This window comes from Gadus macrocephalus, chromosome 1, assembly GCF_031168955.1.
Source record: "Gadus macrocephalus chromosome 1, ASM3116895v1".
NCBI classification, from domain to species: Eukaryota; Metazoa; Chordata; class Actinopteri; order Gadiformes; family Gadidae; genus Gadus; species Gadus macrocephalus.
Window position 1 is genome coordinate 4,697,324 of NC_082382.1, and position 70,027 is coordinate 4,767,350.

Here is a 70,027-nt window from a genome sequence, read left to right on the forward strand (position 1 = left end):
TAGAAGGTGACGTGTCGCAATGGACTCTGGTGCAGTCCCACTATGCAAACCAACCACACGTTGTACACTTTTAGAGAACTGGGCAAATTGAAGAAATCTCCCACCCCCCCCAGCCACCCATCTCCCCCTTACTTTAGTCCTGTTCCTCACTAACTTACCACTGATTAAAAGAGATAATCATCCTCATTCAGCTTGGCCTGCAGCTGCCTCTCGTTGTCACCCCCAGCTGAGACGGGAGCCGGCGTGGAGGAGTTCCCCCAACATGTAGAGGAGCCTCCGTTGTTGTCTTAACCCGGTGGGGGTGGGGGGGATATCAGTAATGACTGGATGTGATTAGCAGGAATTATCCCAGTTATCACAGCTAAACAAGCACTGGGAGCTGAGCTCCGGCTGTGATCTCCCCAGGCCTGCGATCAATGCCTTTAATCAGATAGCTCGACCACAAGTGTGTGTGTGTGTGTGTGTGTGTGTGTGTGTGTGTGTGTGTGTGTGTGTGTGTGTGTGTGTGTGTGTGTGTGTGTGTGTGTGTGTGTGTGTGTGTGTGTGTGTCACTTAGTCCCTGAGAGCTTTTGACATTCTGATTTTCAGATATTTACTATGTATGTATTTTATTTTGGCCGTTTTCTTCCAAATTTGCTTTGGCCCTAAAATACTGTATATTTGTTATTGTAGATTCCAATCCATAGTTTCATCCAGACTAAAAGTCACTGACCGATATTAGGCAGTCAATTCAGCCCATCAGAGTCTGTCTGCAATTCAAACATTTGAGTTAGTTATTAATTGTTATGATCTGGCCCAAACGGCACCCTTTACATCTGTCCTCAAAGCCATCTGGGGCCACCGGCCGGCTGGGGGGGGCGAGTGACTCCATATAAAGGCTGCAAACTCCATGACCCAGCCTAGAATCTGACCCCACGACCCCTGCAACACACAGGGGTCAACCTGTCAGAGAGCCCAGAGCGGAAGTCACCACAGGGACGTGGTATCATGGTGGCCTGAGGAGGGGGGGGGGGGGGGGGGGGGGAGGGGAGAGGGTCTTAGTGGGGGATGGAGAGTGATCCTTAGGAAGGGGCATAAAAATGCCACAGACACTCTGGCAGTGGGGATGAGAAACGACCGGATGTTTGCTCTGTCCGCGTGCTGCACTCACTTCAACATGCTGGGGATTCCTCTCTGTGATCGCATATATACACCTCATGCATTTGTAATCGACGGTATTAAGGTCTGTGTTTAGAACAGGCCCGGTAACACGCATAGACAATCACATATGACCACACACACACACACACACACACAATTGCTCACTCCCTCTCCCCCGATAAGGAGATGGAGGCACTCAACATAAACACCATATTTTCTTCTGCATTATATTAGTTAACTTGACTGATTAAGCTGATGTTAGGGAGACGGATCCAAAAGCAAAAGAAGGATGAAGAGAACTGAGGTGTTATAAAAAAAGGATGCTCTGGGGTTTCATGTGTGTGTGTGGGAGGTGGGGGGGGGGGGGGGTTGGGGGGGGGATGTGTGTAAGCTACCTCATTGTAAGACAATAGAGGACAAGATGTTTAGTGTGGTGTCACCCACGTGCTTCTGCACTGCTATTGTCTGCTCCCTTTCCCTAGGCGAGAGACAGAGAGAGGGAAAGATAGCAAGAGAGAGAGGGGAAGAGAGAGAGAGAGAGAGAGAGAGAGAGAGAGAGAGAGAGAGAGAGAGAGAGAGAGAGAGAGAGAGAGAGGAGAGAGAGAGAGAGAGAGGTAGGGGGGGAAGCGGGTGGGATGTGTGTGTATTTGTGTGTGTGTGTGCGTGTGTGTGTGTGTGTGTGTGTGTGTGTGTGTGTGTGTGTGTGTGTGTGTGTGTGTGTGAATGTGTATGTGTATGCACGAGCACTCCTTTCATTCTGTGTGTAGGAGTGTGTGCGCGTGTGTGTGTGTGTGGGGGAGAGAGGGTGCACGGTGGCGTGCGGTCGGTGTGGGAGGAGGGGCGGCGGTTGCACAGACGGCTCGTGGTAATTTGATGTTTGTCCCCGGGGATGTTTGATGGATTAATGTTAAGCAGCCTCCTCCTCCACAGCACCACCTGATTCTAAAGGGGCTCCAGCCCCGTCTATATAAGAGGACAGAGTGCTGAGCTCAGCTAGTCTGAAGCCCGTTTCCATCACTCTGCCTCTCTCGCTCTCTCTCTCTTTCTCTGCCACTTTCTTTATTTCTTTCTGCTGGCTGCCTCTCCATCTTGCCTGTCCTCTCCTTCTTTTGTGTTCACTCTCTTTTTCACTCTCTCCTTCTTTCTGACTCTGTTGTTCCTTTGCCTCATTGACAGAGGAGATTGGTAAAAGAAGAAAAAAACATTGTTTATAACCTCGGCATCCATTTTTTGGTTGCACGTTTTTTCTGGGTGAAAGTGCTGGCCTTTTTGAAACAACCAGTAAAGCGTGCAAGTCAGGTTTTTGTTTTCCTATTTTTGTCCCATGCAGCGTCGGTCCTAACCGGTCATCAGCCATGCCGCGCTCTTTCTTGGTGAAACAGTTGAAAGTCCACGATGCCTCCTTTTCAAACTACTACGCTCAGGAGTCGGAGGGATCTTACACGGTGACATACGCCATCCGGGAGTCCGCTGCCAACTTGGCGGTCCGTTTGAGTGAAAATGGTGAGTCAACATCGCTTCCAGTGTGTATATGAGTTGGTGTGTGTTTGTGTGTGGCCGGCTCTGCCTCCATTGTTCTGCTACGGTGTGTGCTGTTATGGTGCGCTCCGGTGTTCGGCTGTCTTTGGAACACCACTGATGGGATGGGATTTTAGGTGCAGAAAATCCACATTTGAATGTTGAAGTGGGTCAGGATGCAGGATCAGAAATAACGGGGAAAAGGACAACTCCAACAGAAGGGTTGCATTGTTGTTGTGGGACTCAATCCTCCTTTGTGACCCCGGACCCCTTTAAACCCTGTGTGTAAACCCCACCCCCCCTCTCTCCTCACCCTTCCCCCCTCCCACCCTCACTACCATCACTTATGCACACACACACACACACACACACACACACACACACACACACACACACACACACACACACACACACACACACACCTACACACACACACATACACACACACACACACACACACACACAAACACGTTTGCTGAACCCTCTGCCTGGTGTACTTTTGCTTCCTAAGTCCACCGGGGGGCTGGATAGTATTCAGGTCACAGCCTCCCAATCAGCTTAGCAGCAGAGATCATTTGGCCGCAGACCCACACAGGCTCCAATGCCATTGTGTACATGCACAGAGATATATACACAGGATATATACACAAGGACACATGGTGCTGGAGCTGATGTGGGTTGGAGGGGATGGACGTTGGAGAGGTGATGGGGAGAGTGAGAGCAGCAGAGAGAACAGGATGAAGAAGGGGGAGAGGAGAGCAGATCGCCACTAGAGACCTGTTTGTCCTTAGACGGGGAAGTTGCCCTTGAGTCTCTGTTATCATCACCCATTCGCCCCCACCTTCCATCTATCTCTCTCTCTCTCTCTCTCTCTCTCTCTCTCTCTCTCTCTCTCTCTCTCTCTCTCTCTCTCTCTCTCCTCTCTCTCTCTCTCTCTACCGTCTCATCCTACAGGATGTGAGACAGCCAGGAGGGCTAGGATTGCAGCAACACAATACACATGTGGCGACAGGAGCAGGTGATGGAGCAGGGGCAATTCTTTGGTCTCTTTCTTTTTGAGTGATGAGGATATGGCGAGAGACAGAGAGAGAGAGCACCAGGGAGAGAGAGAATGGGTATTGACTGGAAGTCTAGAGTGCTGCAGGTAATTCAATAAAACGCAACATGAGCAACGCATTCATAGACCGTACACACTCTCAGCTGTAAACCACGTCCACAGGCCTGGGGTGGGGCTGTGGGTGTGTGTGTGTGCGTGTGTCTCTAGGGGGTGCAATCTAGGGAACAATCTAGCTTCATAAGACGGTCCTACTCAGCTGCTGCAGATTCTGCAGTTGGGCAGACACACCCACAAACACGCAAGCGCGCACACACACACACACACACACACACACACACACACACACACCCACACATATGCGCACGACTCTCACAGAGCTTGAGCTTGGGTTGGATCATTTGTCCCCAGATTTAGGATGCCAGCTGTCTGGCTCCCTTTGTGTGTTTGTGTGTGTGTGTGTGTGGGGGGGGGGGGAAGGCAACAATATACTATTTGAGATCAAGATCACACTCCCACCCAATCCCCTCCCTCTCTTTCCATCACCAAATCACATCCCACCTGTCACTCTGCCCCATTACCATACTCATGCTCATTGAATGAAACACACAATCTGATGCTATACATGGAGGAGGATCAGATTAAAGCCATTTAGTCTTTTAATGCGGTATTTCACTACTAGGTTATCGGTGTTTGGGCTGCGCTGCCCTGCATCATGGATGAGGTGCACTGTTCTGTTAGATGAGAGAGAGGAACGACTGTGCTTTTTGTTGTGGCTGTTGGAGCGCTCTGCACACGCCATTAATATTTAATCTGCAAAAGCACGCCCCACCTGCCACTTACAAATGGTTTCCTGTATACTGTTTCATATTGATCCAACCCGAGTGTATATCAAGATCACTTATCAACCTTGAGTTTCGATCAGCAGAACTTATACATAGAAGAACCCGAACAACAACCTTCCATCACAACAAACTGCATCACAGTCCCAGGGTGACGGTGCAGTTGAACTCTATCGCTAACATGTCCCTGTGTGTGGCCAGAGAGCTCCTGTCCACGCTGTTATATGACATGGCTCTTCCTTCCCTCCACAGGCTACATCCATGACTACATCATCCCGTCGGTGTGCCCGGGCCCCAAGGAGGGTACCTCCAGGCAGAGGTCGGCCGGCCTGGCCTCTGGGCCGCCCTACTCCCCTGGGGGGGGGGGGGGGTCGTCGGAGGGGGCAGCGGCGGGGAGGACTTCTCGGACCACGACATGGAGGACCCCGACAGCCCCGTCTCCAGCGCCACCCCGGACTCCGACGGCGGCGGCAGCAGCAGCCTCTCGTTGGACGCCGAGGCGGCTGGTTGCCTAGGTGACGGCCTCCTGGTCTCTGACGGGCGCTCCCGCCGCCGCCAGGTCAAGCAGCGCTGTCTTCGCAAGGGAGGCCGCCCGTTGGACGAGGACGCCGAGGAGGAGGAGGAGGAGGAGGAGGCGGAGCCCCGCCCCGCCGGCCATGCCCACGTTAAGTGCGGCCGGTCCAAGGGTCGGCACGCGTGCGGCGAGTGCGGCAAGTCCTACGCCACCTCGTCCAACCTGAGCCGCCACAAGCAGACGCACCGCAGCCTGGACGGCCAGCAGGCCCGGCAGTGCCCCACCTGCCACAAGGCCTACGTCTCCATGCCCGCGCTGGCCATGCACATGCTGACCCACGACCTGCGCCACGAGTGCGGCGTGTGCGGCAAGGCCTTCAGCCGGCCCTGGCTGCTGCAGGGCCACATGCGCTCGCACACCGGCGAGAAGCCCTTCGCGTGCGCCCACTGTGGGAAGGCCTTCGCCGACCGCTCCAACCTGCGCGCCCACATGCAGACGCACTCCGCCTTCAAGCACTATGCCTGCAAGCGCTGCCACAAGAGCTTTGCGCTCAAGTCCTACCTGAACAAGCACTACGAGTCGGCCTGCTACAAGAGCGACGGCACGCCGGAGGAGTGCAGCTCCGAGGACTGACGTCAGAGCGCGCCCGCTTCACCCTTTCTGTAAAACTTTTTTTTTTAAAGAGCGAAATGACCTGAGCGAGGCGGCGAGGCCGGGAGAGGCCCTCAGACCCGCCGGTCGCTTGTTGCGCTTATCGATGCCCACATGCATGCTTTTTTCTAACTCTTCCTGCCTTCTGAGAGCAGCAATAATCTCGACATGATGGTATTGTTTCGAATTCAAATAGGTAATAAAATGTGAGTGTGAATTCATTACGAAGTATTGAACACACACATGAATATTTTTATATTGTTTGTATTAATTCAATTGCAATAATTTGCATTTCAGTATTATTTTGTATTCCACCTAGCTCTTAAATTATTTCAGACACTTCCTAATTTATGCCTAATTAATTTTGTATTTATTAAGTTATTTAAGTATTCATTGACGAATTTAGATGTTTATTTATTGTTTATGCATTTCTGAATTTCACATGTATTTATAAGAAACATAATTAGATTTTTTTTTGTTAAGAACAGAAGGGAAAAGCTAATATATTTCTGAAACAGAGTATTCCTTCAATTTGGTGATGATTATGATAAAGAACATTTAAATAATTACCGAAAAGTGTTTTTTGCCCTATGAATCTATGCACAAGATGAAATATTGTTTTATTGAAGCAGCTAGCTCTGAACTACCGTTCGAGTTAAAAGACAATTTATACTTGATTTAGAACTTATTCAAATTGTAATTCTTCATATTTATTAAACAAGATTGTTTTCTTCATTGTCTCTGTACCTATCTATAACCCACCCACCTAGCATTTCATTTTTCACAATATGTTACCGTCATAGACTATATCCTAAAGAAAGTTTTCTTTAGGATATAGACAAAATATCTTTAGACAAAATACATCTTTTATCAAAAGATTCTTTATGAAATAATAACTGGCTGGTTTATAACTGCACGTCATCTTGTGGCCGACAGGGGGAGCCAAACCTGAAACCACTTCTGAGCTCCAGAATAACCTCAGTCTAGTTATAAAACAATGGGATGCTAATTACCTGTGAATGCTGGAAATCAACAGTAGGCAATCGGATCCTGTATTGCTTCTTCCATCTACCTCAGCCTACCTGATAACTATCTTCAACCAATTTCACACGTAAACATAAACATGTCTGACCTAATATATTACTATCAGATCTTAATTTTTGCATGCAAAAACAATATTGACACTCTACTTTACACATTTTAACATAATGTAGAAAATGTAAGTTCAACTTCACTCAAATCCTTCACTCAATTCCCGCAGCAAAGACATATTGCCATTGTAGCTCTAAGCTTCCTGCATTAAGACATGGGCCCACCTTGGCTGGTCCCATAGTGCAGGACAGTATCTCGGCTCACACCTGTTCTGGGTGTGCAGGCGTCCTCTACTGGCACCCATTCTGGCCCCTCTGTAGAGCAGGCAGGATGTTCTTTGGGTCAGGTGTCATGAGAACCCGGGCCCCTGGTTCAACCTGGCCCCCAGCCACATCGGCCCTTAGGGGATAAGCAACTATGCAACTCTGTGGACGACTGGGGAGATGGGGAAATACTATTTTCAGACACAATGCAATGCAATTCATGGAAAACACATGTACTCACGCATGCATGAGTGACTGCGGCTAAGCCAACAAAGACAGGCACCGTGTATCCGTGTGTTGGAATACACAATGTTGTGTTATTCCTGGGACAATCAACTGAATTTGTAGCAATTACAAGTTAGATCATCCATGAAACGAGTCAAAACATGTGAATGATGTTCTCTATTAAAGATTACAAAATTCCAAAAGTAAGTTGGTAATTGACTTATGTTTGAAATGAAATTGTCAATTTTTTGTGGCTTCTGTTCAGAACAAGCAAGCATATGCAAGATACGGTGGGTCTCTGGTAACTAAATGCCCATAAAAAGGGTAAGTGATTATAACATTAACATAATGATTGATAGAAAAGGGAATGGATCCATGGAGGAATCAAAAATGTTATGAATCATTAGTAGTGACTGTGTGCCTGTGTGACACACAACATGGCCTTACCCCTAGACATTGAGACACTGACAAGAGCTCCAGTGTAACCCACTGAGGGGTTAACGTGAGGGGTTGGGATGTGATCCCAGGTGACGCAGAGAAGGAAGAGGGTGGAACGGGAGCTGTTGGAGCCCTGCAGCTGTGGAGGAAAATAAAAGTAAAAAAAAAACATTATTTGCAATTGGTGAAGATGTATCATCGCGTGCGAGTAGACTTCCTGTGGTGACGGCACTGGGGTTGCTGTGGATCCTTTGGGGGTTGGGAGGAGATGGGGGGTGGGGGGATCCCAAGGGAGGGGGGGCAGTCTTCAGGGAGGAAGATAACACAGCAGCTCATCCGCTAGGAGAACACCGTGCACCTGCTGCTCGCGTCCTCCTGGTCTAAAGTCGGCTCTGAGATGTTGACTTTGGCTCCGATGTCTCCCATTACAACTACACGTTGAACCCAAAATGGAGCCATGTGGGTCATTCTCACACTCTGGCCTGAAGGATCCCATTATGACGACTAATAAACCAGACCCCCGGATCCTTTGGCTTCAGCGGTCAAGCGTTTTTTTGGAGATAGGTCTGAGATACGCTTCCAACCAGAGGTGAGGAGGGGGGGAGAGTATGGGGCTGCAACCATTTGTTAAACTTTTGAACCGAGGGTGAACAGACAGACGGACGAGGCCACCTGTTCGCTCAGATCGTAGAGAGCCGGTGTAAGTTGATCAGTGTCTGCTGGTGTGTGGGGGGGGGGGGAGATCGGGCTTTATCTTGGGTCACGCAACAGGGTCAACTGAAAGATTATAGTCTTGCTACTGTAAGGGCTCTACCTTGCTTTGCTTCAAATTGTTGATATTCTCTGCTGGGAATAGCAATTCAGGCCTGCTGCATAAATATCGGTATATCTCGTAGATAAGCCTAAAACCAAAGGTCAATCATCATTTATTTTAATTTGAATATATATTCTTAACTGTAATCCCTCATATTGGGTAGGTCTAAATAATGGATTATGCATGGGTCTTAAATCATTGCAGGATTTCAAAAAACACACTGAGGTTAATTTGAACATGCCGATAGTAGTAGATTAGTTAGCACATGCCAAAGGTCTATACTGTGTTTGACTGAAAATATATACTTGTTGTGATGTGGCAGTATGCAATATAAAACACAATTTAGTTTTCCAGAACTATTCGGTACAACTCTGGAGGTGTAGGAGCCCAGATTCACAGGGTGGTAAGGCAACAAAACAGTGCTCATGATTCCTTAGCTTGTCAAACCCACCGGCCTGTGTCCCTTGTCTTCTGTGTCCCTTGTCTGCTGTGTCCCTCGTCACCTGTGTTCCTCATAACCTGTGTCCCTCATCACCTGTGTTCCTCATCACCTGTGTCCCTCGTCACCTGTGTCCCTCTCTGCTGTGTCCCAATCTGCTGTGTCCCTCGTCACCTGGGTCCCCCTAATCACCTGTGTCCCTCTCTGCTCTTCACGTTGTTTCTCATCTTGTGAACAAACACACACACACACACACACACATACGCTTACATGCACACACAAACACATACACACACGTGCAGGCCCACACGTACACACACACAGATGCACACAAAAACACATGCATGTAGATGCATGCACAAACGCGCAAACACACAAATACACATGCACGTACACCAATGCACACACAATCACACACAGGCACAGACCCACACACACACACACACACTCCATCAGTTGTTATCCCCTCCACAGGGTGTTTAATGGCATTCCTCCACTGTGACGTGTGCTGGGCGGAGGGCTAGTGGGCAGTGGCCGAGTGCAGAGGGGTTTACGGCTCCAGGCCGTGGGGTCTGCTGGGTGGAGGGGGGTGGGTGATGGAGGGTGGAGGAGGGTAGAGGAGGGTGGACGGAGGGTGGGTCCCAAGGGCAGCAGAGGGCCACAGTGTCGTGTTGCTGAGCGGCTGGGCGCGCTAAACACCCCACAGTGTCCTCCTCTTTATGAGCCCGTCCTGAGCCCAGGTCACTGTTGTTGGTACAGCTGAGTCAGCGGGGGGGGGGGGGGGGGGGCACTCCAGGCCTGTGACCCCCCCCTGTTGTGTTGTGTGTGTTCGAGTGTGTGTTGGGGTGTTTGTGAAAACTGGCACCTTTGGTGACTCTCTGCACTCACTTTCTCTCTGCCTCTCTCTCTCTCTCTCTCTCTCTCTCTCTCTCTCTCTCTGCTCTCTCTCTCTCTCTCTCTCTCTCTCTCTCTCTCTGCCTCTCTCTCTCTCTCTCTCTCTCTCTCTCTCTCTCTCTCTCTCTCTCTCTCTCTCTGCACTCACTTTCTCTCTGCCTCTCTCTCTCTCTCTCTCTCTCTCTCTCTCTCTCTCTCTCTCTCTCTCTCTCTCTCTCTCTCTCTCTCTCTCTCTCTCTCTCTCTCTCTCTCTCTCTCTCTTTTTTTTACTGGACCTTCTATCCACAACCCCAGTCAATCTGGAAGCCATTTGCTACGTTTCCACAGCAAAAGTGACTTTCTCCTCACCTCCTCTGGCAGCGTCTATGAGAGACACGGTGGGGAGCATCAGGTAGAGGTGAGCCCTGGTTGAACAGGAGAGAGAAAGAGAAAGGTTCCAACGTGATGCCTTCTCTTATCAGTGTCACCATAGACCTATTATTTCAAAGTGACCCAATTCAATTTGCTAATGTATCGTGACATTCCTTTTCAGTTTGTTAAGTGATGAAAAAATATTTAGCTCCTTTGAGTTGTGGTCGTCTCGGGCTAGGTATGACTCGGAAAGTGGCAAATGTTCAACATGTGGTTTATTTTAACAGAGACACAAGGTAAACTAGCTTGTGTTCTGGAGGTGGTTCATGAAGCAACTCCCGAATACCGGTAACACAACAGTTTATATTGGAAGTGGGCAGAATGGTAAACCTCGCCTACTTGTTCTTCTTTACCCAGGTAAATCTTTGATCTGTCTTGGCTTTGCCGGAAATGGCTAAGTGGCCATTTTTGTAGTCTTTAACTTACCAACAAAATCATAAAACCTTATAAGGTGTTGTCGATTACGAGAAGATACCATTCATAACTGTTGTTAGCTTGAAACATGTCATCAGAAATAGCATGGATTAAAATAATTTACAACATAAGTCCACATAGACACAACACATAGACACAACACTAAGAACTGCACACACACAAAACGTGAAAAACAAATACAAATACAAAAGGACCCACTCAGATTTGCTTCGATTTGACTGTTTTAGCTATTTATTGCGGCAGGTTGGCTATTATCGCAGAAGGTGAAGGTCAATCATTCTCTGACAACTTTTGGGGGCCGGGATATTCCCAGCATGTCCTCCACGACCCTCCCCTCCCCTCCCAGCTGAGGGGCTACTGGTGCTGCTATAAGAGGCTCCCAGAGATGCAGAGCCGCATACTGGACAGTCCCATGTGTCAACAGAACGATAGGAGGGGGGAGTTTTCTATACTTTTTTTCTACTCGGCCTGCATGCAGTTTTGCAACAACCGGATTACAAACGAAACACAACCCAACCAAAAATGGCTTTCACCATGTTGAGGCCGGTGTCGACGCACGCCTTCTCTTACCACGCTGATGTAAACGTGTTGTCGGACGATGAGGACGAGGACCGCAGCGAGAGCGACGGCAGCAGCTCGGACCGGAGCTACGGCTGCTGCTCGGAGGAGACGGAGGCGCACCGCCGCGTGGCGCGCGCTCTGGGCGGTGGCGTGGTGGTGAAGCAGCGCAACGCGGCCAATGCGCGGGAGCGCGACCGTACCCAGAATGTCAACGGAGCGTTTACCGCGTTGCGGACTCTCATCCCCACCGAGCCGGTGGACAGAAAGCTCTCCAAGATCGAGACTCTGCGCTTGGCGTCTAGTTACATCTCGCACCTGGCCAACGTGCTGCTGCTGGGGGACGGTGAGCCGTGTCTGAGCCAGGGAGGTGACGGTGGACGCAAACACCCCAGAGCCATCTGCACCTTCTGTCTGAGCAACCAGCGGAAAATGGTGAGCTATAAATGAAGAATAGAACAATTTTTTTGTGGATACATTTTAAACCTTCATTGTATTTGGTCTCGACAGATAAATAAATACATTTTACAATATTTTTTTCCATGCGTTCTTGTATGAGGCCAAATTGTACTGTTTGATTGTGTAAGTATAGTCTTATGTAAGTGTTACCCATAGAGAAACAAATTATTTCAATGTTATAAGAAGACATGTTGCTCTGTGGATTTGAATTTGCGTCTTCATCATTCTGTTCACATGACTTTCTATTGCACTGGGTTGTATTGCATATCCTCATAGGACAGCAAGTAGGCCTACTTGAATGGATTAAGGCTATATCTATGTCTAGTCTCTGCCTTTTTGTGAATTGAAGAATTTCTGAATGTAAACCTGTTTAATTCATTTTATAATAACATAGTGGTGTTCCTATAAAGACACAAGAGGACTGATGAGCCTGTTCTGCTTTGTCCTCAGGTCAAAGACAGAAGAGACTGTGTGAAGATGCACAGAGGCAACACACTACGACTGAGTCGGCGGTGAAGCCTGTTTTGGAAAACCCTTCTCCAGACCCTCCACCGTCACCCTGTCCTCTCGGACCACAGACCATCCATCCTGATGGAAGGCGCTTCGATCGTTGGCCTGAAATTAACACAACCGAAAAACTGGGATGATTTTGGCAATCAAAGAATATCTTTGCCGAGCCAAACAGACAGTGGGGGAAACCACAGATTTTAAGGGACATGAAAACCAAAACATAGACTATTCCCACATAGATTCTGTTGTGTTTTCTTCAACAGTGATCGGTGTGATCTATTTCAAAAACAGAACTGCTGGTTGTTGCTTTATTTTTTCATTTATTTTTATTTTTCCTTTCAAATAAATATATTTTGAATATAAAATATGTTGTCAAGTAGTTTGCTCGGTTACGGTTACTTTGTGGTCAGGCATGGTAAACTGAACTGGGCCCGGTACGACAACTGTTTTGAAATGGCCAACCATGTGTTGTTTGTGCACTACAGAGCTACATTATTAAATCGTAATCATTTTAAAGGATAAAGGTCAGGCTTTTCTTTACTCATGAAAACAGATTTTACATTGCGATTATAAATGACATAGAACAAGATTCCAAAAGATATACACTACCGTTCAAATGTTTGGGGGGACTTAGAAATGTCACACTGATTTTTTTCAATGAAGATACCATTACATTTATCAGAAATATAGCCTAGACATTATTTGGTAAATGATTATTCTAGCTGGAAACGACAGATTTTCAAGGGAATATCTACATAGGTTTACAGAGGCCCATTTCAGCAACCACCACTCCTGTGTTCTAATGGTACGTTGTTTAGCTCATCCTGTTAAAAGGCTAATTGATAATCAGAAAACCCTTTTGCCATTATGTTAGCACAACTGAAAACGTGTGAGTTTTCATGGAAAACATGAAATTGTCTGGGTGATCCCAAACTTTTGAATGGTAGTGTATATGTAGGCCTATACAAGGCCATAGAGCCGACACTAACATTATAATTCCTCCTAACTATGAATAGCGTCCATGGCCATTGTGTTGTATCTCTTGGTGGTGGTTTGGGTGGTGGGGAGGTTGTTCATTGTATTGTATCTCTAGGTGGTGGGGAGTTGGTTCATTGTGTTGTATCTCTATTTGGTGGTTTGGGTGGTGGGAAGGTTGCTCATTGTGTTGGTGGTTTGGTGAGGTTCATATGAAATTCCAATACAGATGTTCCTTTTCCTTTTGGCAATACCAAGGAATCTCCAACCAGGAACTAATGAATCTTTCTCACAGTGGGGTTTCTCTCTGAAATGGATGTACGGCTTCCCAACTACAGGAATCCTCTTCCAGGCAGTGAGACACAGAGGGGCCCAGTGAGTTAAGGATGAATCACTCAGACTCGGAATCGAACCGGCCAGTGGGTTTAAAAATGTATAAAAGGCAAACCAGGAAAGAAATGAAGCGAGCCGGGGCTGTTGTGGTGATTTGGTGAGGTTGCTGTGGATTGTGGTTTTTGCCCATGTGATCATGGTCAGAGAAAATGTATCACACTGCTGGATTTCTGCCCATGCGAGATCAACCTCACAACAGAAAAGGCAGAGTTTCCTTGTGTCGTAGCCGAAAACAGTGTTATAAGTGTCCCTTATACTGGCTGTGCAAACTTGACAAAATGCTGCAAAGCCACTGTCTCGCCTTGTCTGGTATACCCACAAGATGTACAGTGAATGGAGAGAGGTTGTGAATGAACCGTTTTTCTCTTTGGGTGTAGTAAGTGTTCTGGCTCTTTGACGTGACTCTGTCTCAACTCCTAAATCTCTCGGGTCGTGATCCTACATGTGTTACTAATCAGTCACAGCTAATATCACCTCACACCCTGTTTCCAGACAAACACAGCTGCTGATATGCCATAGATCACTCCAGCATAAAAGGAGGAAGGTAATGAGCATGTATGTAAAATAATATTATAAAACGTATAATAATGTATTTAACAATAATGATAATTATTATTACAATAATTACTATTATTTGTTTTAGTAGTAGTAGTTGTCATATAGTAGTAGTAGCAGTAGAAGCAACATTTTATATTGATCAAACTCTGTATTAATATAGTATCGTATATATTATATTGTTCAATGCATGTGCAGTGTACATATGCATGTATGTTGAAGTATGTTGATGTGAGCGGAAGGCGGATAACCTTTGAAAGCATTTAATTAAGGATTTATCACTTCCCTGGTTCAGGAATGTCCATATAGGTCCAACACAATCTGCCATGTTGGACACGTCACATGCTGAACTGTAACCGCAAACTACAGGGGCGTTTAAGTAAGGGTCAACATATTTCCTTTAAATCTCATTCCGAATTTTCTAAATCACCCATGAGGTAATGGTTAGAGATACCTCATCTGGGCGTATTTTCACAAGCAGCAGCATTCGTGCATCACGGATCCTTACGGCCTTATTTTTTAATTTCCCCACTTGTTGGTTCTACACTCCACTCTCTGGTATAAGCCGCCACATGCTAGCCTGTCCAGTGAGGCAGGAGGGGAGGGCCCCAATGGACCCGCAGAGGATGGCTCCCAGAGGCCCGTGAGGCAGGAAGATGTCATAGCAGGACAGGAAGGAAGAAAGGCTTGAATTGCCGACCCCATCAAGGCTGTCCCTCAGGGGCCCCAAGTAAGTACCATGTGGGAATCAACCAGGGACGGGTTGTTTCTTTATCTGACTTCAAGAACGACCAAAGCCCCGTCAAACCTGGCCTGATAAAAGAATGACGGCACAAGGGTTTATTAGGAACTGTAGTTTTCTTTGTATGTGTCCAGGTGGGCCAAAGAAATGCTTGGAACTCACTTCTCTGACTGCAGGGATTTCTAATAAAAGTTAGCCACATCTCAGCACAGGATATGACCTCAGAATCCATCTCTGGCATAAAGTGTTGTGTCAACGCCGTCAGCGGTGATCTGCCTGATCCCATCTGGTAGACATTAGGGAGAGGACACCATGGGGCAAATAGGAAGGAGAACCACTGTACAGCGATACCCCCGCCCTCAATCCCCACCACGCTCATACCCTTATGGAGCAGTATCTCAAGTGCATGACAAGTTCGACCCCCCCCCTCCAGACTTTCCGCCCCTTGTTCACCCCTATAGCTTCCTGGCCAACCTGCCTGTCAGGTCGGATAATGGCAGCCAGACACGCAGCGCGGCTTCTTTCATGGGACAGGTCTGGTGCTGCCAAGTCTCTCTTCCATCAGGGACGCCCACAGGGCTAGACAGTGTGTGTGCGTTTGTGTGCTTGGTGTGTGAGTTCCTGCGTGTGCGTGTGTATGTGTGTCTTTACTGTACTCTGCTGATCATGCTGTTGACACACTCTTCCCAAGGCAGTGGACACCCCTGGGACTATTGTTTGCCTCACAGCGTGCAAAGAGAGGAAACAGTGGAATGCCCTGAGACGTTAGCACAGACAATATCTGTCCACCGGGGCGGTCCCCCAAACGCTCTCCCTCCCTCAACCTGGCTCGGGCTCCCACACTATATACTTAGAATGGGTGTGGACCCTCAAAGCCGAGGTCAAAAGGACGACCTCTCAAGGACAAAATCGGCCAAAGGCTGAGGTCTGCATATGATAAAGTTGTGCAATGGGTTGGATTTGTGTCAATATTACAACATTTTAATATCTGTTATCGCTGACGGCTGAATGAAACACTAATCTATATGTTAATATGATAATTCCCACAATCAATACATTGATTTGAGAAGTAAATGTTAATGATGTATCACATTGCTCAACACGATGAAATGTAGTGGTGCATAACTGACTCCTATATAATGCAAGACCCAGACAACAGTGCTATGTAGTACTTGACCAGTTAAGACATCTTAATTGTATGTCAACGGTATTGTATGTCGTCCATCACATTGCCATCAGAATATCTACTAGAATGATCCCAATGTGATATTGTGACCGGTGTGTCCAAACCATCACATATTAATAACAATAAGAAACTGGATTATTCCTCCCTAAAATATGGGCTTTTCCTTTGACACTTTGTTTATTCGTTGATATAGCCCCTTGATTGATTCTTTGAGCAGAACTCTCAACTGTCTCAAATAAAAGACAAATAATCATGCCAGCAAATCCCTAACCGTAAATTGTTATGCATTAACACCCATCCCAGAATCTGAGGTTAGGGTCAAATAGGTGGAACTTATACCTTTTTTCCCTTAATCAGTATTAATAACATTGTGTATACAGGACAAATCATGTTAAATAACATTGAATGAATCTTTGTACAAAGTAGACATGACCTAAAGTACACCTTCCATTGGTTAAGGAAGGAAGACTTAAAAAACATTGAACGTGTTTTGACAATTGAAGCAATCATTTAGAGGATATCCTCAATCAAGTTCCCCAAACAGCGAGGGGGAGTCCTTACAGAAACTGTCTGCCCTGGTAGCCACTTTGTCCTGTCTACTTTATGTTTGTCAAAGTTAACTGTCGACTCCCAAAGAAACTCCATGACGTAATTTGAACAATGTCCGAAAGTGAACAATTATTGTTCCATCTTCATGACACTGGCTATTTTAAGAAGGCAACGCCTTTTGATTTAGTGCAACTTTTTCCGCGTGCGCAACCTCTCGGTGTAATTAAACCCATAACTATAAAGTGGAAACCCTATTCAATAATGTAACAAATTTCACATTCTATATTAATTTCCTTCTTTTCACATATAACAGGGTTAGGGTTAGACTGAGACAAATAGAAAGTTCTGGATTTCTGTGTTAACTGAGGGGCCCTATAATGTTCAGCTAACTATTGTCAATAATAATAAAAATAAAAAAATCTATATACGCGTGCAGCTGTGAACTCATGTATTGTTATTTATTGTATGATATGTACTTTTAGGGATTATGAAAGGACCTATCTTTTAGCGTTCAACACGAATGATGATCATTTAGGGGGGCACTCAATGACATGCAGAAGCATCATGAACCCGCCCACTTAACTGGTGTGAGAAATACAGACTTTCTACTCCTCATTCACATATAAGGTAATTTACGTATCCTACAGAGAAAATACTGACTCAGCAGTTGAAAAGACAGTTAAATTCCTTCCCCTTCCATTTTTATTCTTTGAATACAATGAATGTGTTGAATCTGCCCATCCTTAACATACCTTTGCCACCTGCCACTTGACCACGCCCACCTCACCTTTTGGGGGAGGGGTGGAGCCTATAAATTGTTTGTGCCCATATTGGCTCTTGCTTGGCACTCGCCACCAGCACGCTCATGCCTCCTGTGTGCGTCTTCAATTAACGTGAGTTCATCTATTAATTTAATTGTCTTTGGTTCATGACCATATACCTTTGTTTGCTTGGTTTATGACCAGATTCCTTTGTTGGCTTGGGTCATGACCAGATTCCTTTGTTTGCTAGACATGTGCATTTGCCTTTGTTAATTTGTTTAATTTATGTGTTTGATCATTGTCTAATTCTATTGTTATCTTTTTGTTATCCCCTTTATGCAGCACACAACGATGAGTGAAATTGATGCAAGATCAAGCATAAAATTAACCAGAAGAATATCAAAATAAACCAAATTGTGTTGCATCAAACCCTGCCTCCTCAATGCTGTTATTCATCACCCCTACCACTGTCTTCTGACCGAGACACTGCCTGCTCACCAAACCTCACTCCACCCGAACCACTATTTACATCAACCTACCTACAGTTCCTATAGCGGTAGTATTATTCAGGAGATTATCAGGGTACAATTGTCAGGATATGTTGTTTACACATATGGCCCATTAGGAGAATAGCCTGAGAATATCAGGACTGAAAGCAGCTAGTGTGTGAGCATTTCATTACATTATGAAATTAGTCAATATATGGGTTACAGGGTTAATTGTTCAATGCAAAGTGTAGTAGACCTATACTATGCATGCTAATAAATTGGCTTCAACTGTTCAAATGTCAGGGATTCAAAGTGCATTGACATTTAAAAAATGCAACTACTATTGGTTCGTTGAAAATAATAAACAGCTGAAAATTGTGTTTGCATTGACAGAAGCACCTTAGTGAAATAAACTAAGTGGAACAACAGCTAATGCAGCAACCAAGCTATAGTGAAATAACGCATGGGCTTGAGGGAGAGGGAGGGAGGGGCGAGAGGACAAGATTGCGATATAGGGCCTACATTGGCTGACGTGAGAGTTTAGGATGTTTTTTGTTTGTTTGTTTTACCAGAAGAATAGGCCTACGTCATTGAGATGAAACATCTCTTCAAGTGACCTTCCCAAGACAAGCAGCAGCCTATAGTCAGACATAGCCTACCTGCACACACAACATTGGAAATATCAGCTTACTAAAACAGTCGGCAGGGGGGATATCAATATCGCGAGACATTTCGGGAGGCTCAAGGAGGGGAGTAATTTTGCAACAAAGTGTAAAGACATTTCGGGAGGCTCAAGGAGAAGGGCTACATTTTAGCAACAAAGTGTAGTCCATAGAAATAATTCACCATAGGCCTACTCTGTTATTGACATGTTTTCGTTATGTGTTATAGGGACGCTGTCTCTTTATGAGTAATATTTAAAAATAAATAAATAGTCTATAGACATAACGTCTCAACTGGGAGAGTGTGTCGACGGCGGTGCCGTTATCCCGATCTTGCCGTTGTCTTGCAACGTCTGCGTCCGCGCGTGTGTGTCTGCAGTCTATCGAGGTATATCGCGTCGCCCTGCGGGCTTCAATCAGAGTTTAAATCCGTACTCACAGTTAGTCCCCCGTTCCATCCCTTGTCCGTTCCATTTGGAAGCATGTTTATTTCGCTTGTTTTATAACTTAATTAATTAATTAAGGGCGCCACCAGAGGGCGCCCCTAACACATTTGCCGCCCTACGATCGCGTACGTCAGGCCTATTCATCTAGCGGCCCGTGGGCCAAATGCGACCCCTCTTAATTTTTTTCTGGCCCGCAAGAGGTTGCATGCAAAAAATAAATAAAATAAAGGAGAAACATAGTTGCATGCAAATCTGGTTTCTGTGTGTAGCCGGTGATACTAGCCAGTATCAGTACCCCACAATCAGGAACTGGCATCACTTATTAGCTTTTCTTATATGAATGCCATCAGAACAAGGGCACGTTGCTCCATGACCTATGAGAAGCTGCATGAGTGTCTCAGGATGAGCCAAACTAGGCAAACAAGGCAGTGCAATCTTTCTCACTGACTCACTGGCTCAAAATGTCTCATATACTCTGTTTTATGATGATTCAAACAACATTGTTGAATTCTAAATACGTGTCCAAAATATGTGAGAACAATATCTTTTATAATGATACAATTAAAAGTGAAGACGGAAGGAATGCGTCTGACGAGTTTATTCCATGTAGTAGTACTATATATATTAAGTTAACACTAAGTACGATTTATTTGTAGCGATTCATTCACATAGTTTTACTCTGTGGCCCATGAACCCCCAGTGGTTTTCCTTTTCGGCCCACTTGTTAAGGAGGTTGAATAGCCCTGGCCTACTATGCCGATCGCCGGCCCTGCACACACACACGCACACGCACGCACACAAACAATCTGTTAAAACTTACAACTCTCTCACATGTAAGCAAACAAGTATATTAGATTAGTTCATCAGACAAATTATTTATTAAAAAAACATATGAAGGCTGCATCATTTTGAGTTTGGCTTAAGAAATAGTGTGAGTTTCATTGAGTTTGGGTATTTAATTATATTTGCTAAACGACATTAATTCTGATCTGAATGTGCTTATTCAACAATTTATTTATTATTCTTAGTTTTGCATTTTTGTAGTCTGCAACATGAGTAATCGTCTTTCACGCCTGCATTGATATTACCTCCAAATTTAAAATGTAAAAAACGTAACCAACTCCCAGAATAACGCTGATGCATGCCTCCATCGACCTGTCCAACCGACGGCGGGTCACAGGGGGCGCTGGTCGGATATCTGGACGGAGTGACAACATCGACCGCACGGCGCTTCACCGGCGAGAGGACCGCTTGTTGTTAGCTTGTTACAGCTCTCGACGAGATTGTCCATCATTCAATTGATACAGGGGGTATGTGTTTTTATTCACTGATTAACCTTCTTAAACGTCACCACTGATTCTTAAGTAAATATAATATCTGAAAGCGTTAATACCTAACTCGGCTAAGGAGCTAGCTGATATTAGCTTCAGTGTGCTAGCGGTTCAGCGCATTATGCTACCAGGTTATAGCATTATGCTACCTGGTTATAGCAATATGGTACCTGGTTATAGCATTATGCCCACTGGTTATAGCATTATGTTACCTGGTTATAGCATTATGGTACCTGGTCATAGCATTATGGTACATGCTTATAACATCGGATCGCTAGATCTTTTGCCGCAGTTACTTGTTTTTGCGAGCGTAAGCTGAGCTAGTTAGCTTGAATTGCTACAGACCGTCTTAGTGTGGACCGGGTCTTCAGAGGGCTGACGTTGGTGCATGAAGGGAAGATTGAAGTGGGTGAGCGATAGCTCTGCCCACTCGTCAAAGAAATTATACGTTAGTCGGTTTCGCTCACAATATAATGTTAACGACCCTTCTCTGTACTCGTGCGGTCAATCTTGCCATGATGCTGTACCTATAGTCTGATGGTACCTCGCCGCTCCGGTCCTTTGGACATGAGGCTGTACCTATAGTCTGAATATACCTTTACGCTCCGGTCCTTTGGACATGAGCCTTTACCTATAGTCTGATGGTAGGTATCTAACCGTTCCGGTCCTTTGGACATGAGTCTTTACCTATAGTCTGATGGTACCTAACCGTTCCGGTCCTTTGGGCATGAGGCTATACCTATATTCTGATGGTACCTCAACGTTCCGGTCCTTTGGACATGAGGCTGTACCTATAGTATCATGGTGCCTCACCGTTCAGGTGAGTGGACATGAGGCTGTACCTAAACTCTGATGGTACCTCACCGTTCAGGTCATCTGGACATGAGGCTATACCTACAGTCTGATGGTACCTCACCCTTCCACCTAACCTTACTAGCTGTAGCCTCGTACTACCATTCATTGCTAATCCGTCCAACTGATATTTTAATCGATCTGTTAATTTAACCATGGGAATTGATTGAACTATGGCAATCGATTGACCTGCGAGCAGGGACAACATACAGTACGATTTACCCGTTTGTCTCGGTGACCTATCGTGAAAGAACATCATTCTCATTGACCAATCCATGCCTTGCATATTGCCACATGTTGTGATATCATTGCATATCATGATGTAATATTTTTTCGGTAAAAGGCTATTGGTGAGTATGGTACCAATAACGTGCTAAATGCACCGTGAACAAGAACATGCAACAACACTGTTTAAGTGAGATTCCAGGGTTATGGATGTGACATTTCTGCTCAAATTGACTGCCGTAATTTCTCAGACTATTGGTTCAGAATAAATGAAACCATTCACATGTCACTTTATATGGACAGTGTAGGCGCCCCCTATAATTCTGAATTCGAACAACGGCATGGCAAATATTATGCGTTATGGTTGTGACATGAAATGGACTGGCTTTTCTGAAGACCGACAGAATGCAAACTCAATTTTTACAGCAGATGCGCAAAGACGGATGTCTACAAAGTACGGCAGTATTACTTAACACCATGGATGTGACATTCTCCCGTTATGGATGTGACATGTCTGAAATAGCTGACCATAGACTACAAGAAACCAGTGAAACATCACAATATCAAGTTGAATTGTCGTTCTATGAAAACATCAGCAGAGGGTGTCAATAATGATTCACTGCCCAGCATTACAGACTGAAACAGTGTCCAGTGAGCCTTTACTAGAAACTATGCAATATGCATTGATTACAATATGTTTGATTTACTGCATCCTTCATTATAGCTGCAGAAAAGACGAAATTTCTGAAATATAGTGATCAGATAAATTATCTTAAACAAAATGGACACCCAAGTGATGCATGTCAAAGTGGTTTTGCGTTCATGTTAACTTTGTTTGCATACTGAGGTTGACATAAGCTTGGAAATGCTCTGAAGTATCTCTCACAAATTGAAAACTAGTCCCTTCCAACAGGTGGCGTGGCTTTCTGGTAATTGATGAGGTTAATACAATTAAATGACTGCATGCTTGTCCTTTCTCCATGTTTGAAAAATGCAAATGACTTGGTATGGTTGTACAATTGTAAGGCTGATATCATGGCTGGTATTATTCTTATTGAGTGATACATCGCCAGATCATCTTATATATAGGCTTATATTTTGAACAGCAATTTTAGATGTGTATAGCTCTTCCAATTTCAACTGCAGTTTGACTGGACTGTACTAGCCTTGGTCATTAACTGTACTTTAATCCACCAGTTATTGGGTTTAATAAAGGCCAAACCAATTTAGAGGACTTTTAAACACCAAGAAAACATATCAACTTTAAATATATACCCGTCAAAATTACAATTTTTGGTCTGTTTAGGTTCAGTTGGCTTGGAATTTGAATTTCTTTACCTGCTAATCCTTTATTTATGTGTTCCCTTCTCCGTCAGCTGTCCCAAGGTGCCCACGGTCCCGCCCCCCCGCCCCACCCTTGGCATAGGCCTCCCTTTTCTACTCCTCTCAACACCCTTGAGGTTCAGAGCCCCTCTCCCCCTCGCCCTTGCCCCTACCTCCCCTCCGACCTCAAGACACTGAGGCCGCCAGACTGCAGCCAAGCTGTCTGACATGTCTGGACCGGTTCCGAGCCGGGCCCGCGTGTACACGGAGGTCAACACACACCGGCCCAGGGAGTATTGGGACTACGAGTCCCACGTGGTGGAATGGGGGTGAGTCCTAGTGCCCCCACCCCCCTTTAACTTGCACTTACTTAGTAGTATCTCAGTTAGAGCTGGTTGACTGGTAACCGGAAGGCTGCTAGTTTGATACCCTTCTCCTCGTAGTGTGTCGAGGTGTCCCTGAGCAAGACGCCTCACCCTGACTGCTCCTGACGAGCTGGCTGTCGCCCTGCGTGGTTGACTCCGCCGTCGGTGTGTGTGAATGTCTGAATGAATGGGTGAATGTTTTGGGAGATCAATGGGTGAAAGTGCTTTGTTCTGAGTGGCCACTGGTTAGAAAAGCGCTTTATAAATGAAGTCTATTTACCATTTAGTGCCATCTGCCAATCTTAAAGCATATGGTTGGTTTTTCCACTTAATGTTGCTTTGGATGCTTCAGGAATCAGGATGACTTTCAGCTGGTGAGGAAGCTGGGCCGGGGAAAGTACAGTGAGGTCTTTGAGGCGGTCAACATCACCAACAACGAGAAGGTGGTGGTGAAGATCCTCAAGGTATGGGGAATACTCTGGCAAACCAGTGCTTCTTGGATGCAACTTGTGTCCTTCGCAGCTAAAGGCTCTTATCGTTCTCCATAGCCGGTGAAGAAAAAGAAAATCAAGCGGGAGATCAAAATCCTGGAGAACCTTCGGGGAGGCCCCAACATCATCTCTCTCATTGATATCGTGAAAGATCCCGTGGTAAGTCATGTCCGTTGTCTTGTTTGCTCAGTGTTTTGGCATGATCCTGTCCATATATCCGGACTAACTAAAGCTGCATTTCAACAATATTGATGTCTAACAATCCTGTACTAGACGTAAGTATTGAGTAACACCACTGTACCAATAGCATAGCAAGCTCTCCACCAGTACATGCTCATCGGTGTCACTGTGGAAATATCTCTGTGTAAGTACAAAGCTATGTTTATTGGCTTTCAGTCCCATATCTACACAGGGTTCAATGGTAAAATGTCACGTTAGGGCGTCCTTTGGTTCGCTCAGCTTGGTTCCTTTTCATATTGCAATTTTCGCAACAGTCCCTGAATTTGTCAACAAACCCACATGTGTGCAAAGAACGTTCGATAATTTGTCAAAAAGATCTGGGGCGGGGTAAAGCGTTAAATAAAAGAAAGGGGCTAAGCGCCGGTGAAAGTAAACAATCATGGATATCCAGCGTGATATACATTGATCTGCGGACCGGTCCAACTCCTTCTCCCTCATCCGTGCCGTCTCCTCTTTGATGAGCCACGACTCATTTTCACCCGACGGTCCGACAATGTGCTGCTAATCTCGGGAGTTGCTGCTAATCAAGCAATAATTCCCATAATGTGTGCAGCTGTGCCTGTGTCAACCACGAAGGGCGTCAGCCAGCTCATCAGGAACAGTCGGGGATCGAACTAGCAACCTTATGGTTACCAGCCAACCCGCTCTACATCCTGAGCTACTGTCGGCAGATTTTCAATCTTTTGATGCATCCATCTTTTGGAGCAGTTACATTTCTTTCCGTGGGATTCATTATTTCTGGAGTTGAGGCCATCCTTAAAATGGCCTCAACTCCAGAAATGCGTTAGTTGTTTGAAGAGTAAAAAAAAAACCTCAAGTTTACATCCGGCAGGTTGGTCGGAGTAAAGGGGAAAAAATATATATATTTGGGTCGTTCCTAAATGGACAGGGTCCGTCGGGTTACGTAAACAGAAATGTATTAATGTTAATTGCTACTGACAATCTTTATTGTTGAACCCTTTACCCTGTATAGTAGGGATCCCTTGGCATACTGCATCAGCCCAGTAGGCCCGCTGTAAGGGGCCAGATGCAGTGCAGTAGACTTGAGTATTTAGCCAGCTTTAGTGTTTAATGTAAACCCAACTGTATTTCTTTGTATTTGTGTTTAGTCCCGCACTCCAGCATTGGTTTTTGAACACGTCAACAACACAGACTTCAAGGTGAGAATCCACTTTTTTAAAATATTCCTTCTCGTATACACTTTGTAGTGTATGTTATTTTATTATATATTATCACTGCTTCAGGAAATGACCAAGCCTATCCATTGTCTTTTCCCTAGCAACTGTATCAGACCTTGACCGACTATGACATCCGGTTTTACATGTATGAGATCCTCAAGGTGGGGCCCTAACACCGTCACCTATCAATGCTATTCAAAGTCTCTGAGCGGTCATACATTTTCAGTGATAGACACAGAATTCCACTTTTTATTTGTGCTTGCCTCCTATACAGGCCCTGGACTACTGCCACAGCATGGGAATAATGCACCGGGACGTCAAGCCTCACAACGTGATGATTGACCACGAGCATCGCAAGGTGAGGCCCCATGCACTATGCTAGGAGCTCAAGCCTTATCTCATACATGTATAAAGTGGGCTACACCCTGATAATTGTCCAGTCGATCGTCCTTCCTCGTACCTTGAGTACCTATCACCAGGCCTATTTCAAGGTTTTTCTCTGAAAAGAACGTACCCAAAGTAAATGGAGGATCTCCGCAACTGCAAGGGCTGTAATATGAAATAATGGTAACAATGACGTGATGGAAAACAATGGAAATGATGGCGTTATCAACAAAGGTTAAGGAAAGAAGGCATGAAGGTCAGGAGATCTGACTTTCAGAATTGGGCCACTGTGTTTACAATCAATGATGGTTTCTGAGGAAATGGGTTAATTGCCATGAGAACAGAGGTCCTTATACGCCATCTAATGGGCATATGGTGTATATGCCAGTGTTTGGCTTGGTGTCATTTAATTATATTCGCCCAGACCTTCAATTTAGGCCCCGTCCACACGAAGCCGAAACAGGCGAAACCGTTACGGTTTCGATCTATCCGGTTTCGCAGTATCTCCGTAAAGACGGAGTCATGCGAAACCGGGTAGATCTGTAGAAACGCTGTAGTACACATTCCAGGCCCATAAGGGGCGCTGCTTCTGCTACAGAAATCCTTGCTGTTGTGAGTACTGAGAGTCCGCGGGCTTAACAGTCATTGGCTAGAGGGTCGAGGGGTGGGGCGATGACGTCATGGTTTACGGTTTCAGTCGGTTTCAGGCGTCCACACGAATCCAAAACGAAACCGGGTAGATTTGAAACCACCTCCTAGGGTGGTTTCAGAAGTTTGCGGTTTCGGTCAGCGGATTCACCGGCTTCGTGTGGACGGAAGGCCGAAACGTACAAGACCTTTGCGGTTTCGCCATGAAATCGGCTTCGCGTGGACGGGGTTCTAAGTTGTCAAGTGTCAAAATTGTACAATTGGTTCCCAAGAGATCTACCTGCAGTACTTCACTTTATTGGTGTCAAAGTTGACTCAGGTTCTCATAGTGTTTCCCATACATAGACCATTGTGTCTATGTATCCCACTCTCTTCATCTCATGGGCCCACCACCTGTGGGAAGACCCGTTGGGGTCGGGTGCGCAGCCACATGGGTGGCAGCGAAGGTCAGGGGTCTCGACGGACCAGACCCGGGCGGCAGAAGCTGGCTCTGGGGACGTGGAACGTCACCTCGCTGTGGGGAAAGGAACCGGAGCTTGTGAGGGAGGTGGAGCGCTATCAGTTAGATCGGGTGGGGCTTACCTCCACGCACAGTCTCAGCTCTGGTACCGTACTCCTGGATAAGGGTTGGACTCTATTCTTCTCCGGAGTTGCCAAGGGCGTGAGGCGCCGGGCGGGTGTGGGGATACTCATAAATCCCCGGCTGAGCGCCGCAGTGTTGGAGTTTACCCCGGTAGACGAGAGGGTCGCCTCCCTGCGCCTAAGGGTTGTAGGGGGGAAAACTCTGACTGTTGTTTGTGCGTATGCACCAAACAGCAGCTCAGATTACTCGGCCTTCTTGGAGACCCTGAATGGAGTCCTGTATGGGGCTCCAGTAGGGGACTCCGTAGTTCTGCTGGGTGACTTCAACGCCCACGTGGGCAACGATGGAGACACCTGGAGAGGCGTGGTGGGGAGGAACGGCCTCCCTGATCTAAACCCGAGCGGTCGTTTGTTATTGGACTTCTGTGCTAGTCATGGATTATCCATAACAAACACCATGTTCGAACATAAGGGTGCTCAAGTGTACCTGGTACCAGAGTACCCTAGGCCGAAGATCAATGATCGATTTTGTGATCGTGTCATCTGATCTGAGGCCGCATGTTTTGGACACTCGGGTAAAGAGAGGGGCGGAACTGTCAACCGACCACCATCTGGTTGTGAGTTGGAACAGGGAATGGGGGAAATTTCCGGATGGACCTGGTAAGCCCAAACGCGTAGTGCGGGTGAACTGGGAACGTCTGGAGGAGGCCCCCGTCCTAGGTATCTTCAACTCACACCTCCGGCGGAGCTTTTCTAGCATTCCTGTGGAGGTTGGGGGCATTGAGCCGGAGTGGGCGGTGTTCAAAGCCTCCATTGCTGAAGCTGCGGTGGCTAGCTGTGGCCTCAGGGTCTTAGGCTCCTCAAGGGGCGGTAACCCTCGGACACCGTGGTGGACACCGGTGGTCAGGGAAGCCGTCCGATTGAAGAAGGAGGCCTTCCGGGATATGATATCCTGGAGGACTCCTGACTCGGTTGCAGGGTACCGACAGGCCCGAAGGGCTGCAGCTGCTGCCGTGTCGGAGGCTAAGCAGCGGGTGTGGGAGAATTTCGGAGAGGCCATGGAGAAGGACTTTCGGTCGGCACCAAAGTGTTTCTGGAAGACTATCCGGCACCTCAGGAGGGGGAAACGGGGAACCGTCCAAGCTGTGTACAGTAAGGATGGGACTCTGTTGACCTCAACTGAGGAGGTCGTCGGACGTTGGAAGGAACACTTTGAGGAACTCCTGAATCCGAATAACACGCCCCCTATGTTGGAGGCAGAGCTCGAGGTTGATGGTGTTTCGTCGTCAATTTCCCTGGTGGAGGTCACTGAGGTAGTCAAACATCTCCGCAGTGGCAAAGCCCCAGGGATTGATGAGATCCAGCCAGAAATGCTAAAGGCTCTGGGTGTTGAGGGGCTGTCATGGTTGACACGCCTATTCAACATCGCGTGGGAGTCGGGTACAGTGCCAAAGGAGTGGCAAACCGGGGTGGTGGTTCCCCTGTTCAAAAAGGGGGACCAGAGAGTGTGTGCCAATTACCGGGGTATCACACTTCTCAGCCTCCCTGGTAAAGTCTACTCCAAGGTGCTGGAAAGGAGGGTTCGGCCGATCGTCGAACCTCAGATTGAAGAGGAACAATGCGGTTTTCGCCCCGGACGTGGAACTACGGACCAGCTCTTCACTCTCGCAAGGATCCTGGAGGGGGCCTGGGAGTATGCCCATCCGGTCTACATGTGTTTTGTGGATCTGGAGAAGGCGTATGACCGGGTCCCCCGGGAGAAACTGTGGGAGGTGCTGCGGGAGTATGGGATAAGGGGGTCTATCCTCAGGGCCATCCAATCCCTGTACTCCCAAATCGAGAGCTGTGTTTGCGTCCTCGGCAGCCAGTCAGTTTCGTTCTCGGTGGGTGCTGGGCTCCGCCTGGGCTGCGCCTTGTCACCAATCCTGTTTGTGATATACATGGACAGGATATCGAGGCGTAGTCGTGGTGGGGAGGGGTTGCAGTTCGGTGGTCTGAGGATCTCGTCACTGCTTTTTGCAGATGATGTGGTCCTCATGGGATCATCGGCCTGTGACCTTCAGCACTCACTGGATCGGCTGGCGGCCGAGTGTGAAGCGGCTGGGATGAGGATCAGCACCGCTAAATCTGAGGCCATGACTCTTAGCAGGAAACCGATGGATTGCTTACTCCGGGTAGGAAATGAGTCCTTAGCCCAAGTGAAGGAGTTCAAGTACCTCGGGGTCTGTTTCGCGAGTGAGGGTACTATGGAACGTGAGATTGGCCGGAGAATCGGAGCAGCGGGGGCGGTATTGCGTTCGCTTTACCGCACCGTTGTAACGAAAAGAGAGCTGAGCCGCAAGGCAAAGCTCTCGATCTACCGGTCGATCTTCGTTCCTATCCTCACCTATGGTCATGAGGGCTGGGTGATGACCGAAAGGACGAGATCGCGGGTACAAGCGGCCGAGATGAGTTTTCTCAGAAGGGTGGCTGGCGTCTCCCTTAGGGATAGGGTGAGAAGCTCAGCCATCCGTGAGGAACTCGGATTAGAGCCGCTGCTCCTTTACTTAGAAAGGAGTCAGCTGAGGTGGTTCGGGCATCTGGTAAGGATGCCCACTGGGCGCCTTCCTTGGGAGGTGTTTCAGGCACGTCCAGTGGGGAGGAGACCTCGGGGAAGACCCAGGACTAGGTGGAGAGATTATATCTCAACACTGGCCTGGGAACGCCTCGGGATCCCCCCGTCAGAGTTGGTCAATGTGGCCCGGGAAAGGGAAGTCTGGGGCCCCCTGCTTGAGCTGCTCCCCCCGCGACCCGACCCCGGATAAGCGGAAGAAAATGAGATGGGAAATGAGATGAGACCATTGTGTGGCGCGGCGCCACAGAATCAACATCGAGCGCTTTTTGTATTAAAAAAAAATAATACATATATTTTTTTTTTTCAATAACGCGATTTGGAAATCTAAAAATCGTTCCGTCCATTCATCTCTGCATAGCACTCGTTCTCCCTGTCATTCACACACACTAGGGCTGTGACGATACACAAATTCACGATTCGGTTTGTATCACGATTTTTGACCCACGGTTCGATACATCCCACGATTCTTTTAAATTTAAAAAGCATTTTATTTAAACAACACTTAAATACCAATTATCTTAATGTAACATTTAATAACAAATAATTTGGAACACTGAACAGATTTGAACCGAAAGAATACTATTAAAGTATAGCTAAATTAATAAAGAAATAACCAAAGATTGCAGTTGGAGGATGCTTTTTGCTGGTAGACATAATAGGGCCCCTTTACCTGTTCGGTTGGTTTATTCAAATATCCTTATTAGCGCTTCTTATTAGGCTATGTAGCTTAAATAATGACATAATCAGGCCGTATAGAATGCAACATGTTTAATAGCCTAACTTTCAATAGATGAGGAAAAACATGAACGTCGCAATAACGAGGCATAGTGTTACGAGTAGCATATGTGTGTGCGGGAGAATGGCAGTGTGCGGATGCGTGTGTGAGTGACGTCAGCGAGTGAGTGGACGAGCGAGGAGAGCGAGCGGTAGCGCGTGTGTCTAGTGAAGAAGCGAACGAGTCCGGTAGAATAAAGTAGCCTACCCATCCTGTCAATAATCGGTGGCCGCTTCATTCCGACCTATAAGCAGACAAACTGCCAGTCAAATCACACAAAACAATAGAGACAGGATCACACAGGCAATTTTTTCGCGCTTGGCCCACTCTGGATAGTCGTTCATATCGAATATGAGGACTTCGACGGCTGTGGAGAAATGCAATCCTCCGTAGCCACGGAGAGCTGTGATCACAGAGAGAGGGCATCTCGTCACATATTTACGGCATCGATAGGAGGGGGCGCTGTCAGCAGACTATTATTTAGACAAATTATTAGCAAATTTCAATCGGACAATTTGACCGAAGAGTTAGAAAGGGCATATCGCGCTTCTGCCTTCTCACACCGCGAGACAGGTTCGTGGCTTTGAGTATCGCGATTTTCGGTTTGATACGCGTATCGTTACAGCCCTAACACACACACACACACGTAGCGAGAGCCACGATACGCTAACACATGAACCCACCGATGTCACCCGTCGCTTAGCAACCGGACAAGAAAAAACTCTTAATAATATATGAATAATGAAGAGGTTAATAAAAATCAAAAATGTTATGCCCTGAATGTTGTATTTTCCCAGTGGTATTGGATATCTTTATTTTTCAAGGTATTGTATCGCAGTTTCATGACAACACTAGGGGGAGATGGACCGTCACCCCCTAACCCAGCAAATGGACAAAATAATATTCTAAAATAGGCTATGTTAGCTTTAACAAAGATGTTCATATAGGGGTTGGGCCTAAAACTGTTGCTCCCTTGTGGTTTTTGTGCAGCTGCGCCTCATAGACTGGGGTTTGGCCGAGTTCTACCACCCCGGACAGGAGTACAACGTCAGAGTGGCCTCCCGCTACTTCAAAGGACCCGAGCTTCTGGTGGACTATCAGGTACCAGCACAACAACCAGCCAATCAAATGTCATCTTGAGTCATCCAATCACAGCCGCAGAACATGCAAACAACCTAGAAGTTTTGCAAATCCAGCTTCTTATGCCACTTTCTGATGCCACTTTCTGGTGTTGTTCAGATGTACGACTACAGTCTGGACATGTGGAGCTTGGGCTGCATGCTGGCCAGCATGATCTTCAGGAAGGAGCCCTTCTTTCATGGTCACGACAACTATGATCAGGTAGGCTGTGGGTCATCATCCAATGAAACCTTTTTATTCAATTCAAAATAATGAAAGATGCACGTGTTTGAGGTGGTCATTTTTTTTTTACCGTATATATTGTATGCATGTTATTTCCATCAGTTGGTGAGAATAGCCAAAGTACTGGGTACTGAAGACCTGTACGACTACATAGACAAGTACAACATTGAGCTGGAGCCGCGCTTCAACGACATCCTTGGCAGGTAGGGAGTTAATTTGATTTTACAACTGTCCACTGTTAACCTGGTGAGGGGAGAGGTGGTTTCTTTCCACTCCTTTGGTGTGTGTGTGTGTGTGTGTGTGTGTGTGTGTGTGTGTGTGTGTGTGTGTGTGTGTGTGTGTGTGTGTGTGTGTGTGTGTGTGTGTGTGTGTGTGTGTGTGTGTGTGTGTGTGTGTGTGTGTGTGTGTGTGTGTCGTATGCATACATAAAGATTTGGTCCCATATGGTCATGTGCACTGATTCTAGAAACAGTCCGACGTGGTCATGATGTTTAAAGCCCAGCCTGTCCCCAGACATTCCTGTAGATGAGATGTGATCCTGGTGTTTTTAAACCTGCCCCTCAGAAGACCCCGTAGTTGAGATGTGATCCTGATGGTGTCAGATGAGATGTGATCCTGATGGTGTTCTAAAGTCATGTCCCCCCCCCCCCCTCAGACACTCCCGTAAGCGGTGGGAGCGCTTCGTCCACAGTGAGAACCAACACCTGGTCAGCCCCGAGGCGCTGGACTTCCTGGACAAGCTTCTGCGCTACGACCACCAGGCCAGGCTGACGGCCCGCGAGGCCATGGACCACCCCTACTTCTGTACGTCCGCCGCGAGGGGCCTGAGCATGTAGCGGTAGGCCGCAGCCTCATGGCCTGTACTGACTGGGTCTGTTTCCCTTTCAGTCCCGATCGTGAAGGACCAAGCTCGCATGGCGGGCTCTGCTAACTTGCCCGGTGGGATCCCAGCCGTCAGCACGGCCAACATGATGACTGGTGAGGCACACGCTGCACACACACCTCGGGGGTCGCTCAGGAGACCTACTATGGGGGGGACACGGGTACCAGGCACATGCGGTCAGTCAACTGGTCATTTTGGTCATGCTCCCTGTGGGGGTTCAGTGTGTGTTTGCTCCACCCTCACCCAGGTATCTCTGGTTCATAGTGTGTTTGCTCTACCCTCAGCCAGCTATCTCTGGTTCATAGTGTGTCTGCTCCACCCTCACCCAGGTATCTGGTTCATAGTGTGTCTGCTCCACCCTCACCCAGGTATCTGGTTCATAGTGTGTCTGCTCCACCCTCAACCAGGTATCTGGTTCATAGTGTGTCTGCTCCACCCTCACCCAGGTATCTGGTTCATAGTGTGTCTGCTCCACCCTCACCCAGGTATCTGGTTCATAGTGTGTCTGCTCCACCCTCACCCAGGTATCTGGTTCATAGTGTGTCTGCTCCACCCTCACCCAGGTATCTGGTTCATAGTGTGTCTGCTCCACCCTCACCCAGGTATCTCTGCCCTACCAGCCTCCACTGCCCTGGGCCCTCTCTCTGGCTCGCCCGTCTTGTCCGCTGCCAACAACTCCCTGAGCGCCGCCGTGCCCGCCGCCGCCGCCGCCCCCCAGTGAGGAGGCCCCCGGCGCCCCCCAGAGGAGGCCCCCGGCGCCCCCCCAGTGAGGAGGCCCCCGGCGCCCCCCAGAGGAGGCCCCCGGCGCCCCCCAGTGAGGAGGCCGCCGCCGCCCCCCATGGAGGAGGCTCCCGGGGCCCCACGCCACTGATGAATCATTGGGTCCGCCCCCTTGCCAGGGGCCCTGGGATACCTCGCTGCTCTGGGTGGTGTCTGTTGTGATGTTTCCTTCATCCCTCCCTTCCACCACGGTGGATCAACGTTTTGATCTGATGAATGTTTGTAATGTAAGTAACACCAACGTTCGGCCTGCCTTCCACCATTGTTCCACACGTGTGTGCGTGTCTAAAGGATAGCGTCTGTTTTCTTTTTGTCAGGTGTTCCAACATTAGATGAATAATAAACGAATGAAGATGGGATTCAAGCAAAAAATATATAATTATGCAGTTAACCTTCAGTATTGAGCTATCTCCCCCCCCCCCCCCCCCAACACACACTCTTTATTTTCCAGATTATTAATGACCATTTAGTCCCTAAAGGCGCATAGTCGAGAGGTTAGCCCACCGGACCAAAACGTATCGTCCTGATACAGTTTACTGATAAACCAAGCTTGAGGCGTCTGCTCCAGTGCGGGCCTAGCGGGGGGCTCCAGGAGACCGTCCCGGGGTTACTCCAGTGTCTGGTGCTGCTCTCGTGCTCCCCTTACACGGGGTCACTAGATGTTGCACTGGGTAACACATTGCCTCGGCTGATAAAACTGTTACGTCTTGCCTTTCTACTAAATAAGATGTAACCAGTTTTTTGATATAACCTTTTATTTTTTTACCCAGCACACCTGTACTGACGTAGGTTAAGTTCCCATTTGTTTTCCATTCAGAGAGCCGGTCGGTCGTGTCCACGTATTTGTTAAGCCCCGTTAATCTTGTTTTTATGTTTCATGTTCCACTTTCCTTTGCCCTCAAGCTATTCTCGGGTTGCTTTCCTCCAAATTCACCACGTACCCAAAAGTTTACTTCACCTCACACGGAAAAAGAAGACTAACCAAAACCTAAGGTTTGTTTTTGCGAGAAAGAGTTGCAAATGAAGGATGACTGACACTGGTAGTTTTCTTTAGAGGGGGTCCCTCATTCTGTTCATCTGGCTAGGTTTTTCTTTCATTAGATATGTTTGTATATCCAACAAACATCAACTAGCTTTCGCTGACAAGAAGCGTTGACCAGGAACACACGTACACACGTTTAGTGCCAGATTCAGAGTGAGAGTTGTAGGCAATGTTGTACATATGAATCTTTTTCCTTTCAGAAAACTCAAAATGCTACCAGTTCTATGTATACATTGGCTTATTAACTGAGCTGTACAAGTCCTGACATCACTGTATATATTTTTATGTCCTTATTTAGATTACTAGTATTTGAAAACATTTGTGTAAATAAACACACGTTTTATTTATCCGGTATACGACTGTCTGCTTTATTACGTCCATCAAATGACACAGGAGAAGTGCAGGAGAAAAAATAAAAAAATTGATTTAACAGAGACCTCAGTTACCCTACTAAAGAAATAATGTTTTGGAACTCGAGCATGCGTTGAAGTAGGTTGTGAGTGTTTTTAACATTGTTTTATTTTATGATGTTAAGGCATCCTCCCACATGAAAATATGACCACAGATCCACCAATACTTGGTTTGTACCTGTAATATTTAGACATAAATAACATCCAGTGTGATAACAGTCAATTATATGCCAAAGCCTTCTCGTTCAGCCTTGATAATAACACGTTGAGGTACATAACATCTTGATTGTTCAGTGAAATTGCAGCCTTCAACGATTGTCCTTCGACATGCTTCTACCCCATCCTAGCTTAGTTGGAACATTCAATAGAAGAGTCTCCCATTGAAATAAGGCATTTCCCTGTGGAGGTCAGTTTGTGTCGCTGTGTTGACACTCCACTCTCTGGTACTTCACCCTGGCAGTTCTCCTTCTCAGACTGCTGCAGCATGCCTTATCACTGTGTACCCTGCAAAACAAAACATTTATAGTTCACTTTTATTACACGTGGTTAGGCAGACTCCTGTGTAGAGTTGTGGGTTGGCAATGCTCTTGAGTGGTTTAGATTTGAGTTCTAAACACTCAACTGCAAATTAAAGAGTTACATTTTACTGTCTTCTGGGATATTACACATTGAAATTAGATGTGATATTAGGGTATGATTGAACAAAGCAGGGAGCATTTATTTATCTTTGTGGTTCCCTCTTGAAATGTAAAGGAGTTGGCCAGTTTGTTGAGACCCCAGTTGACCTTGTCTATGTTGAGTCTAATTGTAAAATCGTTTTTTTGTTTAACTCACCCTCTCTCGTGTTGTAGTTGCGATCAGAAATTAGGCCGGTGGGGATTAATTGAAATCTATTATATTCCAAACAAGTATTTAGCAGCTCCCATAGCTATACCTTTGTTTGGTCCAGTCCAAGTAAGTTCATATTAATTCCCCAAGCTAGGTAACTTTCTCCAATTGGGCCCACAAGCCAACCAGACCACACGTTTACTAGCCACTGTGCTCACAGGCTTAGAGACTGAGAAACATTTTTACAATTCTGAGCTCAAATGGTGGCTGCTTCGGCTACTGAGCAAGGTTAAACTTGGGCGTGTTAACTGACTGTTAACCACTGCACATGCTCACAGACCTGGGGAATGAGAGGCGAGCAGTTAAACGTCCTGGTCATTAGCACGCTGGTGAATTTTGGTTCTAAACTGGATATATTTTCCTTCAACCCTTGGGAGCTGATTTGGAGAGAGTCCAACTTCTGCAAAACATGAAGTTATCCCCCACAATATAATATATTTCTAAATGTACACACAGAATCGGAAGAACCTTGTGGATTTGTTAGTTTGCGGGTACTATTGGAGGAAACAACCTCGCCAGGGCAGTTAGTATGCAATGATTTGTGTTGGACAAACCAATATATAGCTTTGATAGCTAAGGGGGTAGTAACCCTTGAATATAAAGGACGTCAAAGGGTAGCCAACTGTCCGTTTTCGGAACACGCCGGCAATTCAAGAATCCACCCGGGCTCTTGACAAACAGGTCAAATCCTTAAACTGGAAACGTACCTGCTTGTGCTAAGTTCTTCATCTATCTGCTCCAGAGTCTTCCCCATGGTCTCAGGAAGCATACAGTAGAAGAAAATACCTGCGGCTACACATGTTGTACCATACAAAAGAAACGTGCCTGAAAGTCCAATCGCATCTGTTGAGGAAATGCACAGTTCAAGTGACGGCCAAGAATGAATGAAAGCTTCCAACCTGACTTTTACAGATGATGCTGGCTTTAAATGTACTATACAAGGAGCAAAGCTAATTTGAATTCAGCATTTGGCAAACCAAGCTGGGAAATGTATTGCATGTCTGTAGCAAAGCCTACTTACTTACCAATAACATGCAAAAAAGAGCAGGTGACCAACAGGTGTGTGGCCCAATTGAAGCAGTTGGTGAATGCAAACGCCCTTCCCCTGACTCCCACAGGAAAGATCTCACTCAGGACTAGCCAGGTTACTGTAGAAAGCGGAAGAAATGGGATTATGATCTCTTACACAGTTATCTCCTACACAAATATATAATTATTTCAGTGTAATGCATTTCAAAAGAACACATACTGGGTCCAAATCCAATAGAGTAGGCACCGACTGAGGCGAAGATACAGATGAGAATGATCCAGTTAACCACCGTTCCCTGGACACCAGGTGTAGACGGCAACACAGAGGACGCATTGGCGGGGTAAACAGAATTATCTGATCCAATCTCGTTGATCTCTGACAAATCAAAAAGTCTGCGATGCTCTCCAAGAGACTTGTTCGACGCTGTCGGATCAGCATGTGGCAAACTGGGCAGAGATGTGTGGTTGGCACCCGGGGTGTTTACCACACACGCACCGCTAGCGCTGAGGGCCGCCTGTCCACCGAGGAGCACAACGGTGAGAAGACCCGCAGCCATGAAGGCACATCCACCGATGAGAAGAGGCCTGCGGCCCACCCGGTCGGAGAGCACCATGGAGGTTAGGGTGGCGAGCACCTTGACCAGCCCCAAGCCGACAGACGCCAGCACTGCCGAGGCGTCGCCATGGAAGCCCAGCGAGTGGAAGATGGTGGAGGCGTAGAGCAAGATGTTGGGTTGGCCGCTGAGCTGCTGGAAGACCACCAACCCCAGGCCGATGGCGGTACGGCGTCTCATGTTGTCCCTGCTCTGAAACAGGTACATCACGCTGAGCTGCTTGTCCGGTCTGGTGCCGCCGACTGGCGCCTCGTCTGCTGCTGGACTTTGAACGAGACTCATGGGCTTTCTCTCCGTCTGAAAACCATCCCTGTTAACGTTACATCCATCAGCATTGGCCGGAAGAGTGCATATACAAACAAACTGTGCCAACGTCGGTGCCAGGGCTATTCCAAACATAAGCCTCCAGCCTCTAGGGGTGTCGGAGAGGAGGTAGTTTGTGGCGTAGGCTGCCAGGATGCCCACGGTGATACCAGCTTCGTACAGAGTCACCAGCAGCCCCCGGCGGTCCGGGGAGACCATCTCGGACACAAAGATGCAGCAGGACATGGAGGAGACACACATCCCAAAGCCCACTGTGATGCGGCCCACCACCAGGCCCCCGTAGGAGTCACTGAGCACCACCAGGCTGCCCGCCGTGATCAGCGCGTTACTGAGGAGCATGGAGGTTCTGCGTCCGCATCGGTCAATCAGGCAGCCCCCCACGATGGAGGCCATCAATCCTCCCACCAGCAAGGCACTGACCAGGGCTTCCTGCTGGGCACACAGGAGTCCAAACTCAGCCTTGAGCTGGAGCAGGGCTCCTGAGATGATGCCCAGCTCATAGCCAAAGACCAGGCCGCCGAGGATGGACACCGTGCTGGTCAGCAACAAGAGGGGACAACCTGAGACGACAGAGATTTAATCATGATTATCGTGTTGACATACAAGACAGTGGCACTCAATTGGTTCAATCAGTACAAAACGTACAGTCAAAGTAAAAAGCTATCGTATGTTTGTTAGAAGAGTTATGCAAGCTATCGGATCTCGGTTTGCACCTGTGACACGCAAACTCGGTTTAGAAATATGCTGAAGAGTCAGCTTAAACTTCCATCAAATACACCCCAAATACTGTTGTTTCACTAACCTGAAAACATTATGCTTCTGTAAAATACGAAGAATTTACAGCAACACATTTTTAACATCTAAATCACAGAGGCTGTACAGACGTTTTCAAACTGAAAAATATCGGAAACCTACCCATTGTTCATGACACCATTCAGGAAACAACGATTAAATCCAATGTAGTTCAACTTGTTCCTCTTCAGTTTAACAAAGGTTGTCTGTGCAAAACAAGGAACAGGACAACAAAAAATTTAAACTGAATGGAACGATGGCGTCTGTGCCCTCGTCACCCAGAGAGCCTTGTGTCCAGCTGTGCCCAGCAGACACGATCAGAGAACACAAGAACCCATTGGAAGCCCGTAGCCATGACAACCGTCCTGATTGCCATGATTTCATTAGCGGGACCACTTCAGGGACAACACTCCTGTCCTCGGCTTAGATTTGCAAACATCCTTGTTGGACTTGACGGGATATGGCTATATTATCATTCAATTTTACGGATGTTTTTAGGCATGTAATGTATAAAATAGACAATAAATAGTTTGGTAAAATTTGCCTTATGTTAAAATATTTTATCACCTGATGAATCCATATGGCATTTTGAATCCAAAAGGCAATCAAAGATAAATAAATAACTTATTTATCCCAAAGGAAGTTTAATTCTTTCAGAAGCAGACCAGATACAATAAGCAGATAAACTATAAATAGGCCTAATATAATTGGGAAAATGCTATGCTACATAATTCAAGTAGAGACGATCAATAAGATAACAAGATATGATACCTTGATACCAACTGTATAGGGCTAATTTATTTAATTGCATATATATATATATATATATATAGACATACATACCATACCTACACACACACACACACACACACACACACACACACACACACACACAGCATTTATCATTTAATCTACCAAAATGTATAGCTTAGGCTATATATCATTTTCAGGCTACAAAATAACAATTGTTAAAATATTTATGAATTGTTTCTTATCATTTCTTATAAGTGGTAACTTTCTTCAGAAGGAGAAACATACCTCCACCTTGTGGCATCAGTCGTGACGTCTTATTCTGCTTTCCCTTTGCAGTTTAATAAACTAAATCAAGACCATTGTAAATAATTAAATCTACAGAAATGTCAGTAAATGTTTGATAAAGAAGTGTTGTGAAATGTTTACCGTTTCCCATGCAGAGGTTGTAGTGGGAACATGGCTCCATGGCGGGTAGGAACAATTCATTAGGCTCGATGCTGGTTTCATTCACCCGTTATACCGGAGGTCTGTGCACGGTCAGTGGCTGTATCTCCATATCTCCAAGCTTAAAGAACGAACTATGATTATGATTATGATGATTATGATGTCGATCAGAACTCGTCAGCCCACCGCTGTATTCCAGACGCCTCCCGCTGCGCTTATCGGGTCTGCTGCCCGGAGCTTCCTTCTCCTACGTGGCAGACTACTGTCTCAAGTTTCAGAAGAAACCATATCGAAGTTTCACGACAGTAGCCTTGTAGCAGATCAGAAAACCTCAGCAAACACGACCTCAAACCCAGCTGATACAACCTTTTCATTTTGAGGTGGCAGCCTAGTATGGATGCTAGAACTAATAAATTACGTAATAACTTATGTTAATATTATTACACCACATGCTCAACTGTTTGTATTAATATTTCAACACATGAAGGTAGTTCTATTCGGGAAACATGTTGTTATGCTTATTTAAGTGTAACGTTAGCCTTCCATCATAATTTTAACTTGATGGATACCATATTAGAAGTGTATTTTTACTTTGCTACATATTAAATACGCTCTATATAAAACTATATATGTTTATACTTTATAAAACGTATCAATATTGATATGACATTTTTAGGTCTACTTTTTAAAAACTAAGGGTAAGGGTGGTTGATGCTATTGTTTGAAAAGGTTAGTGTAGTTGACATTAGTGGCCGCTAGGTTGCAGTATATTAAAGAACAGCGCTGAAGGCCCAAGGAGAAGAAGACCAATGTAAACATGGAGCTGGAGAAGAACATGGTTGTGTCCGAGTTCCTGAGCAAAGGAAGCGTGTTAAAACAAGGAGCGGAGGCCCGTGTTTACCGAGACGTGTTCCTGGGGAGATCAACCATTATTAAAGAAAGGTTCCCGAAGAAGTACCGCCACCCTCTGTTGGACGAGAAGCTCACCCACCGCAGGACCGTGCAGGAGGTGCGGTCCATACAGCGATGCAGAAGAGCTGGTCTGTTCCTCTCATACAGTGTTTTAGAGTTGTTATGGGGGGTCAAGCAGCTTCGAGACAACCATTGTTATTCTACGTTCTCCTATCATTATCATTATTCTGCTATGGGAGTCAGGCGGGTCGTTAGACCTGGGCATTCGAGGCTATAGCCCCGGAACTTTTGGGAATAGCCCCGGATCGCTGTGCCGTCAAAAACAACAACAACATAATGTTGAAAATAGCACCCTATAGTTTACTTCTTTGTGGCTGCATTACCATTAACCACAGATACAACATTGTAGCAAGTGAAAACCGTAAAATTCTGACGTGTATATATGGGCAGATTTAGAATAATTTGTTGCAAAATGTGGCAAATTCAACGTCGTATTCTTTCTTCTCCATGCATAGCGCATCTCATCGATAATGCTGTTTGGTGCTGCGAGCCTTTTAGTGAGATCAGAGAGTGTTGAGAAGAACAGTAATAAAATATCTTTGGTAAGATCGATGGATATAAGAAGAGAGACCCGCAGTGAATTCAACCCGGTCCACTTGACCGGGTTGAATGGGCGTCAGTTTGGTTTGAAATGTGCTGGGGACAGAGACGCATTCAGAAGTGCATTTTCAGAAGTGCTGGGTACAATAAGGATGCACTCCTTTTTCTCTCTTTATTGCCAGTAATGAAAGGTTCTGAAAGACGGCATACCCATGTAGCTTATTACTAAGGAATAAAATGTATGCAACATCTGTCTGGCACGTTTTATGAAGAAAACGTTTCCAAAAAGCATCGGACATATGACCCACTATGTTCTGCTTCATGTTTCCAATGTTGACAAAGTGACATGGCAAGAGGAGCTAGGAAAGGAAATTAACTGCGGGTTTAAGTTCAGAAGTGCCAAACCTGTGGCTACACACAGCACTACAAAAGTCGTCAAGATTGAAAAAAAAAAAAAATATTTGATGCACAGCTGAACGCTGTATCACCTCATGAGCTGGCTGTTCTCAATTCAAAACACGTATTCCATCAAAACTAGCCTACATCAGGCATTCTGACCAAAACTCATGCAATTATTCGTGAATTCAAGCAAAGCAAGAATGACCAAAAGTCACTTTGTGTCAACAAGAGACTGACTCCACCGACTATCAATTGCAAGTTAAAACAGCCTACCACTTGAGTTAAAAAAAACACAGAAGACCTCGACACAGCACCATGCATCCCGTGGTGTAGCCTACCACATCCATTTAGTTCAACAGGTTATCGTTCTGATACTGTCCATGGTACTAGCAACCTGCTCTGGTGCTTTTTACCTATGTATTCAGGCTAAAATGACTTGATTGTCTGATGACTCATCATCCCAACCAAAGAGTATTAATATCTTCAGACAGTGTGTTTTTTACCAATGTATTTGTTATCATTCGTAGCGTTGATCAGCAGAGAAATAGTTTATCAATGTCGTTGACGTCGCTTAGCAACCGAATACGCTGGGGTTGATAAGCTACCGGATTTAGGAGTGATACAGATGTGAATCAGAGGAAAAAAGAAACCTAATTCCTTGACAGCAGTCAAATATGCTGGACGTGAGCATTCCACTGCATTGAGAAGAGCCGTGTAATAAACAAAAATAACTGCAGCTGAACGTTAGGAAGGCCCATGCAAGGGAATGGAGCAGTCTACAGCATTGAGAAGAGCCGTGTAATAACTAAGGGATAATGTATAGAACGACGGTCATTATCGGGAAAATAAGCCCCTTCAGGGCGAAACATGACACCTTCGCTGCGCGTCGGTGTCCTGTTCGCCCTGTCGGGGCTTATTTTCGATAATGACCGGCGACGTTCTATACATTATTCCGCTTATTACACGGCTACTTGCCAAAACGAAAAAATGACATCACATGGTGTGTCTTTTTACAATTTATTTGTTCGTAGTGTCATTCGTAGTGTTGATGTCACTTAGCAACCGAAGACGCTGGGGTTGAAAACTCACCGGACTACTTGAGGAGTGATACCAAGGATGTCATTAGAGGCAAAAAGTCCTTTGTTTTCCTTGACAGCGGTCAATTATACTGAGCGCCGAAGTTGTGAAGAGCCCATGCAAGTGAACGGAGTGTTCCACGGCATTGTGAAGTCCCGTGTTATAAACCATAATTTTTCAACTAGATTTTCTTATATTTTTTTATTTTTACAAGTGGTGGGTACAAAGTTAATCTTGACGAAATCTGGTGGGGACGCGTCCCCAGCGTCCTCGGCGTAATCGACGCCAAACCTCAATAACCCGGGCTTTTATTTGTTTCTATCACTGAACTTTCAAACAAAACTCTTGCTCAGCAACGATGGGAAATACTTCAAATGTATTATCTAAACCAGTATGAATATTACCATAAATGTTTACTAGGCAATCGAATAACGCCTGCACACACACACACACTCACACGCACGCAATCGACCAGGCAATGGAATAACGCCTGCACACACACACACACTCACACGCACGCAATCGACCAGGCAATGGAATAACGGCTGCACACGCGCACGCACACACACGCGCGCACGTGCGTGCGTGCCTGCTTTTGGCCACTCTTGCTTGAATTGCATGAGGTTTGGTCAGAAGGCCTGATGTAGGCTGGATTGGATGGAATGCGTGTTGTGAATTGAGAACAGCCAGCTCATGAGGTGATACAGCGTTCAGCTGTGCAACAAATATTTGACAGCCAATCAATTCGGCCGCGATGCCGCCAAACAGGATGTAACTAAGCCTATTTCTCAGCAGGCCTTTTACATATCTTAAGTAAGGATTAATTACCGAGAGGCAGGGTAATAATTACCGAGAGGCAGGGTAATAAAAAGTTTGATATGCCCCGCTCGTTCATCTCGGGCGGTAAGCTGAAATCAAACTTGGTACCTAGACCAACTCTTTGTATTAGCACAAATTCTCTCCAATCTTCATGAAACTTGCCATATACGATCTTCAGACCAAGCTGAACAAATGTGTTGAACAGCTTTTCAAATTCAAAACCAATCAAACCTGACGACAAAGCCGCCAAACAGGAAGTAAGTCCATTTCTCAGCAACTGTCAACATATCATAGCCAAACTTGGTACATAGCCTCATGACATCATCCTGGAGCACCCAAACCATTAGGTACTCTTTCTAAAAGTTCTTCACAGCAGGGGGTTTTAATCAGATAGAAAACAGTCAAAACTAAACAGAACTTAGAAGGATCACTTTCAAGTTTCCTTGCCTTTTATTTCCTTGATGTCTGTCACATACTATCCTTTTGCTTTTATTTAGAAGCACATACAGTATTGTCACTGTATGGAAGGCAGAACTTGCCCTTATCTAGAGCTGGTTTACCAGCACACAACGTTTAAAACGGAGCAAAGTCATGCCAACAGAAGTTATGTCAATCAATAGTAAAGAATGTGATATGATGGTGGATTCTTTTATATTGAGTAAAAAGTTCATGTTCCGCCATGTTCATGCGCGTCAAGTAAACCATACGTCACCAATTGGGCAACTCTGTTATCAAAATCTGGCCCCATTTGCCAAACAGAAGTAGAATCATAAGAGCGTCATGAGGTGTGTCGTTCAAGAGATCTTTCCGACGTCGCGAAAGTGTTTTCCCCATAATTCCCAGCGATGTGAACGCACCATTGAACCAAACTTGGCTGATAGTCTTATTACCCTATCCTGATGATGCCCAAATAATTTGGTGATGTTTGACCTCTAGGGGGGCATTAAAACTACAGCGACTGTGATCATATCACAGTCTCTCTTTATTTTATTTTTTTATGTGAAACTTGTTGAAAGTGCTGAAGGCCTTGTGTCTGACGTAGATCTATCTTGTTGCTATGGCTACTCTGGTCTATTCGGCTTGCGGAACCGTCGTGGTACCTTGCGACGACATGCACGATCAACGCACCAAACGATCGCAGGATACGTATGGCAGCCCTGATCCGTAGGCATATAAGTTGTTAGCAGCAAGTCTATCCCAGCCCTTAGAAAGCGACTTCAATGTGTTTTCCTTGTGATAACCATTTGCCAATAGCTTTCATTGTAAGTGAAATAACTGAGGCAGTCATCATGTAGCCACCTAACCAATTATGTCTGTCCACCAAAATTAGTTTATGGAGTCATATTCTCCTTGGCCCCCTCATTGCTGCTCGCAGCTTTATTTACTGTTATTATTATTAGAGAGATTTACAATTGATTTATTAGTGGTAGTCAAGTGCATTAGTTATAGCCTAAGTGGTTATACATTTACTATAAGGGAATTTTTCTAAATAAAAACAATAAAAATGTCACACAAAGTGCAACAATATTTCCCATATTATTAAACTTTCTTGTACATTTTTTGAGAAATAATTGAATAGGAACACATTCCTGACGTAACATTATGATCCAACTCTCATCTTCCCAGGCATCCCCACCCCTGTGGTGTACTTTGTGGACTACACCTCCCACTGCATCTTCCTGGAGGACATTGTGGATTCGGTGACAGTGCGTGACCACATCGCGGCGACTCGGCAGCGGTCCCATCCCAGTCCCACCCTGGAGCCCCTGGAGCCGCTGGCCGCCAGGGTGGGCCGGGTCCTGGCCCGGATGCACGACGAGGATGTGGTGCACGGGGACCTCACCACCTCCAACATGCTGCTGAGGAGGAGCGGCAACGGGGAGGCAGAGCTCAGCCTGGTGCTCATAGACTTTGGCCTGAGTTACATCTCCGCACTGCCCGAGGACAAGGGCGTGGACCTGTACGTCCTGGAGAAGGCCTTTCTCAGCACCCACCCCAACACGGAGCCGCTGTTCCAGAAGCTGCTGGAGAGCTATGCCGCCTCTTCCAAGAAGTCCTCGGCCGTCATCAAGAAACTGGATGAGGTGCGGCTGAGAGGGAGGAAGAGGTCCATGGTGGGCTGAGAGGGAGGAAGAGGTCCATGGTGGGCTGAGAGGGAGGAAGAGGTCCATGGTGGGCTGAGAGGGAGGAAGAGGTCCATGGTGGGCTGAGAGGGAGGAAGAGGTCCATGGTGGGCTGAGAGGGAGGAAGAGGTCCATGGTGGGCTGAGAGGGAGGAAGAGGTCCATGGTGGGCTGAGAGGGAGGAAGAGGTCCATGGTGGGCTGAGAGGGAGGAAGAGGTCCATGGTGGGCTGAGAGGGAGGAAGAGGTCCATGGTGGGCTGAGAGGGAGGAAGAGGTCCATGGTGGGCTGAGAGGGAGGAAGAGGTCCATGGTGGGCTAAGAGGGAGGAAGAGGTCCATGGTGGGCTGAGAGGGAGGAAGAGGTCCATGGTGGGCTGAGAGGGAGGAAGAGGTCCATGGTGGGCTGAGAGGGAGGAAGAGGTCCATGGTGGGCTGAGAGGGAGGAAGAGGTCCATGGTGGGCTGAGAGGGAGGAAGAGGTCCATGGTGGGCTGAGGGAGAGGGCCGCGGTGGGCTGAGGTCTTCCCCGGAGGCTGTCAATGGATAGAGAAGATCCTCAAAACCCAACAAGCAAATATGAATACAAACACAGAAAGAGACATCAGACCAATCCTTCAGCCTTTCTACAGGATTAATTGGTGTTTACTGTAAACAATTCATGAGCTGCAGCTGTTACCATTCAATAAAGCATTCAAAAATGTCTTATGGACACGCGTGTTCTCAATATTTCATTGGCAGAGTAGAAATCCATTCTTAATATTGCAGCCACATCTGTGCGTGCAATATTAGGTCATGCTGCTTACAACGCTCAACTATTATTCTTAAGTTTTATTCTTTCTTTCTTTCTTTTAGTCTCTAAAAACTTTAAGTTCATATTAGTTTGGAATCGTACACTTCCAGTTGTTAAAAACTCTTTATCTTTTTAAGATATTCTACTTTTAAAATATTAAATTATAAAGTTAATGGGAGGAGGGCGAAGCAACTACAACTACTATGTTCACACGTTTAACCAATCCACACACTTGTATCTTCAATATTATGAAAACAGAATTCCGATAATTGATACTTTTTCAGAATCGCAGGTTAACAGTTTATGTTCGATACCGGCTTGATACACTTTCAGTTGGAAGTACGTTGAGTCGAGCGTGAGGAGTGGGCGTTCGAGTGTGGGCTACACTGGGCTACAATTGAATCGCGTTAGCATTGGTCTGGTTTTGAAAAAAACGTTTCTTTACCTTACTAAGTGCTGGATGGTTACGACATTATAGCTTTTAATCAAAATCTCTGACGAAAATGAATGGGATTTTTACTTGCAGAATCACACTGTTCCGCTCTTTCAGACCTGTCACTCAAACCTCCGCGCCAGTTGTAAGGAGACTTGATTCACGACGTAGTCGAGCTGGCGTTTACTTTTTACATAGTTCTCAAGGTTATGTTCTTTAAGTTCTTAGACTCAAATTATGTTCAGTAAGATCATGTGTATTTGCCATTGCAGGAGTAAATCATTAATCGGTTATCTTTGGGCGGGTTTCTGTTGATTGGTTCTCTGTTTACAGTTGGGATGGAAATGGCCATACGACCTGGCAACAGATCAAATCAGAGATCAGCACAATATGAGTGGAGCTCTAGTAATGAGATATGATTATATCTCCTTCCCGGATGAGATGTGTTTAGATGTGTTTAAACTCAGCTAATGGTTTTGAGTTTCGGATTTCATATTTTTGGAAAAGGAACAACGATGACTAATGGATAGCTGAGTTCACTATAAATTATGTGTTTACATGGTGATGAGAAACAGAACAGTCTGGATTAAACAGAAGTAACTAATGATATATCCCCATCAGTGTATTTTAAATGTAATGCATTACTTTACTTCGTTACCCAAAAAGTAATATCGTTACTGTAACGCGTTACTTTGTAAAGCGCTACTCCCAACACTGAAGTTAACGTGTTACAAAGTAAAGCGTTACAGTAACGATATTACTTTTTTGGGTAACGAAATAATGTAACGCATTACATTTAAAATATCGGTAACTACACTACTTTACTAATAGTAACACGCTTTCCTGCCACCGCGTTACCCAAGCCGTGTTTCCCTGCGTGTAAAGTTCTGTTCTGTTGTGGTGCGTGCATGCGTGCTGCCTGTGTGTCTGCAGCGCCTGCTTGCCTCGGCACGTTGCCATAGCGATCGATTTGAGTGACGTAGATGCTTGTGCGAAGGAGTGTTCAAGTGATGGAGCGCAGAAGCAGGTGACACAGAAAGACAGGCTGGTTGCAGGGTTCATTGTAGAAGACATGCTTCCCCTGTCGACTATTGAATCGCCCAGATTTAGAAAAATACTAGATAAAGTACCCGGACTCGCAAGCCAACATCCGACAGGAAGACATTTTCCCATTAACTGCTGAACAAGTGTTATACCGACATGGAATCAAAGCTCAAAATAATTTTCGAGTCCTTCCTGGATCATGTGTCCACCACCGCAGACATTTGGTCCGCCAACAACCAAAAGTAACTTTTTGAGTATACCCCAACCCTGATCACCATAAACTCAGCAGCATTTTACAAATCAATTATAAATCCAAATGGGTCCTGGTAGGTTGTTGTGCCAGGCATGCAAGGAGACATCATCACATCTCACGAGAGCTCTTGAACCAGGTTTGACTGAGCTCACTCGATTAGTCTGCTTGTTCACAAATATGCAGTTGATAAACTCTCTTGATCGCTTGCTATTTCAAAAATTAAAAGAACTGCAAAACTAAACTTGCATGGAGAATTTTCAACCACTCCAAAAGCGTATCAATTACGTAAGAGGATTGTGAGTTCATTGTCTCTTGTTTCTATTCAGGACAGTACACAACTAAGATTTAGGTACAGACCCAATGTATATATTGCTTATGGTCGGACTGGAAACCTGGAAAGTTGTTGCGCTCAGCCAGGAAGGAGATATAATCATATTTCATATCAACTCCAATCATCATGTTCTGAAGTTCTCTGAGAACAATCGGTAAGGATAAACCTCACTAATGATACTTCCCAGTTATTGTCAGAACATATATGTCTGTTACATAGAACTACCTAGGTCATGGTGATACCTTAGGTCAACGATGATTTGGTTTCATTTAAAAATAATATTTATTTAAACTGCTTTTATAAATAGTCCCTCATTCAATGTTTCAGATTTCTGGACAGTATGTGAATGTCCACAGAAAGGTCCATGTTATTGTTCATTTACTAAACTGGATTACCAAAAATAAATAAACCAGTTACACGAATGAACTGGTTTAAATATTCTACATACTCGAAGACTAAATTGAATGAGAGTAATCAACGTATTTTCATATGTGTTTTATTCTGGCCAAAATGTAATATTTCATGCTCATCACATTCAGAAACAGTTTTAGGTAGTGATGTGAATGTGAGGTAGTGAACACAATTTGGGGGAAAGCCATCAAACCAAATCCTCATTGTTGACCTTAAGTAGCACCATGACCTATAGGTAGTGGCTTCTACCTGACAGTCAAATATGTTCTGACAACAGGGAGGTTTCATTCGTGAGGTGAATCTGTATCTGTTGTTCTCTAAAAGAGAACAGCCAAACATGATGAGTGGAGCTCCCCTAGTGAAAATTAAGTGCACTGAAGTGAATTAAAAATATATTTCAGAAGTACATTAATTCCAAGTAAATTTTTCAGAAACAAACTTCATGGTAAGTATATTTTAGGTAGTTCATTGGAAAAGTACACTTCTTCTGAGATCTTTGGTCAATGTAGGTGTACTTAAAAAAATATACCAACACCAATGTACTTAATGTGTTGTATCAGTATACATCTTTAAAGAATACTTAACTGATATTTTTCAAAGTTTATTTACAATATATTTCAGAGTGTATTTCTGCCAGGATGTCATTAAGCTCAACTGTAATATACAGAAAATAAGTATACTACCGCTGTAATATTTGAAGTATGATTTCAGTATACTTCTTGAAAGTGCATTTAACTGCTATTTTTCAAAAGTTTATTAGGACATATTTCAGATAAAGTGTGTTTCTGTGAGAAGCTCAACTTTAATATACTGCGAATAAGTATACTACTGCTGTAATACTTGAAGTATGCTTTCAGTATACATTTTAATAGTTAAATTAGCTGATCTTTCTCAAAAGTTTATTTAGAATATATTTCCGATAAATTGTATTTCGGTCAGGAGGTCATCAAGCGCAACTGTAATATACTAATGAAAAGTATGCTACTGCTGTCATACTTGAAGTATGTTTTCAGCATACTTCTTACAAGTATACTTAACTGATCTTCCTTAAAGTTCATTTTGAATATATTTCCGATAAAGTGTATATCTCTGATGCATCCTTGGTACGAGATTTCCATGAGGAGCACACTGATAGACCTGGTGGGTCGCCTGGAGGCGCCCATTGAGGGGAGGGAAGGCCTACTGTTACGGCCATGGCCGTACCAGTGGATGCTCAGCTCTGCCTCCCCCTCTGGGGCAAGGTGTTTCCTCGTTGTCCCCAGCTCTACACCTGTCAAACTTGCACACCTGTCATCAATCTCCAGTCAACATCTCCGCTGTACTTAAACCCCGGTTCTTCAGCCACCCATCGCCAGATTGTTGTTTCAACTACACTGATAGATACCAGTCTCGGCACTATTGAATGTTTGGATAACAAGATACAGTTAGATATCTTGCCCCAGGATCACCAACCCGTACCTGCCTGCCATCCATTCCAACCCGTGTGCTTATCTGCCTGCCTAGCTGCCTGGAATCCTTGCCTGTCCATCTCCTGTTGTTACCTCCTGCTCTCGTCGTCACTATATTAAACCTCTGGTTTAATCAAAAATCCGTTGACTGCGCTTTGGGTCCTCTCATTCGATCACAACACCTGAAGGACAGTTCTGATGTGGAAGCAACGTATTCAAAGTGAAATGTGAAGAGACTAAATTCAATGTACCATGACACTTAACTTGTATTTCACATACACTTAAATAATGCTTAAACAATACTTTAAACACACTTGGAAAAAATGTTCAAGGTGCTGTAGATACGCTAAATTAGGTGAACTAAAAACACACTTGAAATGTAGTCATTTGTAATATACTCTTAACAACATTACAAATGCTTCTTCAATGGATTTGAAATATTATCTAAATTAAATCTAAAAACCTTAAATGGCTTAAAATAGTACGCTTGAAATATGTAGTTAGTATGATTTGCATAACTTAAAAATAACACTTAAACAACACTGTAAACACATGGAATATTTTCAAGGTGCAGTAAATATGCCAAATTGTGCAAAATAATAACACTTGAAATTTAATTATTTTGCATTTGCAATATACTCAGTCGACATTACAAGTACTTCTTCAGTGCACTTGAAATATTACCTAAATTAAAGCTTATAATAGTACTCTTGAAATATGTAGTAAGTGTGCTTTTTGTTGATTTCCATAATATTTAAAGTGTATTTCTAACATATTAGGACTTTTTAAGAGAACTTGAATGTTAAAAATGAAGCATGACACTGAAGTGTACTTAGTATGTGTGAAGTAGGCAAGGCAAGGCAAGGCAAACCGGTCACAAGGGAGGGATCCCCTTGGGCATTCTTCTACTTGATGAGAACACAGGAAACTCTGTCCTTTGGGTAAACATTATTGGATTGGATCGTTGACTATTGCAATTTGGGGAGATGTAGTGGTGCCTTATCAGTTGGAGCCTTTGACCCTTTGTCCCAAGGGGGTCAGGGAAAAGGCACACCCAACAAATGGCAGTTAGAGAAACGGAATGTGAAATAGAATTTTACATTCAAATTACACCACAAAATATACAAAGAATATAAAACATGTTTATCATAGAAAATGTGAAATACACATCAAATATGCATCTTACCATAACAGAATATACATTAAATGTTATTGTATATAAAATATATCATTGTCATGGATTGTGAGGAGTTTGGGCAGCAGCCTCCTCTCTGTGACTACCATTGGATCCAACATCAGAACAGAAGCGGTCCTTCTGATGAGTATGTTTAGTGTGTTACAGTCGACATTGCATGGTGCGTTCCTGACACACCCCAGCGTTTAGAGGGCACTGGTCCCCGCAGACTCATATCGCAGGGCCGGTTTTATGGGGAATGTGGGCGACCGCCCAGGGCGCAATCTATGTGAGGGCGCACACGAGCGAGCGCCCTCCAAAAAAAAAAAAAAAAAAAAAACTGTCGCCATATCTCTATACTACCGCCGCTCATTTCCATGTCAAAGTTGGTGGAGTGGGCGCTTGGGCGCCCTCACGTCAACTTGCTGCTGAGAGTCAGAGTCATACATGTTATGTGTGTGTGTCAGAAGAGGCAAGCGGAACGGGGGCGGCGGGGGATCAACTTGCGACTGCAGAGGTCGGCAAGAGGGAGGAGGGCGGGGGATAGACTGATCCTAGGCCACTGTCACGTTAAAATTGTACCGGGGGCGAAAATTGTACCGGCCTACGTCATCAGTTGTTTACATCTTGACAACCTGCCTGGCAACAGACGAAGCGATCGTCAGACGAAGCGATCGTCTGTTGCCGGGCAGGTTGCAAAAAACATTCGGCTCATGTTTCCAAAAGACAAAATAACATAATACAGATAACTGACTTTCATCCACGAGAAAGAGCTCGCAGAAATCTACCCCAATCTGTGGACTGCACTTAGAATTGGTTTGACCCTCCCAGTGACAGTAGCTGAAGCAGAGAGGAGTTTTTCCAAGCTGAAGCTTATTAAAACATACTTGAGGTCCACTATGTCCCAGGAGCGTCTCTCTGGACTTGCCATCATCAGCATCAATCATACAGAGTTGCACAACAGATTTCGTATGATGATGGAATTGATGATTTTGCAGCAAAGAAGGCTAGAAAAGTCAAGTTTTAGATTGCACTTCACACCTGTTGGTAATGTTAATGCCAGTTGTAAACAGGGTGAAAAACCCAGGGTGAAAAATAGTTTACTGCACGAATCTTTTTTTAATGCTCCACAGAGTAGTTTTATTTGTTGTTGTTTTTTTTTTAGCTTTCTTCAGGGATTTTTCAAGCATGGTTATTAGATCCTGTGGAATCCTTGTGCAATTTACATTGGTGTTTATATACTGTATTTATTTATCTTGTTTTTTCTCTGTTCTTGTTACCTTTTTGTATTTAAGATGATATATATTAAAATAATACAAATAATCTAATATATTGTTGTGTTGGTGTCAGGGTTTGGGGGTAATTTTTTTTTTTTTGGCGACGGGGTGGGGGGGACGGGGGACGGGGGCGTTGCAAGGGATGGTTCGCCCAGGGCGTAAATCCAGCCAGGACCGCGCTGCAAATGTTGGAGGCCGTAGCTCCCTCAGTTTGAGTTCAGTTTCCTGTCCAGTTGTCCGAGTGGACACCGAGGTACTTGTAATCCTGAACATAAGGCGACGTAGAGCAAAGCATTATGATGGATTTAATTCAGCTGAAGGAGAAGCACACAACACAGCCATCCGTAGCATTTCTGAGCCTCTCTCTTTAGTGGCATCTAGCGATCAAGTAGCAAATTGCAACCAAATGCATACCAATGAATATCACATTTCTGCCAAGTCCGCTGTGCTAGATGTCACAGAATTCTACACACTGCACCTCGAAGATTGATTTGAATTTTTTTGTTGTGAAATAAAACATTTAATGTAAATTATTATTTAAAAAAAAACGAATGTTTAAAGAGGATCACATGTAAGAAGAATAAAGGTTTTATCAGTTACCACGAGGCTGGTAATGCAAGCAATGTTATCCAAGTTTTATCCTTGTGTTCCTTTCTTGTGCTATTATGAGCCACATCTCTCATCACAGGGCCGCCCTGGCTTTTCATTGACGAGCTCCAAAGGACATTGTGCTGAGTGCATGCATAGCTCTGCTGATTCGGGCTGAGCTAACTGTGTGTGTGTGTGTGTGTGTGTGTGTGTGTGTGTGTGTGTGTGTGTGTGTGTGTGTGTGTGTGTGTGTGTGTGTGTGTGTGTGTGTGTGTGTGTGTGTGTGTGTGTGTGTGTGTGTGTGTGTGTGTGTGTGTGTGTGTGTGTGTGTGTGTGTGTGTGTGTGTGTGTGTTATATAAAACCCTCTCCATGGTGAGCTCGCTCTCACTGCGACATAGCCCAGGTGTCCGAGGCAACAGCACATAAGAGGTTGAGACAGACAGACGGACACAATAAACGACTGCACGACCTTTGCGTGAGTAATGTGTACGTTTGTTCTTCATTTGTTATATGATAAACGCGACTGTCCATATATAAACTGTGTTGTGCTGTGATCTCCCACGTCAACACCACGATGACTTTGCTTTCTCAGAGTGGGGGCGCAGTGTCTATTCACTGACACCACACTTATTCACACAAATGCATTGCGCATTCCAGAGAACTTTAACTGACAAATAAATGCTGACTCGTGGATTCTTGGTCAGCCACTGTTAACCATAGAGACCCAATCAATAGAAAACCTAGAGACTATGTAACCCCATATTTGATGATGCTTCATGCAGTATGGAAAATTATATATAGGGGCTATAAAATGTTGTCGGTTCTGTATTGTTTTGACAGGTCTCTGACTCTGAGAATCATCTATGAAAAGTCACCTAAGTTTCTAAAAACGACAAATGCTACGTAGGTCTGCGTAGCCCTTGAGTGCCCAGTAGCTATGTCTTTTCATTGATATCCAGGCAACTTCAAACAAAGCATGTCCTTTATTCACTGGTTGGAACGAGCAGGGTGTCTGTTTGTGAGTTTGAGAACAAGGCTCCATGGCTGCATGCCTTTCGCTTTGAGTTCCAGAGTTTTTGATCAGTAACGTGTGATTACCGTAGGCCCTACAGTGTTACCGTTTGACGGAGGATTCCACAGTATTGCCGTTTATTGTCATTGTTTGTGATTCCAGACAAATATTTCCTTGACCAGCACCCATGGCTCACAACCTGCTCAAAAACCCCAACGGGGAAGGTACGGAGGAATGATATTATTTTTGAGGTTATTATTTTTGACATTTATATTTTTGACATTATATGTATTACGTGACTAAAAATTCCGATGCCTTTGTTTAAATAATTCCCAATCACACATTATTGCATTGTGAAGGCAAATGTTATGATATGGATGATGTTCACCTGTGCTGTACCACTTTGAAGAGAAAAACACTGTTACAAAGGAAAGCAATGATTGACAAAAAGTATTTAGTTTAAGACAACAATGTGTTTGGAAGAATTCCCCTGTGGCTGACTTTATTCCCCATAGAGGAGCTGGAGTTCTGGGAGCTGACAGAGAATGGGGGGAGCGCTTGGAAAGTAGAAGAACTACCGGGCGATTGCGGCTACGATTTTGGCAATGAGGAAGTGACAAAGTACTTTGCGACGTCCTTTGAGTGAGTGGTCCAATTAGTTTTATTGATCCGATGAGTAGAAGAAATCTTGAATTTAAACTTGAGTCAAAGTCGAATTAACAGCACATCCCCTGCCGAAGCAAGGGTCTCAAATTACTGATAGACTAAAATTTCTGAGTTGACTTGGTGCTTTTCCCGCATATGTTCTAGTAATAAATAGTCCTGTAGAATGCTTCATTACACTGCTTAATTCTGCCCCCCCTCCCTCGTGGGATTATTTTTGACGGACATGCAGACTGTGTCTCAAGAAGCAGGAGGTGGATCTCCTGGCAGACGGCTATACTGCAGAGGTGCTCGACTCCCAGCCAACCATCACAGTAGAGGATTGGTGAGTGGGGATGGAGTGTATAGAGGCCGACTACTTCCATGTCGTGCAACTTTCTTCCCATATCTAAGAGGTCACTCACCTTCAGGTACTGCGGGAGGACCGACTGCGGCTGCACCTATGAGATCACTGTGTGTCTATTGGACGAGAACCAGGAGGTTCTGCAGGAGTTCAAGCCCGACCCAGTGACCCTCGACCCGGACATGGATGACGGGTGTTCATGGAAACAGGTATAGAGCGGGAGCAGGGACACACGGTGGAGGCCTCACACACGTGCACACTCACACACTAACACTCACACACACTCACACACACGACAAACAAACACACACACACGCACACTCACACAAACAACGGCACACACACACACACACATACTCTTTTGCACACTGTCCTTTCTAACCTTAGTAGACCAACGTCTTGGCTTTGCTCTGACTAATTGTATGTTGTGGCGGTGCTCCACCAGGTGAGCCACACCTTCTCAGAGTACGGCCCCGGACTGCGATTCATCTCCTTTGAGCACGGAGGACAAGACACCAACTTCTGGGACGGATGGTTTGGAGTCCGGGTCACTGGCAGTTCAGTCGTATGCAACGTCTGAGCAATGAACTGGGGGGAGAGGGAGGGAGGGAAGAAAGGAAGGAGGGACGTGAGGAGGAAGAATGGGAGGTGGGGAATTAGGTAGGGAAGGAGACTAGGTGAAAGGGACAGGAAGGAAAAAGGTAAGAGAAGGAAATGAGAGGAATCACATGGTAGGGGAAGGGTAGTCCAGACTAGAGAGGTGCCCTTGAGGAGAGCTGTGGTCAGAGGGTGTGAGATGGGGGACTGTGGTTTAGGAACTGAAGATCTCTGAAAGGCTTCTCAGCTTGCCGGCGTAAGCTGTTGTCTGTAGTCCGCTGACCACTGACGTTACTGTCCCAGCCTTGCTTGAATCATAAGGCAGTATAGACATACTGTTATGTTGGGGGATGCTATTATACTGAAGCAAGCAATCTTTAGAAATCTGACCCTATGGGGATTTTGTGGGATGACCAAAAATCCATGAAGCTTTGCCAGATTTTCTCCTAATCACTGCTTGCAATTTAGTTATTTTATCCGCCAACTACTAACTACTTGCTACGCAAGACTATATTTTAACTTTTTTGTTTCTCCTTAATTAATGTCATTAATGCAAATTAACTTTAAAATGATCACATCCAACTGCTCATTGCATCTTCAAATTATTTATAGAAGAGTTTGATTTCATTGCTGTAAAATTGTATTGACATTGAACAAGTTTGAACTGGTTTACTGGTGTACTGGACCCCCACTGTGTGGACCCCAACTCAGCAGCATAAACCGTTAAGCATCCATCGCTGTGTTTTATTCTGGCGTACACATTAAAAGGTGTTAAAGAATTCAGTGTAATATGAGTACAATATGCTCTCAGACAGAGAGTGAAACTAAACATATCCTGTTCACTCCTGTATCCTGAGGTTCTGCTATGATAAGGGAAGGGGCCTGTTCAACATCTTGGATACATGCATAATGAAAAACAAACACTTTGGCTGGAGCTTTAAGTTGCATACCCCTGAATAACTGTATTGGCAGAATTATTTGTATCACAGGTGGGCACATGCGTGTGCTACTTGACAAAAACATGAAGACTGGCATTTATATTGTTCAGCTATCACATGTTTGAGGATGAACAATCAAAAAGCAACCCTTGAACTACGCAATTATTGAACACAGGCCTGTTTTCATTTCAACAACAACAAGTTTCATTACTAGTAACAGTAATCGAAAATATATATTTTATTTAGCTAACTTTCTTTGTGAAAAAGTTAATGAAATAATAAAATAAATCCCAGTTTTATCTTTCTTTCATATCTGGGCTTGTGACTTAAATAAGATATTCTGTTCTCCAGCCGAATATCTATAGATTCTGAATTGCAATATGTTGCTGCTCAGCTTCAGACTACTGAACACCATGATCACAATTGCAATTTCATACATCAAGGAAAGATAGAGGACGTGTTTTCATTAATCTGTTAATAATTAAGATACTGATGTTGTGGATTGTGTAGAAGAGGTATGTAGCCCATGCCAGCTCTCTCTTGGCCCAACCTTAGAGTGGGCGTCTCTAGGTTTCATTTCCCTCTGGGCTTAGCCCAGAGGGAAATGAAAATGCGACAATTTTCTATGTATGCTTTATTGTGGATGCACATTTTTTCTTAATTCTTTACCTAAATAAACAAAATATGCAGTTTATTATAGCTTTAAATAGCTACCTGACTGCTGTGCTGCTTATCCCAAAACATCTAAAGTTCCATTTAAGTTATTTCAGAGAAATGAATACAAGTGAGACAGACCTTACATATATATATATATATATATATGGATCTGACTGCATAAGATAGGTTAATTCACTTGAGGTGGTAAACAGTCTGGTTATGTTTTTAAACTGTTCATTCTCTTGCCAAAGGGACTATCTAGAAAGACTAGGCTACTTATGTATATATATATATATTTTTTTTTTTATTCAGGGCTAATTAAATAATATTTGGGCCTTTGGCCCCGAATAAAACAGCCTAGTGACGCCACTACATCAGACCACAAGGCCGATCCTTCTCCTGGTGACTGCATCGGTTGCAAAAGTTCTCAGACTGCTGCTCGCTTCTCCTCACATTTTTCAGGGCATACATCTTTAAGGCAAGGCAAGGCAAGGCAACTTTATCTTTATAGCACTTTTCATACACAAGGCATACTCAAAGTGCTTCACATATAAACATTGGCCTACAATAAAAGTAATTAATAGAAAATAAAACATATGCAAAAAATTAGTAAAATAGATAGAAAATCAAGGCAAAGTTAAAAAAGCATTTTAGAAAGTGCAATGTGTTTAAGATCAGATTCACATTCTCTGGTACTCCAACCCGACCTAAAGGAACTTGGTCCTTTCTCTGGGACTCCAACCCAGATTCTAGGACTCCAACCCGGATTCTAGGACTCTAACCCAGACAGAACTCCCTTATCCTTTCTCAGATCATTTATCTCTCTGGTAAAAATAGAAAATAAAGGTAGAGTTAAAAAGGCCTCTCTTTTTTTAGAAAGTGCAATGTATTTAAGATTTAGCAGAAAGCTAAAGCAAACATAAAAGTCTTCAGTCTTATTTTAAAAGTGGTCAGAGTTGGGGCAAGTCTTAAAAATGGGAGTTTATTCCAGCTATTTGTTGCATAGTAACTAAATCCTGCTTTCCCATGTTTCGTGTTTACTCTGGGGATAATTAGCAGATTGGTCTCAGAAGATCTTAGTGGACTAGAAGGCTTATGTACTGGAATCTGATATGATCTATTAAAGCATAAGCAAATGGAAGAAACGCAATTGTTTACTGTGATGCAAAGGATATCCAGCACTGAAATCCTAGTTCACTCATTTGTCACATCACGCATAGACTACTGCAACGCCCTCCTCACCGGACTCCCCACCAAACTCATCAACAGACTGCAGATCATTCAGAACTCAGCCGCACCAAATCATCTGACCACATCACCCCTGTCCTCATTCAACTTCACTGGCTCCCAGTACACTACCGTATCCAATACAAAACCCTACTCCTCACCTACAAAGCTCTCCACAACCTAGCCCCCAGTTATCTCTGCGACCTCCTCCAAGAATACACTCCCTCCCGCTCCCTCCGCTCAACCTCTGCTGGACTACTATGTATCCCCACATCACGACTCACTACAATGGGTGCCCGGTCATTCAGCTGTTCAGCACCCAGGCTCTGGAACTCCCTCCCCCCACACATAAAACAGTCAGACACCATTACAACCTTCAAGTCACAACTCAAAACTCACCTGTTCAAACTCGCACACAACGTCTAACTGATCACTGTTTTGATTGTTTTGTTTTTTTGTTTTGTTTTGTCTTGTCTTGTTTTTGTTTTATATTATTTCTTATTGCTTATGTTTATTTATTTATTTATTTATTTTTTCCACAATGTCTTGTTTTTTAAAAAATGTATGATGACTATATGCTCTGTAAGGTGACCTTGGGTGTCTTGAAAGGCGCCTCTAAATGAAATGTATTATTATTATTATTATATAAAGCACGATTTCCGGAAATTCTCCTGCCCAAATTCAGTCATTCCATCAAATGTCCACTAGAGGGCAATATAGAGCTTTCCAAAAAAGTAAGCGGTGACGATCAAGGTGAAGGCTGTACAATAAAGGTAGTAAAAGCAGGAAATATGTTGAACGTTTCCTATTTAACTTTGAATAAACGAGGGAGTCGAACCAGAAACACCCAGTTCTTCCTATATTCGATGAAATACGCTCTTTTAAATACGCCGACCAAGGTGGGTTTCTTTTGTCGGGTGTGCTTGTTTCTCCCATCACCTGTTCTGCTGGACAAAGTGTGGCTCCGAATCGGTCGTCCATCAGTTCAGTTCTTTTCAGTTCAGCAGTTGTCCCGAAAGGGAATTTTGGTTAACAACAGTGGTAAAGACAAATTCAACATGTAAAAAGGGATGACACAAAACAACCTGATCAAATACAACCAATAAAATAAAATGCCACTGTTCGTTAATACAACTCTATTCCATATGAATTGTTTTTGAAATAAAGCACTTGAGTGCTGCTTGAAAGTGCCGTCAAGTTTGAACACTTGATAATGTAGGCCTATAGAACTCCGGTCATTATCGGGAAATTACCGGCGTTACCCGGAGTACGTTACGAGAGTAGGGTACGTGTGTGCGTGAGAATAGACCTCTGAAGAATGTCCCGCCTCCGTGGCTCCTGGTTCCATCGGTCAAATGTCTATGGGAAATAACATGGGTTTTTTGAATGATCGTACATAATAAGCTCTGTAGGTGGCGAAGAAGTAAAAGCTGCTCACGTTTTGAACGACACACTTTTTGCATCTAGATTCAACTTGGGTTTTGGCCGTCAAAGTGTTATTTATAATACTATACGTTATAAAAAAAATATAAATAATAATTTATAATCGTTGACTACTTTAACGGCACCGACAATCCATAACCCAAGTGGCATCTAGATGTGTAGTTGAATAGACAACGTCACCAGGCGCGTCGTTAGACCTGGGCATTCGGGGCTATAGCCCCGGATCTTTTGGGATCAGCCCCGGATCTCTGCCGTAAAAAATAAATAATAATAATGTATATATATACATATATATATATATATATATATATATATAGCTGCTTTCATACACGTAAGTACTGGCTGCTCTTCTGAATATATGCTGCATCGTTGCAGCAACATTGAAGACGATCGCGTTGACTTCTGCGGTCTGTTCTGCCTCCATGCTGTCTGCGTCAAACCAAAACAAACCTGAGTGACAGCGGCCGCACTTATCCCGCCTTCTGCAAATGTACGTAATATCCCTCCCCTTGCAATGCCGGCGCTGGCACTGGCCGCGTGAGCAAGATGTTATTCAAACAAAAATACATCAATCATTGTTTTATTCTTTAATTACACAATTTCTTTCATTCTTATAAATAAAAAAATATAAATACATATATAAATCTAGCCAACTTGTCAATCAAAATTAGTCTTGTCTTGTCTCTCTAGTGGTTGTTCATTCTAAAACACTACAATCTTTTGAGAAGCAAATGGTTGCAGCCTCTATAGGCTTACTGTGACGCTGATGTGAGTACTGTATGCATGCAAATACTACTCATAGTAATAATCAGAGAGGGTTGAGAAACAGTGGGTTGACAATCCATTCTGGTACCTCATTTTGAAAATCCCCTAAAAAGAAACTTCACATAGGACTGTCTTTCAATTTTTAATACATTGCTTTGGAGGTTTTCAATCTAACATCCCACTGGTTTGATTTTACCTAAGAGAAAAATGTTTATTTTTTAAAGCATCCAAAGCAGCCATAATAATGAGATTATGAGACAATGAGAATGAAGCGGCAACAGTGTGACTGTACAGAGTGAGAGAGATGGCTTCAATGGATGACCAGGGATTGGTGGTGGCGTTACCCAGGAAGGGCGGCTGTAGTTAACTGCAAGCAACAGAACATGAATAGTGAAGTGGAGGAAGGAGTCGAAATGAGACTTCATTAACAGATTCATGTACAGCTCAGATTTATATGGAGATAAGCTTCTTAAACAACTTGCATACAGCATAAGCAAGTAACAGAAACAGTCTGGGAAGATTATTTTTTCATTATTTAAATCTACATCCTGGTTACACGTCGCGCGATAGCGCATATCATTTCATGCAAGCGAGTGTTTACTTCCTGGTTACAGGTCGCGCGATAGCACATATCATCTCATGCGATCTTAAAGAGAACTTGACGTGAACAGTTTAGGAATGCATATTCCGGGAAAACATTAGAACTCTGAAATGCTGACTAAATATAAAGCATGTTTTTATCTGTAACATTAAACCTACACTGAAAATAAGTAATAACTTAAAAATGAAACATAAAAGCAGACCACTACTTACTTGCCGTTGCCTGGCTGGGGGAGAAAGTCCGTCGGAGCAGCGATGGCTTCTTGACATCGGGTAGGTGCACGCAGGCTATATAGGCTATTCTAATGTCTTATTTTTGCCCTGGCGCTCGGCATAGGCGACCTTTGTGTTGGGGGCGCCCTTAATTCATTAATCGATACATTAATTAATTAATTAATTAATTAAGATACCGTAGCACGCAGGAGTCAGGACGGTGCTCCCCCCCGGGCTAAAGCCCCGGATGTTTTCAATTGCTAACGACGCGCCTGAACGTCACATACGAGACGTATGCCGCGTTTCTGAGCCCAGCTCAGTTCCGAGGTCGCGTTTCCACTGCCGACAGTACCCTTTGTGGTAGGCCGGATGTCGATCGCCGCGGCAGCTACGTAAACATCGTAAACAACGTCTTCCTCCCCAAGAATGCAGACGAACGTCTCCACCTCCTTGTTCGCCCAAGCAAGCGTTTTACACGACATGTTAATTGTAAAGAATAATACCGGCTACTGTTTGTTTGTTTTTATCCCCGCGCCACCCGGAAGTGATGATTCTGTCGACCAATCAACGGAGGGGGTGTGTAGCTAGAATTTCCCGGGACCCTTTCAGGCCCCGTTTACACGAAGCGAAAACGCAGATATTTCCACGCGGTTTGGCCTCTCATTTACACGAAAACGCCGCTTTTGTCACAGAAAACGATCATTTCTAAAAACTCCGGCCAAAGTGGAGATTTCTGAAAACGTCGGTTATATGTTGTCGTGTCAACGGGAGAAACTGGGTTTTAGGTTCTGAAGCGTCACATTATGCGGCAGGAAATGCCTAACGTCATATGAGCGCCCTATGTTTACAGTTTGTTTGTTACAGGAAGACGCTCGTGTTATTCGTTGTTGTTGATTCTGAGGATTCTGATTGGCTTGCATGGCTTTATCCTTCTCCCTATGAGTTTAGATTCTCTGCCCGAGCCCGAGCCAATATTTCCCACCACTATCCTCGGGCCGGGCCTTTGATCGACGATTTATTTATTTATTTTTATCATTGGTTTATTGGCCTAATCTGAGGAGAAATCTATGCCATAAACAGAAATATTATAGGCCCTTATTACACAGGTCTTCTCAATGCCGTGGAACGCTCCGTTCACTTGCATGGGTAGTAGTCCGGTGACTTGTCATGCCCAGTGTCTTCCGTTGCTAAGCGACGTCACCGTCTTTGCGGACAAATTATTTCCCTGCTGATCAACACTAAGAATGTTGGTAACGAATAAATTGTAAAAAGACACACCATGTGAAGTTATTTTTTCGTTTTGGCAAGTAGCCGTGTAATACGCCAGATAATGTATAGACCGTCGCCGGTCATTGTCGAAAATAAGCCCCTTCAGGGCAAAGCAAGACACCTTCGCTGCTCGTCGGTCGGTGTACTGTTCGCCCTGTCGGGGCTTATTTTCCCGATAATGACCGGCGTTCTATACATTATCCCTTACATATATATTTAGCAGAGTAGGCCTAGTAACAAATGTGTACAAAGTTACATATGTATTAAAAAAAAAGTCGGGTTGAAATCGGGCTCGGGCTCATAGGTTAATGTGTCGGGCCGGGCTCGGACAGAACGTGCACGGGCTCGGGCCGTGCACGGTCTCCTGGAACCGTCACCTTATCGTGGTGGAGAGGTTTGCGTGTCCCTGTGAACCTGAGAGCTGTGTTGTCTGGAGCCTTGTGCTCCTGGTAGGGTCTCTCATGGCAGAGTGGTCTCAGGTGAGGGGCCAGACTAAGAATGGTTCACAAAACTCCAATGAAGAACGAAAAAAGAGGAGATGTGACCCGGCCCGGAGGAAGCCCGGGGCCCCCGTCTGGAGCCAGGCCCAGACGGAGGGCTCGATGGCGAGCGCCTGGTGGCCGGGTTTGCCACGGAGCCCGGTCGGGCACAGCCCGAACAAACTACGTGGCACCCCCCCTCTCTTCATCCCATGGGCCCACCACCTGTGGGAAGACCCGTTGGGGTCGGGTGCGCAGCCACATGGGTGGCAGCGAAGGTCAGGGGTCTCGACGGACCAGACCCGGGCGGCAGAAGCTGGCTCTGGGGACGTGGAACGTCACCTCGCTGTGGGGAAAGGAACCGGAGCTTGTGAGGGAGGTGGAGCGCTATCAGTTAGATCTGGTGGGGCTTACCTCCACGCACAGTCTCAGCTCTGGTACCGTACTCCTGGATAAGGGTTGGACTCTATTCTTCTCCGGAGTTGCCAAGGGCGTGAGGCGCCGGGCGGGTGTGGGGATACTCATAAATCCCCGGCTGAGCGCCGCGGTGTTGGAGTTTACCCCGGTAGACGAGAGGGTCGCCTCCCTGCGCCTAAGGGTTGTAGGGGGGAAAACTCTGACTGTTGTTTGTGCGTATGCACCAAACAGCAGCTCAGAGTACTCGGCCTTCTTGGAGACCCTGAATGGAGTCCTGTATGGGGCTCCAGTAGGGGACTCCGTAGTTCTGCTGGGAGACTTCAACGCCCACGTGGGCAACGATGGAGACACCTGGAGAGGCGTGGTGGGGAGGAACGGCCTCCCTGATCTAAACCCGAGCGGTCGTTTGTTATTGGACTTCTGTGCTAGTCATGGATTATCCATAACAAACACCATGTTCGAACATAAGGGTGCTCATAAGTGTACCTGGTACCAGAGTACCCTAGGCCGAAGATCGATGATCGATTTCGTGATCGTGTCATCTGATCTGAGGCCGCATGTTTTGGACACTCGGGTAAAGAGAGGGGCGGAACTGTCAACCGACCACCATCTGGTTGTGAGTTGGATCAGGGAATGGGGGAAATTTCCGGATAGACCTGGTAAGCCCAAACGAGTAGTGCGGGTGAACTGGGAACGTCTGGAGGAGGCCCCCGTCCTAGGTATCTTCAACTCACACCTCCGGCGGAGCTTTTCTGGCATTCCTGTGGAGGTTGGGGGCATTGAGCCGGAGTGGGCGGTGTTCAAAGCCTCCATTGCTGAAGCTGCGGTGGCTAGCTGTGGCCTCAGGGTCTTAGGCTCCTCAAGGGGCGGTAACCCTCGGACACCGTGGTGGACTACGGTGGTCAGGGAAGCCGTCCGACTGAAGAAGGAGGCCTTCCGGGATATGATATCCTGGAGGACTCCTGACTCGGTTGCAGGGTACCGACAGGCTCGAAGGGCTGCAGCGGCTGCCGTGTCGGAGGCTAAGCAGCGGGTGTGGGAGAAGTTCGGAGAGGCCATGGAGAAGGACTTTCGGTCGGCACCAAAGTGTTTCTGGAAGACTATCCGGCACCTCAGGAGGGGGAAACGGGGAACCATCCAAGCTGTGTACAGTAAGGATGGGACTCTGTTGACCTCAACTGAGGAGGTCGTCGGACATTGGAAGGAACACTTTGAGGAACTCCTGAATCCGAATAACACGCCCTCTATGTTGGAGGCAGAGCTCGAGGTTGATGGAGGTCACTGAGGTAGTCAAACATCTCCGCAGTGGCAAAGCCCCAGGGATTGATGAGATCCAGCCAGAAATGCTAAAGGCTCTGGGTGTTGAGGGGCTGTCATGGTTGACACGCCTATTCAACATCGCGTGGGAGTCGGGTACAGTGCCAAAGGAGTGGCAAACCGGGGTGGTGGTTCCCCTGTTCAAAAAGGGGGACCAGAGAGTGTGTGCCAATTACCGGGGTATCACACTTCTCAGCCTCCCTGGTAAAGTCTACTCCAAGGTGCTGGAAAGGAGGGTTCGGCCGATCGTCGAACCTCAGATTGAAGAGGAACAATGCGGTTTTCGCCCCGGACGTGGAACTACGGACCAGCTCTTCACTCTCGCAAGGATCCTGGAGGGGGCCTGGGAGTATGCCCATCCGGTCTACATGTGTTTTGTGGATCTGGAGAAGGCGTATCACCGGGTCCCCCGGGAGAAACTGTGGGAGGTGCTGCGGGAGTAAGGGGTAAGGGGGTCTATCCTCAGGGCCATCCAATCTTTGTACTCCCAAAGCGAGAGCTGTGTTCGTGTTCTCGGCAGCCAGTCAGTTTCGTTCTCAGTGGGTGCTGGTCTCCGCCAGGGCTGCGCCTTGTCACCAATCCTGTTTGTGATATACATGGACAGGATATCGAGGCGTAGTCGTGGTGGGGAGGGGTTGCAGTTCGGTGGTCTGAGGATCTCGTCACTGCTTTTTGCAGATGATGTGGTCCTCATTGGATCATCGGCCTGTGACCTTCAGCACTCACTTGATCGGCTGGCGGCCGAGTGTGAATCGGCTGGGATGAGGATCAGCACCGCTAAATCTGAGGCCATGACTCTTAGCAGGAAACCGGTGGATTGCTTACTCCGGGTAGGAAATGAGTCCTTAGCCCAAGTGAAGGAGTTCAAGTACCTCGGGGTCTTGTTCGCGAGTGAGGGTACTATGGAGCGTGAGATTGGCCGGAGAATCGGAGCAGCGGGGGCGGTATTGCGTTCGCTTTACCGCACCGTTGTAACGAAAAGAGAGCTGAGCCGCAAGGCAAAGCTCTCGATCTACCGGTCGATCTTCGTTCCTATCCTCACCTATGGTCATGAGGGCTGGGTGATGACCGAAAGGACGAGATCGCGGGTACAAGCGGCCGAGATGAGTTTTCTCAGAAGGGTGGCTGGCGTCTCCCTTAGGGATAGGGTGAGAAGCTCAGCCATCCGTGAGGAACTCGGATTAGAGCCGCTGCTCCTTTACTTAGAAAGGAGTCAGCTGAGGTGGTTCGGGCATCTGGTAAGGATGCCCACTGGGCGCCTTCCTTGGGAGGTGTTTCAGGCACGTCCAGTGGGGAGGAGACCTCGGGGAAGACCCAGGACTAGGTGGAGAGATTATATCTCAACACTGGCCTGGGAACGCCTCGGGATCCCCCCGTCAGAGCTGGTCAATGTGGCCCGGGAAAGGGAAGTCTGGGGCCCCCTGCTTGAGCTGCTCCCCCCGCGACCCGAACCCGGATAAGCGGATGACGATGAGGATGAGGATAATGGCGCTCGACGGCGTATTTATGCGTTTTGATGTAAACGACAACTTTTTTGAAAACGATGCGGTGTGCACAATGTTATTTTTGAAAACGGAGGGGGGGAAATATTCGTTTCTATAAATACCCTGCTACGTATAAACGTGGCCTCAGGCGTCTCGTCTCGTTTTCAGTACCCCAACGGAGGAGTCCTGAAAACGAGGCCAAAACGGGTAAGTCCCGGTCACGCCCACTTTTGCCGGTGGAAACGCGACCCGATCCGCACCTTTGCGATCCGATCCGTTCCGCACCCTGCAGTGGAATCGCGCCATTAGTCTTTCTCATTGTGTTTTCTCTACAGCCTTTAACTAAACAATTGCACAATAAACGGTCAAACTCTTTATGTGAAACGTTATTATTTGGACCCACATAAAACATATGTGTAATCCAAGGCATTTAATGACTGGGGTCAGAAAATAATACATTTCTTTCCGTTGACTCCCATTCTGGAAAAGCGGCAAAATTGCCCCCGCCCAGAGGTCCCATGAGGGTCTCCCGGAAGGGGCGGACTTACAAGCTCTGTGCCAAGGCTCTCCGTAGAGGGGCTCTGGTACTAATAAACACCAGAGGATGGGCGGGGTTGTGCAGTGGTCACACACACACACACACACACACACACACACACACACACACACACACACACACACACACACACACACACACACACACACACACACACACAATGCATATTGCTGCTACAACAACAAAAAAAATAGAAGAAAAAGTTCCCTCAAATATTATTACTTTCAAAACATTGGCCAAAATGGAATATCTTTTAATTTTTTCCAGTTTTTTGCAGGACCTGGCAATCCTGCGCTGTTGCCCGAGGTGCTGAAATGCTCCGGTGTGAGTACCAGATGTGTTTGGATGCCAGATCGGCTCGGGGTCCTGCGCTTAAAGATGACGTATCGACACTTGACGTATCGACACAAGTCAACGGACAAAAACCGGAAGGGTTGTTTATAAACGGTGCTCAATCAGTTTTGGTTTTGATTTCATTGAACGGAGCCCGTTCTCTCACAAAGCCATTGGAAACACGTCTAAAAGCACTGATGAATGCATATTTTTATTTTCACATGTTAAAGTAAGGATTGGCATTGTTAAAGTTAGATATTAAGACAGTATTTTCTAGTTTCTATTAACTGAAAATGAAGAACTTGGACAGTCATATGATTGATGAGATTTTATTTGCTCATAAAAAACAGAATAAATAAGACAATACATTGATACAACTGAGGAACAGCTAAATCTAAATCCATAACAAACGGCATGTTTAGATCCCATGGTGAATTGAGGATGAATTCATGAATGTGTTCATATTAGATATTCATCCTATTCCTTGAAAATTGATTTTTTTTTATGATTTTCCAGATGTTCAATGAATTGTATCCTTGCCTATACAACTAATCAACTAAATAAAAAATCTTTGCTCTATAATTTAAAAAACATCTGTAAAATAGTAACAATTTCAAGGTAGGCCTATAAGAATGTATATAATGTGTTACCACATTCAGCTGTATGTGTGTGAATTGCAGTGTATGTGTTTGGATACACACACGGGCACACACACTGACATGAGAGCGGAAAAACGCTGACACACCGGCTACTGAGTGACGCGCATGCGCATCTAATGACATCGTTTACAGGAAGTGCGTCATTATTGCGCACCTAGGACCCCCGAGCCGATCTGGCAGCCGAACACATCTGGTACTCACACCGGAACAGATCTGGATCCATGGCCAAAAAGACTTGTATGCCCCCCCCCCCAGCCTTTCAATAAATTCTATGGCAAAATAAAGAATTAATTCATGCATTATCATTCAACTTGAACATGTGTTTTTACAGTATAGAGTGGTGGAGGGGTGACGTATGTTGGCCATCCCGGAAGTGAGCGTCGCCCTGGGTTCCCTTGACAACAAGCCAACAGGTTTTTCCGTTGGATTTTGGATTATTGCAGAACATTTTTCCTTTTTGAAGCACCTCCTCAAAAACTGAAAATAAATCAATAAATAAAAATAACCGTGCTCCAAAGAACAAAATTTAAACCAATGCATTCTGAATGGGAGTGTTTCTCAGATTTTTCCATGCTACACAGAACGAAATGTAAACCCATGCAAATAAAGGCTCCATCCATGGTCATAATAATTTAAATATAATTAAATTATAGCATGTAACGAAGAAATTAGACCATCTAGTTGTGGGCCAGCAGAGGCTGAATTTTAACCGAATTCGACCCATAACCTTATTTTTCACATCGTTTTTATATTATGAATAGTATGAATAGTAATAATAGTTTAGGGCAATTGTCAGGGCGGCCCGAAACCGTCAGCGTAGCACCCCCCCCCCCCGCTCGCAAGACCTGTCCAGGGCGCAAGTTGATTTCGAGTCGCCTAGGGCTCCGAAACGGCCAGCGCCGGCCCTGCGAGGCAGGTTTATTTGAAACAATTAATTGAATATGTGTGAGAGGTCATTCCTCCTCTTGAGTGTGCTTCCTATTTATGTCTAGTGTACACCCGCACTCTCCATATGGATATGGAGAATTGTTGGCACTTCCCAGTGGTGGTGGTATCATATATAATTAATTGTGGGTCTCTGGGAAGAAGCCGGCCCTAACCCTAATCCTAACCCTAACCCTAACCCTAACCCGAATCCTCGGACCCCCCCCTCCCTGCCCTCGGGGTCCGACCGGGCCAAGGTCGGTGCGGGGGTCCCAGTAAGGCCCTAGAATAAGGTATTCAAATTTCAGGGCGGTAGGACCTTTCTATCTCCAAAACTGTTTTTCCACCACATTCTGAACCACAAGGTCTTTCAGGCAACACTTCTGAGGGGCTTTGTCCAAATAACAGTCCATTTGGGAAAAAACATTTTCTCTAAGGGCTAGAACCCAAAATCTCGGATATGTCATTCTCATGACCCTGGGAAATGTGTGTAAACATTTTGGTATCCCTAGCTATCTCGAAAAGGCCGGAAAAGGGGCGTGACCTCCAACAGTTGAGTAAGTGTACATAAGACCGAGGTTAGTTTCTAGTCCCCATTTTTTGTGGGATGGAGGTGTACATTTGTGGCTTAAGGTGTGTAGACACAGCTGGCCAGTGGCCCAGTTTTTGAAGTCTGGGGTCAAAAGGTCAAAAGGAGCCGGCACCACGCCGCTTATGAGATAACAAAAAGTTAATGTGCATTTCTCTCATAACTTTTTGTCATTATTAAAGAGAGGCCTGATTCTCAGATATGCATGTTGGATGGCTAGGGTGTAGGTCTGGGAAGAACTTCAGGCCAAAATCTTGCAAGCGAGCCGCTGGGTGAGGTGCAACGAGATGGAGCACTTGCTGAGTCATTTCCTATAGGGCTGGAGCCACAGGTTCATGCGTATGCGTCCTTTGAGACCCCCTTTGATGCAAGAGACCCCAAGATATAGCTTACTTGTAAATGTTCTCGACTCAGTCCCCTTTTGCATAAATTCCTTTAGGGCTTCGGCCTCCTAATTGATCATTGTAGTATAATTGAATGCCCTCTTTCATATATATGATCTACCACCACCACTGGGACGT

General features: G+C 45.5%; 6 protein-coding genes, 1 long non-coding RNA gene and 1 other non-coding gene across 12 annotated transcripts; 5 read left to right on the forward strand and 3 right to left on the reverse strand.

Annotated features, from left to right (window-relative positions):
* The first annotated feature begins 1,998 nt into the window (after positions 1-1,998).
* LOC132466371 (transcriptional repressor scratch 2-like) lies at positions 1,999-6,452 on the forward strand. Its single transcript, XM_060063577.1, is given in 3 exon segments — positions 1,999-2,643; positions 4,807-4,916; positions 4,919-6,452. Coding segments are annotated over 3 exon segments (1,041 nt in total). The 5' UTR covers positions 1,999-2,495; the 3' UTR covers positions 5,702-6,452.
* Positions 6,453-7,744: 1,292 nt separating this feature from the next.
* Positions 7,745-11,397, reverse strand: LOC132466385 (uncharacterized). The gene is made up of 3 exons (XR_009527850.1): positions 11,301-11,397; positions 10,233-10,288; positions 7,745-7,876 (listed from the first exon to the last, which is right to left on the reverse strand). It is a non-coding gene; the product is annotated as an uncharacterized LOC132466385 (long non-coding RNA).
* LOC132466378 (transcription factor 15-like) lies at positions 11,071-12,622 on the forward strand. The gene is made up of 2 exons (XM_060063590.1): positions 11,071-11,723; positions 12,198-12,622. The coding sequence occupies exons 1-2, from the start codon at positions 11,253-11,255 to the stop codon at positions 12,261-12,263; spliced, it is 537 nt and encodes a 178-aa protein (XP_059919573.1). The 5' UTR covers positions 11,071-11,252; the 3' UTR covers positions 12,264-12,622.
* Positions 12,623-20,170: 7,548 nt separating this feature from the next.
* On the forward strand, positions 20,171-34,443 carry LOC132466400 (casein kinase II subunit alpha). Of its 2 annotated transcripts, none has more exons than XM_060063645.1 (13): positions 20,171-20,324; positions 22,799-23,074; positions 23,463-23,574; positions 23,659-23,760; positions 24,951-25,001; positions 25,121-25,180; positions 25,294-25,377; positions 31,013-31,123; positions 31,262-31,363; positions 31,487-31,587; positions 32,040-32,188; positions 32,273-32,362; positions 32,870-34,443. In XM_060063645.1, exons 2-13 carry the CDS (start codon positions 22,974-22,976, stop codon positions 32,986-32,988), a joined length of 1,182 nt encoding a protein of 393 aa, XP_059919628.1. In that variant the 5' UTR covers positions 20,171-20,324; positions 22,799-22,973; the 3' UTR covers positions 32,989-34,443. The 2 variants fall into 2 exon arrangements, with proteins under 2 accessions (XP_059919628.1, XP_059919636.1); XM_060063653.1 differs by having other exon boundaries at positions 32,888-34,443.
* slc2a10 (solute carrier family 2 member 10) lies at positions 34,061-39,762 on the reverse strand. 3 transcript variants are annotated; one of them, XM_060063622.1, is made up of 7 exons: positions 39,326-39,762; positions 39,185-39,244; positions 38,270-38,352; positions 36,637-37,914; positions 36,413-36,535; positions 36,095-36,230; positions 34,061-35,003 (listed from the first exon to the last, which is right to left on the reverse strand). In XM_060063622.1, the coding sequence occupies exons 3-7, from the start codon at positions 38,271-38,273 to the stop codon at positions 34,907-34,909; spliced, it is 1,638 nt and encodes a 545-aa protein (XP_059919605.1). In that variant the 5' UTR covers positions 38,274-38,352; positions 39,185-39,244; positions 39,326-39,762; the 3' UTR covers positions 34,061-34,906. The 3 variants fall into 3 exon arrangements, with proteins under 3 accessions (XP_059919605.1, XP_059919596.1, XP_059919615.1); XM_060063613.1 differs by lacking the exon at positions 39,185-39,244 and having other exon boundaries at positions 39,326-39,761; XM_060063632.1 differs by lacking the exon at positions 39,185-39,244 and having other exon boundaries at positions 36,637-37,786; positions 39,326-39,758.
* A 354-nt stretch (positions 39,763-40,116) lies between these two features.
* tp53rk (TP53 regulating kinase) lies at positions 40,117-45,974 on the forward strand. The gene is made up of 2 exons (XM_060063664.1): positions 40,117-40,383; positions 44,777-45,974. Exons 1-2 carry the CDS (start codon positions 40,161-40,163, stop codon positions 45,271-45,273), a joined length of 720 nt encoding a protein of 239 aa, XP_059919647.1. The 5' UTR covers positions 40,117-40,160; the 3' UTR covers positions 45,274-45,974.
* Positions 45,975-48,169: 2,195 nt separating this feature from the next.
* Positions 48,170-48,299, reverse strand: LOC132467766 (U8 small nucleolar RNA). The gene has a single exon (XR_009528072.1). It is a non-coding gene; the product is annotated as a U8 small nucleolar RNA (small nucleolar RNA).
* Positions 48,300-53,349: 5,050 nt separating this feature from the next.
* On the forward strand, positions 53,350-56,415 carry fbxo2 (F-box protein 2). 2 transcript variants are annotated; one of them, XM_060063676.1, is made up of 6 exons: positions 53,350-53,496; positions 54,196-54,257; positions 54,549-54,675; positions 54,929-55,021; positions 55,107-55,248; positions 55,485-56,415. In XM_060063676.1, the coding sequence occupies exons 2-6, from the start codon at positions 54,221-54,223 to the stop codon at positions 55,617-55,619; spliced, it is 534 nt and encodes a 177-aa protein (XP_059919659.1). In that variant the 5' UTR covers positions 53,350-53,496; positions 54,196-54,220; the 3' UTR covers positions 55,620-56,415. The 2 variants fall into 2 exon arrangements, with proteins under 2 accessions (XP_059919659.1, XP_059919663.1); XM_060063680.1 differs by having other exon boundaries at positions 53,355-53,507.
* The last annotated feature ends 13,612 nt before the right edge of the window (positions 56,416-70,027 follow it).

Bases quoted from the DNA above. Each gene is read 5' to 3' on its own strand.
- tp53rk (XM_060063664.1), top strand. From the start codon at position 40,161: ATGGAGCTGGAGAAGAACATGGTTGTGTCCGAGTTCCTGAGCAAAGGA. The intron at 40,384-44,776 runs GTCTGTTCCTCT...TCATCTTCCCAG, and splicing joins ACAGCGATGCAGAAGAGCTG to GCATCCCCACCCCTGTGGTG.
- slc2a10 (XM_060063622.1), bottom strand. The intron at 36,231-36,412 runs GTAAGTAAGTAG...TTTCCTCAACAG, and splicing joins CTCTTTTTTGCATGTTATTG to ATGCGATTGGACTTTCAGGC. The intron at 35,004-36,094 runs GTACGTTTCCAG...TTTGTTTTGCAG, and splicing joins GAAGAACTTAGCACAAGCAG to GGTACACAGTGATAAGGCAT.
- fbxo2 (XM_060063676.1), top strand. From the start codon at position 54,221: ATGGCTCACAACCTGCTCAAAAACCCCAACGGGGAAG. The intron at 55,022-55,106 runs GTGAGTGGGGAT...ACTCACCTTCAG, and splicing joins ACCATCACAGTAGAGGATTG to GTACTGCGGGAGGACCGACT. The intron at 55,249-55,484 runs GTATAGAGCGGG...GTGCTCCACCAG, and splicing joins ACGGGTGTTCATGGAAACAG to GTGAGCCACACCTTCTCAGA.
- LOC132466400 (XM_060063645.1), top strand. From the start codon at position 22,974: ATGTCTGGACCGGTTCCGAGCCGGGCCCGCGTGTACACGGAGGTCAAC. The intron at 25,378-31,012 runs GTGAGGCCCCAT...GTTTTTGTGCAG, and splicing joins TTGACCACGAGCATCGCAAG to CTGCGCCTCATAGACTGGGG. The intron at 31,364-31,486 runs GTAGGCTGTGGG...TATTTCCATCAG, and splicing joins GTCACGACAACTATGATCAG to TTGGTGAGAATAGCCAAAGT.
- LOC132466378 (XM_060063590.1), top strand. From the start codon at position 11,253: ATGGCTTTCACCATGTTGAGGCCGGTGTCGACGCACGCCTTCTCTTAC. The intron at 11,724-12,197 runs GTGAGCTATAAA...CTTTGTCCTCAG, and splicing joins TGAGCAACCAGCGGAAAATG to GTCAAAGACAGAAGAGACTG.